The 72,089-nt window shown below is 37.9% G+C and overlaps 1 protein-coding gene across 1 annotated transcript; it reads left to right on the forward strand.

Moving 5' to 3' along the window:
* Nucleotides 1–17,497: 17,497 nt before the first annotated feature.
* On the forward strand, nucleotides 17,498–59,971 carry SUCLG2 (succinate-CoA ligase GDP-forming beta subunit). Its single transcript, XM_021706375.1, has 3 exons — nucleotides 17,498–17,674; nucleotides 40,282–40,402; nucleotides 59,471–59,971. The coding sequence occupies exons 1-3, from the start codon at nucleotides 17,498–17,500 to the stop codon at nucleotides 59,584–59,586; spliced, it is 414 nt and encodes a 137-aa protein (XP_021562050.1). The 3' UTR covers nucleotides 59,587–59,971.
* The last annotated feature ends 12,118 nt before the right edge of the window (nucleotides 59,972–72,089 follow it).

Here is a 72,089-nt window from a genome sequence, read left to right on the forward strand (position 1 = left end):
ACACTCAAATCTGCTGGTTCTCTGATTGTAGTCTTCTCAGCCTTCAGAACTGTGAAAAAATTCTGTTATTTATAAGCTACCCAGTTTATGGTATTTTGTTTATGGTACTAGTCAGCCACCTTTGATCCAGAAAGTAGGCCCTCAGCAAACACTCAAATCTGCTGGTTCTCTGATTGTAGTCTTCTCAGCCTTCAGAACTGTGAAAAAATTCTGTTATTTATAAGCTACCCAGTTTATGGTATTTTGTTTATGGTACTAGTCAGAATGTATTGAGATAGTTTTCTTCACATTTTTCTTCTGAAGAAACAAATGCTCAAAAATCATAGTATTTGGAATTCATTGTTGCAGTCCTTGCTAATCAGTTACAAGATAAAGAATAGACGTGTGTTGTGGATGAAGGGCACATGAAGAAATAGATGATGGATTTCAGGATTATAATTGACTTAAGAATATAAATGAGTTTAGAAAGGGAATAGGAAAGTCTACTTTAGACCTTAATCTGTGATTCCAGTTGAAAAGAAAATACCAGAGAGAGACTTTCTTTAAAACACGTCAGGTTATGCAGTTGCAATACACAACTGATTTGGCTAGAAGCTCTTTATATGTATCTACAAGATCTACAAAATTAAAATGGCATTGATGAATTGTAAACAAAGCTGCTAATTGAACTATAATTTAGAAATGCAGTCCTGAATAGAATTTCAGTTACAGAATGACAATTAGAAGAGTTTATTAGATGTTATCTCTGTTGCAGAGGAGTGTCTTGAGTTTAGTAGTCTACTCCATAGATAGTAAATATTTGAATGGAAGGAAGAACTGAGAGAAGGAAGAGAGAGCTAAATTCAATGTGGATTATTTAGTAAACTTGATGAGGAAATTGTGGTTAGTTGGATTACTACGGAAAGTTCTCTTTTCTACATATAAGAAAGGATTTGGTAAAGAAACTAATAGAACAAAAAGTATTTTTAATCTATTAAGAGAACTAATTATCAACCCCTTACATACAGAAGCACTCATTCACATAAAATCAGTGCACTAATTACAAATCGGTCCCATCTTTGTAAAAGCAGGCCCAAAAGTTTAGGAAATAGTCCAATAGGTGTAATTTATGGCCAAATATGAAATATACTTGAAACTTATATCCTTTTAAAATGTTATGATGATTTGTATTTTTATTGATGTGTGTTTTATTCATTCTCTAAATTCATATAAAAGAGAGATTCTCTTACTAGGCAACATAAAATGGAGGTGGGGGGGCATTACAGAAGTTCTTGAACATGGTTTAATTAGAAGCACCTGGAGAGTTTTTGTTGTTTTTGTTTTGTTTTGTTTTTCCTTTATGGAGTGGGGTAATCTCCAGATTTATTTTTAAGTTACTCTGGTGTGATGCTGGGCAGAGTATCATTCCACAATTCCTAGGTGACTCTAGGGAGTTGAGAACAACTCAATTAGGCTGAGTCAGTTAACCTGGCTTCTATCACAGACACTGACAGGTTTTTTTTTCTGTGACCTTGAACAACTGATTTAGTTATCCTGGTCCTCAGAATACTCATCCTTCTATTGAGGGGGGTTGGTCAATAACCAACTATTTTAAATATTTAGGAATTTTTGTGAGCAGATTGTTGAACAATTGGTAACTTGAAATTGGCTGTGGTGGGAGTATTTATACTATGGATATTGACAAACACTGTGAATTGGTCCCTTTCCCATTCCTGCTCAGCCAATTTACCAGTATATCACAGATTGTATTATTTTTAAAGTCCCTTCAAACTTTATGGCTCTATAATCTATGATCTGTATATTTCAAAATCTTATACTACAGACATTCTGAGAAATTTATCCATCTTTTAAAATTCCCTCCAACTATAATTTCCCTCCAGAAATAAATGTGTAAGAAAAGGAATGGGAATTTTTATCTATCAAAATAGTCATTGTAGTAGGATATCCTTTTCTTGATTATTGAGTTGAAGTATTCAGGAATATCAGTAAGGAGATATCTGCTAGGAAAATGGAATATGACTTTGGTAATACCTAGTCTAAACATGTTGATGCACTTTCTTTATTGATTATTTAGCATCTGGTAGATTTTTATTTTGTCATTTCTGCCAACTCTATGTATGAAATATTCTCATCTTGATTGTCTAAAGACTTGCTTACGAAAGTAAAGATTTACTATTTTGCTTAGTTTATCAAATGGACATTTTGACCTTGCAAACATTGAGTCACTTATTTAACCCTTGCTTAAAATATTTGAACATGTCTCATGGAGGAGGTGACATTTACATTATATCTAAACAAATGAGTAAAGTTTGGATGAAGGAAACGTAGAAAATGTATTCAAGAGCCAAAACTACAGATTGAAAAGACTAGAATTATGAAAGGTGTTAGAAGAAACATATATGGGTTAAATGAAGGCCACTGGGAAGCTTGGACAGTATTTTGAGTTGTTCAGTTATACAATCTCTCATCAGACAGATGTGGGCTTGTTTTTAAAATTTTCTCTGCTATCACTTGCTCATCTATAAACTGGGAATAATAGAAAGACCTTCTTCATAGACCTGTTTTGAGGGTTATAGGAGATAAGCAAGTGAGATACCTAGGACAGGGCCTAGCATATCATAAAATCTCAGTAAACACTAGCTGCTGGAGTGACCATGAGGCAAGGAGTGGATTAGGGCCAGGGTGGGAATAGCATTTTGTGTCAAGTGGAGATTGTAAATAGTTTGGATTACTTTGACACTTGTGTGTTAGGGATTGGTTAGAGATAAAAAGAGAGATAGCCATGGTCCAATGCATTAACAAGCCTTCTGGGATGGGCAGAGGAGTTGGGATGATCACATTATCTTTTAGAATAGCATTTCCAATATTGTGGATTGGGATCTGGTGATTCTTGAGAGAAGCTCTCTAGGTGATTAAATAACCGTGTTAAATAACCAAGACTCCTGGATAGAGGGATAGATGGAAGGATGATATGTAGTAAAGGAAATGTAGCAAATACCTCTGGGAGTGTTTAGATATTGGTACATGGGAGTTCTCTGTTCAGTCTTTTCAACTACTCTGTATGCTTGAAAAATTTCACAATACAATGTTGGTAAAAGGCAAAAGATTTATACGATCTGAAAAGAAACCAGAGTATAAACCGAGCTCGGTGGCTCAGCCTGTAATCCCGCACTTTGGGAGGTGAGTGGATTGCCTCAGCCCGTGGGTTCGAGACCTACCCGGGCAACTTGGTGAGACCTCATCTCTACAATAAATAAAAAATTAGCCAGGCGTGGTTGCGCGTGCCTGTAGTTCCAGCTATTTGGAAGGCTGAGGCGGAAGGATCGCTGGAGCCTAGCAGGTCGAGGCTGCGGTGGCCGGCAGCATCCATTGCACTCCAGTCTGGGTGACAGAGTGAGACTCCAACTCAAAAAAAAAAAAGAAAGAAACCAGAGTATATAATATAATATTGGGGGGGAAATGGGACATTGTATTCTCTTTAATTCTTTTAAAATTCTTAAAAAGTCTCTTGGTGCTTATATGGCTTTAGCACTTGGTTTTGACTCAGAGCCACTGACTGAATGTATCTAGTTAGATTTTAATAAAAATGTAATTTTTTGCTGGGTACAGTAACTTGTACATGTAAATCCCAGTTGCTCCAGAAACTGAGGAGGAAGGATCATTTGAACCCAGGAATTTGAGGCCAGCCTGGGCAACACTGCAAGAACTCATCTCTAAAAAAGAAAAATTTATAAATTTTTAAAAATACATGTATAAATATATATGTTAGGCAGTGGCTCATGTCTATATTGCCAGTACTTTGGGAGGCGGAGATTAGAGGATTACTTGAGGCCAGGAGTTCGAGACTGGCCTGGGCAACATAATGAGACCCTGTCTCCACAAAAAATAAAAAAATTAGTTGAACGTGTTCACACAAGTGTATAGTCCTAGCTACTTGGAAGGCTAAGGCATGAAGATCACTTGAGCCCAGGAGTTCAAGGCTGAAGTGAGCTATGATTGCACCTCTGCACTCCAGTCTGGGTGACAGAGCAAGACCTTGTCTCTAAATAAATGCATTAAATTAAATGTAATAATAAAAATATAGAATTTGGGGGGTATTTCTTTTATTGTTGCTCTTCAACTTATGGAAATTAATACAACTCCTTAATTATTAATAATGATACTGTTTATTCTTCAAGTAATGAATTTAAGTTCCAGAAGTAATAAATAGATGTTGTATTCATGTGGGAAACAAAAAGGGCAGAGGTGGTATGCACATGACTGCTGTAGGAAAAGGGTAGTTACTGCAGAATTTGAGGGAAGTGATCTAATTTTTTCAGAAGTTGAATTATTCCCCCTGTGCTCTTTGTGTGGCTGCAGAATAAATATAGTTTTAGCTTTGAAACTTTCTCTGGCCACAGTTAAGTTGCCATATGTGGCAGTGACTGCCTGTCTGTGTGTTTAGAATTTCTTCAAAAGCCTATGGAAGCAAAGATCCAAGATAAAGCTTATAAGCTTTCTAGTGCTTAAGATGTAGCACTCTTTGCTTGCTTTTGGAAAACACTGACATCTTTTTTAAGGCGGGAGGGGGGATGTATATATTCCTGAAATGAAAAGGATCCACTTAATTAGAGTGGTTTGCCAAGCTGGGCCTGCCTGTGGATTGGATTTTAATCTGTCTGTCACAGTCACTTTCTCTTTATAGATTTTTTTAAAAAACAGAATTTAGAAAACACCATAAAGTACCTCACTTCTACAAAGTAAATGTGCAATAATGTGTTTCTATAAAAACAAAAAAGCAAGAATTATTCAAGTTAGACAATGTTTTTATATTGCTTCCATCTGTCTATTAATAGGATTCTATGTTGATTACTATCTCAGTGGAATATAAAAGGGATTTTTTTCACTACTAGAATCAACCTTAGCAAGGACAAGTAGTCAGAATAAGTAGTGTTTGTGTTTACTCACTGAAATAAAAGAACCCCCCCCATTTTTGTTAACACATGATGCAGGGATGCTGTTTTTTCATGCAGTTTTAAATATGTTTGGAGTATGACATTTCTTAGTGCCAGTGAGAGTGTCAGAATTTAGGCGGGAGCATTATCTGTTCATCTTTCAATGTGTTTACGTATATGTACATATACAGGCACATGTCTCCTAATTTGTTCTTCAAATAAGTGGACTCATATGTGTTCTTCTGTGACTAACATTTTCACCTAATAATAAGTCTTAGAGATAGTTTTATGTTAATATAAATGAAACAACTTAATTCTTTTTTGTGGTTGCATAGCATTTTTTGTGGTTGCATAGAATGTCTGATAATTTATTACCAAGTCCCATCTTGATGGATTTAGGTTGTTCATTGTTTTGTGGGTTTTCTCCATTGAACATCAATTATGTGTCTTTATGAGCTTTTGTATTTCTGATAAATTGGAAGGAAAACTGCTAAAACGACATTTGAATATTTGAATATTTTAATTGTTATTTACTTTTTGAAACAAATTTTCTCAGGTTTTCATGAACTTTCTTTTCTATTGGCAAATATACTGATTTGGAATATAATTCATTACTGACATTTCTAGGGTGGGAGTCAAATCTTCCTCCTAAAGAATCTCCTCCTATTTGCTCTATCTGTACATGGCATTCTGGTGTGTGTGTCTCCTCCCCCACCCAGTACACATTCTTTCTGCTTTCCCATGCCCCCAATTATGGAATTAATCAAACCGGATCTTCAGTGATTTTTGTAGCAAACTCCATCTATCCCAATGCCTGCCATGTAATAATTGCTCAATGAATATTGAAAAGTTGGTGGGGAACAAAATGGGAAAAAATATTTGCCAACTTCATATCTGACAAAGGCCTAACATTGAGGATCTGTAAGGAACTCAAACATGCCAAAAGAAAAAAAACCAAACAGCTCTATAAAAAGTGGGCAAAAGCTATGAATAGATGCTTCTTAAAAGAAGACATACGAACAGCCAAAAGATACATGAAAAAATATTCAGCCTCACTAATCATCAAAGAAATGCAAATCAAAACCACACTGAGATACCACCTAACTCCAGTCAGGATGGCCACCATTAACAACTCAAAAAACAACAGATGCTGGAGAGGATGCAGAGAAAAGAGAACATTTCTACCCAGGTGGTGGGAGCATAAACTAGTACAACCTCTGTGGAAAGCTGGCAATTTCTAAAAGATCTAAATATTGACCTTCCATATGACGCAGCAAACCCCTTTCTGGAAATATACCCAGAGGAACTCACATCATTCTACAAAAAAGATACCTGTGCACACATGTTTATTGCAGCACTATTCACAACAGCAAAAATATGAAACCAACTGTGCTGCCTGTCGAAAGTGGTACATGTACACAATGGAATATTATGCAGCCACAAAGAAGGACAAAATTATGGACTTCACAGCAACTTGAATGGATTTAAAGGCTAATATGCTCATTGATCTACCACAGAAACAAAGACCTGATTACCACATGCTTTCCTAAGTGGAACCTGAACATTTATTATAATACTACATGAAAGAGATTGGCAGTAGCAGGTCACTGCCAGGGAGGTGGGGGGCAGGGCACATAACATTAATAAGGGTACCCGATCCCGAACCAGGTGAAGTAAGGACCAATGGGAGACCCAAACTTTACCTGTATGATTACCACTTATGTACCTAATCCTGAATCGTACCCTAAATCTTTAAAAATAAATAAATAAATATAATTTTTTAAAAAGAAACAATGGTGGGAAAAAAACCCACTCTTATAAAATCATATTTTTATATTTGAGCAGTTGCTTTTTTATAATGACTTGATAACATTTCTTCTCATTGTTAGGGTTCAACTTTATAGTGAATTTTACACCTAATTGCAGTATTTTATGGTACTTTTAGTATTATTACATTTGGGAAATGAGATAGAAATCCTAGAGAGGAGTAAGTAAAAAATTTTTTTTAAGTTAACTTAGTTTTATTACCCTTGAATTTTAGCATGTTATCTAGTTGACAGTGATTCCTGTCAACATTCACATCTTGAGAACACACATTAAGTAAAATTGTTGGACCAGAGAACAATGAATTTTCCTGAGCTAATTGGTAGTCATGATTGTCTTTTAACCTGTTTTTAGAAACTCATGTTAACTTTTTGATTTAAGCATGTCTTCCTGAAACATAGATAATTTTTTTTTACAAATTCCTTTAATGGAAGTATGCAATCAATAGATAACCTGTTATTAATAACTCACAATTAAAAATAGGTGAAATAAATAGTGATTTTTCTCAATTACATATACTTTTTAAAGTGAAATGCCCTTTGATTACCCTTTAAGTGTCTGGTATTGTTTTGCCCAGAAGGACCTGCACATATGTAGATACCAGATAGATCTGATTGCAGTTGTCCCTTGGTATCCATGGGGCATTGGTTCCAGGACCTCCTCAAAGATACTAAAATCAGCAGATACTCAAGTTTCTGATAGAAAATGGTATAATATTTGAGTTAACCAAAGCATATCTTTCTGCATGCCCTAAATCATCTCTAGATTACTTGTAATAACTAATACAATGTAAATGCTGTGTAAATAGTTGTTATACTATATTGTTGAGGGAATGATTATCAAAGAAAGTATGTTCAAGTTCAGTACAGATGCTATCATACTTTTTTCCCCAAATATTTTCAATTCATGATTGGTTGAATCTAAGGATATAGAACCCATGGATACGGAGGGCTGTCTGTATTATGTTTGTGACTTTTATAATTGAGAAGGAGTTGCATATTTTGGGTGTGTATTTTTATTTTGTTTGAATTAGTACTGGGAAATGATTAATTACAGGGCAATATTTCTTGTCAAGTTGTGAATAAATATGTTTAGCATTAGTATAACTATTTACAAACAAGAAAACCCATACCTCTTGCCAAGCAGTAGATTAAAAAATGCATTCAAATCATCACAAAGTCTCTGTAGGAAAGATCTTTACATTTGTATGGGTTGGCATTTAGTAATTAAATCTCTTTAAACATTTTGATTAGGCTGAAGGCCACCCAAAGCCTTTGCTCACATCTGGAAAACACTTTCAGCCATCAGTAGGAACAAAGCTATTGGGCAGCTACCGTCATTTTTGGAAGACTCTTAAATATGGAGACGTGTGCATAGAAATCACCTGGAAAGCCTGTTAGAATACAGATACTTGAGCCCCACCTTTAAAGATACTGATTTAGTAACCTAAGGTGAGAACCCCAAATGTGCATTTCTAACTAGTTCCAGGCTGATGCTGATGCTGCTGGTCCAGGTACCATACTCTGGGAACCACTGTACTAGGAAATTCAGTTATGATTTGCAAGTAGACAACCTGATTGACTGAACCAAACCTTTTAAAATAGGTTTCCATTTGACAGGTTTTATAGAGATTTCAGAACAAGATACTGTTGGGGGGAAAAATGGCAAAAAGGTTTTCATGTATGGTTTGGAAGGAGGAACAGATGGAAAGCAGTATGTTTGCCCCTTAACTTCTCTTTTCATTGAGAGCAAGGGCAATAATTCTGAGTTATTTTTCTTTGTTCCTTTCATGCCATCTCGATGTTTTCTAACTAGTATAGTGAAACGGTTGAGAGTTCGAACTCTACCACTTCTAACAGTGTTATCTTGAACAGATTGTTTTATAGTTAGTTATCTGTTGCTTTGTTAAAAACAAAAACAAAAAAACTCAGCATCTTAAAACATTTGTTATCACTTTCAGTTTTTGAGGGTTGTGAATATAGGAACAGCTTAGCTGGATTGTTCTGGTGAGGAGTCTCTCTTAGGGTTATAGTCAAGCTATCACTGAGGGCTGCAGTCTCTGAAGTATTTGGAGAGTGTGTTTTCAAGCTCATTCACATGCATATTTGCAGGAAGCTTCATTTGTTTTTTATCCTGTGGGCCTCTCCATAGGGCTGCTTATGACATGACCAGAGACTATACACAAGACAGAAGCTGCAGACTTTTTATAACCTAATCTCGGAAGTGACAATGTATCATATATGCATATTCTCTTCCTAGAAGTGAGTCACTAAGCCCAGCCTACACCCGTAGGCGGAAATAAGTTTCATTTCTTTTGGGGAGTATCAGAGAATTTTTTTAACATATTCTTAAAACCATCATACTATATTAGCATCAGTTTCCTCATCCATAAAATGAGAAAGTGATATTTGATAGGATTTCAGTAATTGATACTTATTAAGTTATTGTATTGATTATATTAATTTTCTATCATTATCTTCATCATCCCTTAACTTTACAATCAACCAAATTTTCTGATGCTTGAAACTCTCTCCACCTAAATCCATATTTTATAAACTGCCACATATCATAAAAGCCCCTTCTTCTTTTTTTAATGATGAAAATATACTCTGATAATAAAACTAGACTGTATACAACCAAAAAAGTTGAAGACTAACATCATTATGATTATGGGTGAGAACATTTATAATAACTTATTATTGATAGGAGTTAACAATTATTAAAAGAATAAGGTGTATTACCAAGTAGGATGTCTCCTAATACACAAAGACTGATTTTTATCAGATACCTTAAAAATCATGATATCATTTTGTCTTGTAGTCCATTTTTGGTATTTTGTCTTAAGAATATAATACCATCATTTTGATGCAAGAAGATATTTATCACAGGACAGTATTTGCCTATAAGATGGCCCCTAGAGATTGGTCCACATTTACACTCTTGTATAATCCTGTCCCCTTACATGTGGGCTGAATCTAGTAACTTAAAATAAATAGAAATGGAAAAATTAGTTCATAAAACACAGCACCTTCTGTCTTGGGGACTGCTGCTTGCCCTATCTTTTTACAAGCAGCATTTATTTAACCACACCTAGTATAAATCTTATTTCTACCTTCAGAAATCTGCTAGAAGGAAATATACAAAAATAATGACATTCAGTGTCTTCAAGTGTTAGGTCTCTGTGAATTGTTTTACTTTTCTGTTCATCTGTTCCTTATCATAATTTATTATTTTACAATAGGAAAATACTTTAAAAAGAGAAAGAAAAAAGACAAAGTACATGTAGGTATTTAAACACATGTAGTATTGAGAAATGTTTGATTTTTTTAGTGAGAAAAAAGTTGTATGTGCATTTGTAATTAGATACCTACAAAAATATATGATTTGGTTTCAAGATTATGTAAAATTGAAAATTTGTATGGTGGCAATACATCATTTATAATTTTTTTAAGAAACAGTTTTGCAGATGAAAAGTACCATGTAAATCCATAGTAGTAGTATTGTTGATTTAGTGACAGTTTAGTAAAAATTCTATAGTAATTTAGGCCAGAAGTCCCCAGCCTTTTTGCCATCAGGAACTAGTTTCTTCCATAGACAATTTTTCCATGAACCAGGGCAGAGGGTGGGAGTGGGGTGTTGTTTCAGGATGATTCAAGCACATTACATTTATTGTGTATTTTATTTCTATTATTATTGCATTATAATACATAATGAAATAATTATACAACTCAGCATAATGCAGAGTCAGTGGGAGCTCTGAGCTTGTTTTCCTGCAACTAGAAGGTCCCATCTGGGAATGATAGGAGACAAGTGACACCCAAAGTACATTGCTTATGTCCAATCTCCATAATCTCATTGTGGTTGCTGTCACTGCAGAAAACCCTGCTTCACAAAGATGGGATGTTGGAAATGGAAGCAGACTTTTCAGTGCTGATCTGTCAGGAGATGGAGCTCAGGTGGTGATGCCAGCAATGGAGAGCATCTGTAAATACAGATGAAGCTTCCCTGACTCATGGCCGCTCACCTTCTGTGTGACTCTAACAGGCCATGGGCCAGGTTTTGGGACCCCTGATTTAGGCAACAGACTTTACTAGTGCATTATTGCTAGTTCGTTCCCCCCAAATCTGAATCTTCAACCAATGAAGAGTTTTAGTCAGATGATCTCATTTGGCACTAGAACTCTTATAAATGTCATCAGTGATGCTTTGCTCTCTGACCTCCTTGATGTTGGGTTATGCTGTCTTCCAGTCCATTCTGTAGCTTGGCAATGCTTTCCATGATGCCTGATTCCATCTTCTTGTGGGGCTCTCATTTGGGGTCTGCTGTGTGCACTGTGATATATGGGTATCTAGCAAAGGACTGGTGAGCAGAAACATTAAATTGCTTCAGGTTGTTTGAGACCAGATGCTTTTTCTCCTGTACAAACTGAAACGAAGCACAGTTTTATTTCTTCTTCTGTTCACTCATTACTAGCAATAACATTGTATTTAGAAAAAAAAATGTCCCCTCACCCCTCCTGCTCCCCCACGCCCCACTTTTGAGCCCTTGATTCTTAAAATTACCTGAAACACTTTGTTAAGACTTGAGATCATTACATGTCTTCCTATGAGGCTTGCAACATTTGTTCCTTATGATTTTTTGTTTTTTTTTTTTTAATACTATTGGAGCACGTACAGTCCTTCAGACAGCAAATACAATCTCAGGGACCTTTTGGGAGATACTATCAGTATTTTTCACACACTTGTGTTACAGACATTATCAATAGAGCTTCAGCCTAAAATTTAAGAGGGAAAAGAGCATTGAACTATATTAAATAGTTAGTGTAAATTCCGTTTGGCTGTGTTCATGTTTGTTCCAAAGTGAGATTATTTAAAGTGAAAAAAGTCATAATTGAGAAGAGCATACCAGATTCTATTTTCTGTAGTTAGTTTAAAGAAAAACTGATTACATTTAAGACTCATTTTTTAAAAAAAACACATCTAAAAGAATGTTTTCTTTACTTCGACGAGATTTTCTTGTCTTACAACCTTAAAGCCAAATTTGTGTGGACATAACATTGGACTAAACTAATGTATATTCTTTTCAGTCTATATGATGATACATGACCATTCTCTCACTGAGTCTCAAGAGCTGCTGCAGTTTGAGCTGTGTGGTAATTTTGCATTTTCATTTTCTCTGACTTAACTGATGTCTATAAATAAAAGCTGCAACTTAACTTTAATAATAAAAAACCCATTATCGCCATTTGGTAGAGATAACATATTATCATTACCACCATTAACAACTGCTGGTGTTAATAATACATATTTTCTGTTTCCTCCCGAGCAATCTGCATTCGAAGCAAAGGATTGCAGTATTATAGCCCAAGTTTATTCTGTCTCTGTTTTGTTCCAGAGGAAGATAATCATTAAAAGATCCTGAAAGCATATTGTTTGGGTCTAAATCAATATTACAAGGTAGCAAACTGTCCTCATACAAGTGTACTTCTATATTGCTGGGAATTAGAACAGTGGTCCTCAAACCTTTGTCAATTGTAGCTGCACCACGCAGTAGAGAAGAGAGACTGCTGTAGTTTACCCACTTAAGCACATCTACAGAAAAGCAAGTGAGTGAGAGAAAAACTCTTATAAGATTGACCTTGAGTCTTTTCTACTTCATTTAGAAACACAAGTAAATTATTCACAGATTTATATATTTAACTGTCATCAGTTACTTGTGGAGGACTTGCCTGACAACTGATGGGACATAGCAGGAAGAATACACATTTGAGAACTAACATCACGTATGAGATTGGACTTGACCCAACCCTTTCTGAGTATACTTCTCTTGCCCATTTATGTGTAATGAAAAGAGGAAAGAAATGTATCCTTTGCATCTCATGCTGCCATGTACATGCATGCCCACAGAGATTCAAAAACCAATTAACAAAGAAGGAAATAAGAGTTAAAATGGAATCATTTGCTTTGTATTGAGATTAGATTGTCATCTACCTCCCTCTCCCTACAAGCAACCAGTATAAAATATTCCTGCTGGCCTTCTCCTTCTCCCATCTCAAATGTGGAAAAGTAATTTTAACACTTTTTTCTGTTAGGTGTTAAGGTCTAAAGACTAAACCATATATGCAATTTTAAACTGAAGTTATTTTAGTATATCCCATTTCATGATTCTGTAAGATAACAATAGTAATCATCATCCTTTGCATATGTGTGTTTACTTCTTTGCTTTTCAAAGAGATTTCTAACTGATTATTTCATTTGTTCAATTTGCTTATGTAGCAGATACCCACACTTTAACTTTGGGTTGCAAGATCAGAACTCCTGAGACCTGTTTCTTCCCATGTACTTACTTTGTCATGTACTTACTTTGTCATGTACTTACTTTGTGTGGCAGCGTCTTGAATTTGCCCTTATGGCTCAATTACACAAACTTCTTATAGGTATAGAAAGCTTTTTTTCTTTTATGAACAGAAATTAAGCTAATTATTAAACCAATAAGATGACAGTTAAAAAACTATGTTTTATAGATGTTTTTATAGAACTAGACTTAATTAAGCATCTCTGTGCAAATAAGTTCCCTTTTTTACTAAACCCTGTACCTCTTACTCCCTGGGCAGTATGACTCTGGTTTAATCTTTAGACCTGAATTCAGTTCACCCAATCTCAGAATTTATTATTAATTCCCTCAGAAACTATCTGTCCCTTTGAGTATTTGAGCAGTTTGCTTAATCAGCTAATGTGGGAGGCTCACTCTACCTTGCTACTCAGTTTAAACCTCATTTCTCTGTTCTCTTTAGAAAGAAATAGCCTTTCTTCCCCTACACAACAGCTAAAAAAGAGAAAGGTCACTTGGTAACTTAACCCGGGCCCCTCTCCCCTTCCTTCTGTAACTAGAAAGGGTTCTCTCCCCTCCATATCTCCCCTCCACCTTACCATCTTTTTACCGTTGAGTAGGCATCATGCTTTACATCTGAAAGTTTACCTGAATAAAATTGGTTCTTTCCAGCCAATTTCAAGCACAGATTAGGTCACAACTGGTAAATGGAATGAGAAAATAAACTTCAAGTAATATTCCAGCTCAATATTTTAAAACTCACTAAAGAAAATTGCGGAAGCCATATAAAGTGGCTTATCTTAGAGGTCAACTTTAGGATTTTTCATATGGTTATAAAGTAATGTTTTATGTGGGTAGCTTTTATAGAAGTGCTCTTTTGAACTTTTACTAGAGGAAATGGCTAGCATCAGTCACTTCCACACCTCCAGAGGTACAGTGAAAAGGACAGACAATAGATAAACGTTTCTGCCAGACTTAGGGTAGAACAGTATGGCATGACAAGATACCATCATTATTTCTTACCAAGTTTATTTCTTGCTTATTCACTGGATTTTTAAGAAAATAAGGAAGCTCAGGAGACAGTAGTCATTTCTTCAATTTAACTCAATAAATGTGTACAAAGTTCCCATTTCTTTTAAAACTCTGACTTTGGTGTTGTGGGCAGGACCTTCTAGGTGAAGGGGTAACAAAAATAAGTTTCCATTTCTACCCTCAAGAACTTAAAAAGTTGAGAGATAGTCGTATAATGTGATTATTTGATAACTCTGTATATTCTGGTGGTTTAAAAATCGGGAATATAAAAGACAGAAGCATGAAGCAGGGTAGCATATTGTAGAAACTGAAGACTTAGACCCTCATACATTGGGGTCACCATTCTTGATGAGCATGAAGGGTAATTATGCCCAGAGAGGTCACAAGAAGAATCTTAGATGAAGTTTCTAAGGATAGGAAGGGTTTGACCGGGTGTAAAGAAAAAGGAAACTCTGGGCGTAAGGATGGAAATGAGAAATAAAAATAATGACAAATTTGAAATAGATGACTAATTTTGTGTAGCTGGAACATTTAAAACTGATCATAGAAAGTTTCCTTAGTGGTGGTTCTCCCAGAATTTCACCACTCCATGTGACTTTATCTCTAAAGGTAGGCCTTGGTGATCGTTATATTAATTTTATCACCTCTAGTACTGTCCTAGACCCCCAGGATACATTTCCTGAGACCATTATTTGTTAATAAGAAGCTCTCAGTCTAGCATAAACTGCAATTGTTTATTGAAACAAGTTTAATAAACCAGCAAAACAATGCCTAACAACCCACTTTTGCTGGGTTTAAAAGTAAAGATACTTGTCATTTGACAAGGGTATACTTGAATAGGTAGTTAGCCCCCCAAGTGGCCACCCTTTGTCAAATCTGGCCCCTGCTACAACACTTTTGACAGCTGAAAAATGCAGTTGGGACAAAGGGAATCTGAACAGACCATCCATCATTCTCTTGCTGCGATTCTTAAGGTCAGTCATCCTCATTGTACGACCCACAGAGAACAGGCATTGTCTCCAAGTGCCCACCGGAGCCACCAGTTGCTGACCCCTAAGTGATTATCATTTATTTGTGTTTAGTGTAGATTTGAAGATTGAATTGACTTTTCCTAGTCAGTTGACCGCATTAGTTCTTGGATATGATTTGCACATAGAAATAGTTTTGTCCAGTAGCTTCTTTGATAATAATGCACTTCTAAAACCAAGCATTTGTGTCTATGAACAATAAAGAAAGTCAGGTCTTGAGTTGGTGACCTGGTTTCTATTGTTAACTCTCTTATCAAGGGCCTCTCCTCCTTGAAGTTATTTAAAACCTGATCTTAGAACAATAGGCTCAGTTTCACATGTGAATTGTGGGCTACTTTTAAAGGAAATAATTTTTACTAAAAGGAAAAGCGAGATAATAACATAAAACACATATCTATAGTTATTTCAGGTGACTGTAACCATTAAAATCAGAATATCATTTAATGAAAAACTATCCTATCTCATAATATGTAAAACCTTTCAATTTTATTATAGTAAGGTCAATGAGCAGGAAGAGATCCTATTCTGAATTACATTCTTAATGTCATTTATTATATTATGTGTTTATAGTTGGCAAAGGATATTTAGTCAATAGATGTATTTTGCCACCTATTTTAATGAACAGAAAGGAATGTCTCATTATTAAGAAATCAAGTATTTATAAGTAAGAACTTCATTGCTAGAAAAGTTTGGTTTTTTGGGATGGATATATTAAGTATGTTCTTTACAATCTTATTTTAATACTTTTTTATTCAGGTAATTCTTTTTCTAAAATAGCACAAAAGTAAAGTTTAGGTATTTTCATATACATATTCAGAACAAATGCAGTTTGAAATGTGGATTTTTTGTTGTTTGTACAAAGAGACGTTATTAGCATTTTGACCAATAATCAGAATTCTTTCATCCAACATGTTCTTCCTTGTATGTCTATTTTATTTGCTGTCACATTTTTTTTAGTAATTGCATCAAGCAACCTTAATGACCCAGGTGCTAATATGACACTGAGTTTTATAAGTAGTAAAATAATAATGATTATGGAGTTCTGTTATTGTTTGTTTGCTAACCTTGTTTTGTTTATTTTTTAGTTTAGAAAAAGTAAACATTTTAAAATACTGAAACTTGACAATTCTCCCTTCTTGCCTAACCTCCTGGAGTAGAACTCCTTAACATTCCCCAATACTTTCAGATCTGAAACCTTTCCCACAGGAATTGTGTCTTATTTTAAGCGAGACAATTGGTAAATGGGTTAGGTTCTTTATTACAGGAAGACAGAATCTTCCTGAGCTGGAATTATTTCCTCACTGTGTACTAAACTCTTTTCACCTTATGATGACATTTTACAGGTCTCGATTTGAGACTAAATTTCTTTTCTTTTGGGTTTCTAGAAACCTCAAAAGTCCTAATGTTAAGCAGTACTGTAGTGTTCAGAGGAGGTTTACTTCATCTTCTGGATTAGGGCTCTCCAGAGAAATAAGACTAGTGAGAGATATAAAAAGATATTTATTATAAGGTATTAGTTCATACAATTAGGGAAGCTGAGAAGCATCACAATCTCTACCTGCAAGGTAGAGACCCCAGAAGGCTGGTGATGTAGTTTGAAGGCCTGAGAGCCAGAGACCCAGTGGCTTAGCTTCTAGTCTGAATCTGAAGGCTTGAAAACCAGGAGTGCCAAGGACAGAAGACAGATGTCCAGCTAAACAATCTGACACAGAAAGGGAAGATCCTCACTTCTTCTATCTTTTTGTTCTTCACTGACAGAACAAATTGAATGGTGCCCACCCCCATTGGTGAGGGTGATGTTCTTTACTCATTCCACTGATTAAAATGCTAATCTCTCTTGGAAACACCCTCATAGACACCCTTCAGAAGTAACATTTTACCAAATATCTGGGCATTCCATTTTCCAGTCAAGTAGACACATAAAACTAGCTGTCACACACACACTTTCCAAGGTTCCCAATATTAATCGTAGGGATAACTACCACACTTAAAACAGAGGTGTAAGTCAATCCATTGATACTAAGTAGGTCTTATTGTGTATTCCAAAAATGACGCTAAATGAAAGAAGACAATACCAAATAAAAAAAAATAGCAAGCTCTTTACCCTGTAATTAGAAAGACAAAGTAAATTCATGAGTCAATTAAGAAGTCATAAATCATAGTAATCTTATATGACATGGAATTTAAAACTAGAAGAGCACTTAATCAGGTGCAAAATGATTCTTAGCTCAAAGTAAGGGGGAAGAAGAGGTGATTGTGGGTGGAAGCCCTTGGATAGGCACACTGAACAGTTTTGATAGCAGACGTGATTGAAGGGTAGAAGAGAAGGAATAAGGCCTTTTGGCCTGGATGGTCAAGCAGAAGGCAGTAAAGAGATTGTTGGAAAACAAGTGGAATGGTAGGCAAGATATTCAGTTGGGTAAAAGGGATGGCAAATCATGGAGGCTAAGGAAAGCTGCTGTCACTTCTGTAATCATTGTTGTCCTGAGCAGTTCATTGGGAGTCCTCCTTCAAGCAGCAGTCTTGGTAATGATGGTGACAGCAGTGGTACTAGTAATGACCAACAGTTATTGAGCTCTTATGATGTGCCAAGCTTTTATGCTTTTCATGGATTATTGTACTTTAAGGCATTATTATCTGTTTTATAGCCAAGGAAAGGAGGCATAGAAGAGGTTCATAACTCACCCCAGGCCACAGAACTAGTATGTGTAAAGCTAGTATGTTGAGCTCAGGCAATTTTACACCACATTCCATATTCTTAAACACTTTCTTGTATTACCTGAGGGCAGTAAGTAGCTGCAGAGAGCAGCAGTTCCAACACATCATTCTACATTTTAGGAGGGATGTTAATAACTGGAGTCCATCCAAAGGAGGATGATTGGGATGATAAAGAATCCTTGAATCCCTGTGAACAGAAATAGTGATGTCAAGAAGATAATCAAGTTTGTAGAGAAAGTGATAAATTAGGCTTTATATCCCCCCTTTTCCTCCTGTTCCCTAGCTGTAATGGGCTGTGTTCTCTCACCACTGTATATTATAGAGATTGAGGAATTACATAGAAATGTTTAAGTGGATTACAAGATTATTCCAGATAGATAAGACTTTTTTTAAACCAAGGATAAAATAATTTCTGAGAGATGTTACTTACTGGTCTTTTTTGAATGAGACATCATTTACTTTTATATTCCACTAAAGCAATCCTTGACGATTGAGTTCACAGAAAGCAAAATCTTAGTATCTATCAATTTTTGCAGTTCTGATTTTTCACCAAATACCTGAGGTCCTTTAGAGATTTTGTGAAGTGGAGGAAGAGGAAGAAAAGCAATATATGATTAGTATTAGTATCAGTCTTGGTCAGAACCTAAATAATGGAAATACATTGTTTATTCTGTTCTACAATCCCAGTTATAGGAGGATGTGTCACTGTTTTAATAATGATGTTTCAGGAATAAAGCCCACTTCCATAAAGGCAGACATTCATTCTAAGGTATATTCTGATGCCAGAAATTTTAAAATGTCTAAAGGCCTTTTATCGTACAATAGAAGAAATAAGGAAGTTCTGCCCCATCTTTACAATAATTTTTGGGAGGAGGAGGTAAGAGAAAACCAGGCAAATATTGGCAAAGGCAACATGATCTGTGGGTATTTGGGCTCTAAGAATTGAGGGAGTGATGAAGAAGATAGAGTCAAAGGCCAGGCATAGAGAGGCCCCAAATAAAGTTAATAGACATTAGGAGAAGGAAATTTGAGTGTCTGACTTAGGTACTCATATCAACTTAGCCCTCTAATAGAGCCTGCATGAAATTACTCCTTTGGGTATGCCTATTAACCATCCACAAATAAGACCAGATCAACCTTGGCAGCCCAATTCAAGGAAACGTACTTCCTTCAGCCTCATCAATCTGTCTTCAAGAGCTCTGGCTACACTGTTCTACTTCCTATACTAGGAGCTTCTGCCTAATGTGATGGATATTCTCACAACCTTCTGATTGTTGACTACCTCTCTTGGTGTAGCTAAAGATTATTCAGTGTAATGCTATCGGTGCCTCTAGCTGTCAGCTGCCCACACTTTAATGAGATGCACAGACTATAAAAACTCCATGGTCATCGCCCCATAGACATTATCATTGTAAATGGTAAAGTAGCTATCAAACTGGAGCTTCATGATTTATAAGGAGACATTTTTAGTTGAGCTATGCCTTTGAAATCTCTTTTCTCACTCTGTAGTTCAAGCTCTCGCCACTGGATTATATAATTAGTAAAGGCAGAAGACTATGACTTTCTGGTCAACACAGTGATACACATATTACAGGATCTTAGTAAACTTGTGTTGAGTATTCTTTTCTATAATATTTCTGTCATACCTTATTGTTCCCCAGAGCTATTTAGGGTAAAAGAAAAACCCCAAGTATTGAAGCTTAGTCTCTGAGAGTCATGTAAAGCTGACAGCCATTCACTTTTGTTTTGCATTTACTTGCTTTATTTGAGTAAACTTCCCCCAACCTTGAAAAAATTTACTACATACACATAGACTGATCAATTTGCAAATCTTCTTTGCTTTTATTCTAAGAATTGTAAATGCTTCTCATTGAAATATTCAACATCCTCAGCGTAACCTAAAATAGGCTTTTAAAAAACCTAATTTAATTATTTTTCCAGTTGAGTTTATGTCAAAAGATGCAATTTAGTTCTCCTGACAGCATACTTATACTCTAATTAAACTCTTTCAATTTGCAGTTTTTTCCCCTCAATCTTCATTTATCCATAAAGCCACATTTGACCTAGATATGTAGCAGTAGATGACAAAACATTGAGTTTCTAAGCCCCATCTTCCCAATGAATGATTTTATCATCTTTCCTTTTTATAGTGGCAAAATATTTATGTTAACACATCATAGTGTAATAAAAGCAACAATCTAGTGCTAATGGTCTTCACCATGATTGACATTACTTGGTTATACATTTAGTACATTTGTGCAAGGATATTTCTCTAGGATTTCCTAAACAGTTGAGGCCATGAGAGATGAAAAGATGTTGCCAAAGTCTCATACCTAATTTGGAACAGAATAAAAACTAGAACCCAAGTCTCCCACCTGATTGCTAATGAATTGTTTTGTGCTTACTTCTTTGCTTGTTTTTTTACTGAAGAAAGGATTATTTTGGGAAATATAAAAAGGACTGTTTAGCATGTATTTAGGGTCATGTTGTACTATAGTAGTGTGTGTATGGTACTCGTGAGGTCACAGGGCAGTTGATTTCAGTATACCATGTTGAGTAAGAGTTTAGGCTACACAGTCAAATACACCTGATTTGAAATTGCTACTCAGACATGAAGCAGCTCTAGGACTGTGGGCCAGTTAATACTACCAGTATTAACACCTGAACTTCTTGTGAGGGTGAAATGACCTGATACCTGTGATGTGCTTAGTGTAACATCTGACACAGATTAATGCCTTTAATAAAAAGCTCAGGTATCCTTCAGCCCCCTGGTCCCTGGGCCCAGCACAATGCCTGACCCAGTGAGGGCTTGGTGCCGGAGGATACCTGACTACTGATCCTTGTAGCCTACTTCACCTCTCTGAGTCCCAGTTTTCCTGTCTCTAATAATAGGGGCAATAAATCACAGCTCATAGGAGTTTGATAAGGGTTGAATGACTTATTTGTCAACTAAACAGTGTATAGCAATAATTACTAACAATGAGAGCATCCCATTTGCCAGATACTGGGCTTAGTGCTTTATTTAGTTATCTCATTTAATCCTGACACCAGCCCTTTAAGGTGTAGGTACTGTTATTACCCCATTTTAAAGATGAAGAAACTGAAACCCAAAAAAGCTAACTAATCCACACAGCTAGTAAGTGATAGAGCCAGTGCTTTTGGTTCAGAGGTCAGAATTAGAACCGACTGTATGGGTAGAACTTTACAGCTCCTCAAAGTCAGGATAGTGTATTATTTATCTTTGTATCTTCCCTCCTCTTTTTGACCTCAGGAACCAGAAGAGTGTTTTGTTGTGTGTTGGATGAGATCCCCCAATATAAAGAGGAAAGAATAACTCTCAAGCAGTTATAACCTCAACAATGGAATTGGCCACTTTGCAAAGGAGGAAGGTCTGTGTCTTTGAAAAGGTTCAAACTGTGGCTAGCTGACCTCTAAGGTCCTGCCTAGCTCTAAGATTTTCTGGTTCATTAATCTCCTTGGCATGCCCGTGTTACATAAGGTGCCTTTCTCTGCTGGAGGAGAGGGGAAAGAGTATACATCTAAATTATTCAGCCTTACTCTTACAAAGTAAAATCTCCTACTCAGGATCCTACCAACTATTATTTTCTAAGCTTTACTAAAGAATTAGATTTTCATTTCCACTTCTGTTTTTAGTTTTGAAGAACTAGTTCAGTTCCTTGTTAAAAAATATTGTAAGCATCATGTTGCACCATTATTAAGAAATGTATTTTACAATATGAATGTAGTGCCAGGTGAATTTATATGAATTACTCCATGTTTGAGAGTGAACCATTTGGTACTTGTTCTGAATAAAATTGTTAAAGGGAAGGAAATTGCAAATGTGCAGTTTTTCCATCCCTTTTCAAAATCTTTGGCCTTGTCTAGGCAGCTAGCAATGATGACTGCCCTGAAAATGAGATTTCTGTGACACTTTCTAGGTATTCTAGATCTTTAATTCTTCCCAAAGTATTGTCAAATGAAACATTTATTGAAAAGCTTACAATTACATTGAATATCTTGAAAAATTTTGCTTACATTGGTGAAACATCAAACAATACATATATGGTAGTACTATTTTTTTTTCTTGTAGACAAGAATTCTCACTGCTCCTATTTTTCATGACTCATCCTTTCTTAACTCATCTTTCTTATCCTTTGAAACTTTCTCTTTAGAGAATCCAAAAAAGCTTTCGTCATCATTTTTTTTCTCCAATTCATGAGAGCTCCACTTTTTAAGTGGAAGAAATAATGTTGGTTTTTCCACAGGGATTGATTATAAATTCCTTCTCCATGCTGAATTACACTGGCCTCTAGTGGATACCTGTCTCAGTAATATTTCATATTGATCTTGCCTTAACAGTTATCGTAGTACTAAGCTACATATTTTAATAATTTCCAATAATCTGTATTATACAGTACAATCATGATGTCAGGGTTTGAAGTAGATGTCGTCATGAAATTGATTAAACTTTGTGCGAATAGTCCCATACTTAGCAATGTCCTTAACAAATTTGGATTATTTCCTGCAATTTTTTAAGGTGGAACTGCGGTGTTAATTCCACAGGACTTTTCATTTAACAAACTTTGTACTTGAAGACTCAAGGAATATATAACAGATCATTTTAGAAATCAGTACAACTTACTTATTTCAGAGAAGTAAGATACTAATGTGATATCCAATTATCTTATATTCTCTGTGCATGGTCTTCGTTGGAAAAAAAAAGAAACTAGCATATTCCAAAGCAGTATCATAATGGAATTTTTTCCCACATATAAAATTTAAGAAAATCATCCTGTTAAAAAATGTCATTTCCTAATATTTATAGTTTAATATATCTTAATATGACAAAGGATTAGTTTCTTTTTTATCCCAAATATATGTATATTTTTCACATTTCATTTTTCACACACATGAAATGGCAACTATCAATAATTTGAAAAGAACAGATGATTGATTTCAATTCCAATATGTAGTCAGTAAATAGTAAAAGTATATCCATGCTTATTGGGTAATCTGCCATAAATTTAAGTGCTAAACATGTCCTATTGAAACACCTATTTAAGCCCTTAGTGAAAAGAACTCTACTCTGCCCACCAACAAACAAACAATTTAACCTTGAATTATTCGGTAAATGACATCTGGTTTTCGTTTATAGGTTGGTTCTGCCTCAGGGTCTTTTATGAGGTTGCAGTCAAGAAGTAAACCTGGTACATGGTCATCTGAAGACTTGATGGGTTGGGACAGAAGGATCCATTTCCGAGATGACTCACTTACTTGGCAGTTAGCAGGAGGACTCACTACCTTGCTTGATAGAATACTCTTGAGTATCTTTATGACATGCATTTGGCTTCCCCAGAAGGAATGATCTGAGAGAGAACAAAGAGGAAGAAGCCCCAATACCTTTCATGACCTGGTCTTAGAAGTCACATACCATCACTTCCTCCATATTCTGCCCATCCTCCAGAGGAGAAAAATTAAGCTCTAGATCTTAGAGGGAGGAACACTAAGGAATTTGTGGGCATATTTTGAAACCACCACAGAAGGAGATTTTCATGGAAGGGTTTATTCCATGTTTAAAGTGTTGGATTTAGATGTATAGAAAGTTCATTTTATGCTATGCCAGGGACATGAGTCAAGCACACCAATGAGGTGACTGAAGGTGTTATAGTGAAAGTATAGCACAAACCACATAATACAGTAGATCTGGAATCAGGTGAGGGTCTACACTTACCAAATGTATAATCCTAGGAGAGTCATCTGATGCATCTATACTGTATGCTATCTGTAAAATATGGAAAGTAATTACATTCCTCACAGGGTTTTGGTGAACTGTAAGTAAGTACATATAAAATATGGCCAGGTGCGGTGTCTTATCCAAGCTTTTTGAGAGGTCGAGGTAGGAGGATTGCTTGCGCCCAGGAGTTCGAGACCAGCGTGGGCCACATAGTGAGACCTTGTCTCTACAAAAAATATCAAAAAGTTAGCCAGGTGTGGTTGTGCATGCCTATAGTCCCAGCTACTCAGGAAGCTGAGGCTGGAGGATTGCCTGAACCCAGGAGGTCAATGCTGTGGTGAGCCATGATCATGCCTCTGTACTCCAGCCTGAGTGACAGAGTAATACCCCAACTCCAAACAATCAAACAAACAAAACAAAAAACTTGGCCAAGTGCCTGGGATCTAATAAGTGATTAATAAGTGGTAGCTACTGCTTTCAGCCTTTATATCATTGTTACCATGTGTGGATTTATGTTTGGTAATGCTTTAGTTCTCCCTTCTCTAGCCTAAAAATCCTGCTTGGTTACCCTCTCCCAACTTGTTTGGGTTTTATTTTTCCCTCTCTTTGTGGCTTTGTTCTACATTCCTTCTTTCACATATGCAGCAGTTTTCCACAGAATATTTCATTACATGCAAAGATTTTCAAATTCTTTAGGAGAGAAGGACAGTCAAAAAACTGGAGAGCGTGGCAACAGCATCAGAAAAGACATGCACTGATCTGTAAATCATCTTCCAGGATGTTGATACATCTGGCTAGTGTCGGAGCTGTAAAGGTTAACCACCACCAACAGGTGTGGCCCTCAGATGCATTTTGTCTAGTAATCTCAGGGTTTTTAGATATCTAGATGTCTGACTTTTGAAAACTAGAAAGATCTGAGCAAATTATTCCTGCACTCCCATGGTAACAATTGCATAGATTAGGTAGCAACTGCCCCTAAGGGGCACAACCTCTCTGCTATGTCAGAGTACTTTGTGTTGTCTTAATCCAAGACTTTCTACTGATTTACTCGCCTTCCTGACCCTGTGGACTCTGAGTTTGTAACCCCACAATTAACAATCAGCGCTCTGCAGTTTAGTTAGGATAATCTTCCATAAGAAGTATGCCAACATCAGTGTACGTCATACATCCATAAAAAAAACCATGTGAAACTATCGCAAGAGACAAATGGAATTCCTAGTCTCAAATCTAACTAGGCAGAGATTACAGTCTTCCCAGGTAACTGACAAGAACTTTGGAATTTAACTAGATGACATAGTTTTAAAGGAGATTCAGCAGATCCCACTGTGTAGCAGAAATGGACATTACAGGAACCATCATCTAGTCAGAGCAAACAAAATGGGAGATGACCTCAGCTAGTCTCAGCATAATAAAAGATGGGCTCAGTAAGATTGAATTCTTATGTGGTCTTCCAGTCTGGCTAAAGGAGGAACACAGGTGACATGTAGACAAATTCAAGAAAGGGACACAAAATACTTTCCCGAGGTTTCTGGAGTGAGAACTTTGACAAGATATTCAAGGTAATCTTAAAAAGAAATGAAGAGCCACTTCAAGACACTCATAAAAATATTTTTGTCAACCCAGAAGTGTCTACTTTGGTAGGACACAAAGTGGGCATTAAATAGATTCAAGACTACCTTTTGAATCCAGCATGTAGGAAAGTACATATTCATGAAATAAGCCCATACTGAGGGACATGTGTGTTAACATGGATGAGTTAAGCTTCTACAAACAGGGACCTTTGTCCAAATGTATCAGAGAATAAAGGGCAGTTACAGGGTAGGGAAGAAAAAGCATGCTCTAGCCTATCAGGAAAGCAAACACCTAGGTGGTGGATTCAGGTCTTGTGTGTGCGTGTCTGTCCTTACCAGGTGCTGCTCACTTTCTGGAAAAGCCAGGTGGAAGTTATGGGATTTGAGGGCTTCTGTTTCCTCCCATTGTTTTTCTTGGTTGTTAAGTCATCCTATTCATGTTCCCTTTGGGTATATTTTGTTGTTGACTATTAACAGCTCAAGATACAGTTTATTTGCTTAGTAAAGAACAAAATAATGTGGCTTTTGAGATAAATTTGAGGTGACTGCTTGCAGCTGGGTCATTGACATTTCATGGACGTTAAACATCATTTTTGTTCAAGGTTGCAGACCTACATTTTTACTTATTAACCATCTCTTGAGTTTGTCTACCTGTCACCAGTGTTCCTTCCTTAGACAGACTGGAAGATCACATGAGAATTCAATCTTATTGAGCCCATCTTTTATTATGCTGAAAATAAGGATTGCAAGTCACCTTCTAGATGGGCCTTCCTTAGTTTCGTTTGTGGCTAATAAACTAAATGAAGCCATTTTAGTGCTGAGAAGCTTGTTTTCACCTGACAGGGCATCATCTGTCATTTATAATGGACAGGACCCAAGATAATAAAGCGTTTGGCTTGTTTTTTTCTTTTTCTGCCCTTAACTTGGGTATAGATTCAGACAGCTAATGAGCAATAATTTCAGATTCTTAGGTAATAACCATCTCCCAAAAAGAACCAGTGAAAGAGTGCTTAATAACACTTGTTTAATAGCTTGTATTGAGAATGTTCAGATTTATTTGAGTTTTATTTCATTGTGTAGCTCATGACCATGGACATCATAGAGGGGGGAAAACTGAATGCAAAATTAACCTCCCAGTTCTAGAAGGTTGAGTGGATTTTTCCAAGATCAAGCCAGGTTGGTCAAAATCGTATGTTATTCGTTAGATTTGAAAGGAAGCGATGACTCACACACTTCATGGCATATAGAGGAGAGTTTATTTTTTAAAAGATTAATAATGAGGGTATGTGGGGAGTGCAGATACCTGGGGCTAGCAGCCAGGGTTCTCTTATGTCCCAAAGCTGGAAGGAAGAAGGAGCAAAAGCAAATGCAGCAAAAGCTAAGATTGACAGGTGGGACCTTATCAAACTAAAACATTTTTGCACAGCAAAAGAAGCCATCAAGAAAGTAAAAAAGGCAACCCACAAAATGGGAAGAAAATATTTACAAGCTATATATCCCACAAAGGCCTAACATCCGGGATCTATGAGGAACTCAGACAAGCTGACAGGATAGAAACAAACAATTTCATTGAAAGGTGGGTAAACTGGGCATGGTGGCACCTGCCTGTAGTTCCAGCTGCATGCAGTGTAGTAAATCCTCACATGTACCCCACAACTCTAAAATAAAATTAAATAAAAAATAAAGAGAGAAGGAGTCGGTTACTTGACCAGAAGAGAAAGTCCTATAATGAAAATTTTCTTGAAATGCTTGGATACCGTCTGTGGAGGAAATAGCCACCCAGGACAACCTTGCTGGGAGAGACTTGGGGGAATAAATGTGCCTGATTTCCTCTCCTCCTGCCAGGACTTCCCAGGTGCCAGATGGGAAAGGAGCCCTTTGATCTGGTCTCTGTAGGCAGCTCTCAGGGCCAAGAGCAGGTTGGAAAAAAGCGGACAGTACCTTGAGAGGCCCCGAAAAGAACTGCAGCACAGACAGGTCCCAAATGACAATGTTTTGATGATCTGTTGAACATGCGCCTCAGGGAATAGAGTATTCTGGAATCCTTTTGTAAAAAGAGTGTACCAGCCAGAGAATACCAAGATATTCACAAAAGGTTAACCTTGGGTGGGAGAAGGTGTGGCCAATCAATTGTTTAGATGCTTTGAGGTGGAAAGAGTTTTGTTAAATTTCATTCTTAATAGGAGGTGGGGAGTGCTTTACCAATGTATTGTTTATTTTGCTCCAGACATGGTATACTGACATTTGCTGAACAGCTAAATAAATAAATCAGACTTCTACACAACAGATTACAACAAGGTCAGACAGTGATATCAGTAATTTTGGAATATTGCCTACAGCTGAAGATGTCTTTTGGTGACAGTGACATCTGATGCCAGTAGGCATAGAATGAATTCTATGAAATTTCTCTCCTCCTTATTAAATATTGCCAGGCACCAGTCCTGCCCAGGCATTTCAAAAGAGCCCTAATTCAAATGGGATGTTGATTTTTATAATTACAAATGTTTGAATGAGTAACTTTCCTGGAGTGTTATTTGTTTTTCTCATAATTTTGTCTGAATTTAAATGTGTGATGTTAATGATTATTATCAACAGAGACAACTTTGGAGTTTTAGGATTCTGGGCATGAGGTTTGGCTTTGGAGTCATTTTATGGGGATGAACAAAAAGTACGGAGTTTGGGAAATTAATTGGAAACTTATTTTTACAAAGAAATTTGGCAGAAAACTGATTTTTCACAAATATACTAGTGAGATTTGTAATGAGTAAAACATAAGTATGTGCTTTCAAAACTCTTTTACTTAGAACAATTTTAATATAAATTTTAGTCTATAAAAAATAGCTTATATCTTATTGAAACCTTAGCTAGAAACTTATATTTTTTTCTTTTCCAAGTCAAATATTTATCCACTGGGGTTTTGTTATGAAACTTTGTCAACCCTTTGTTTTTCCAGAAAACTAAATGATCAAATTGGTTTATTTGAACAGATGTATGAAGCGTCAAAGAATCATTATATTCCACCTTCATTTTACATTAGACTTGTTATTTACAGAAACAGTGGGTTTTGCCATTAACTAAATTTGTCTTCTTTTCTCTGTGGTGTGAAGTGTGAATCTGTGTGGTCCTAAGTCTTGGCTCTCTCTGCTTAGCTAATTTTTTTAAATTAATGCCAGTCACAAATAAAGGAGAAGAAACCACCCATAGAAGCATTTTTTTCCCTTTTCTTTAGGGACAGTTACCCTGTGGAGACTATTATCTTGCAACAGTAGATAGATGGACATCCTGTTTATAGATTAATAAATGGGTCCTTCACTAAGTTGCCAATTTTATGGGTGTTCTCTATATTAACTCTCCAACTAATGATAATGGAATATCCATATTTACATTCATCAAGATGGCATAAGTCTGAGATGATTGGGTGAAATACTGCTCAGAATGAATGTGCCAATAAATATTTTTAATCTGCACCAATGTAGCTCCTGTGACAAAGAAAATATTGTGAACCAGGAGTCTTTTGCCTTGAAAGCGATTATCTGTTAAGTTGGGAAGGCAGTTTTGTAACCACAATATTTCTTAACAGTCAGTTCTAATAGCTAAGTACTTTTTCTTTTTTCTTTGAGACAGAGTCTTACTGTGTCCACCAGGCTGGAGTGCAGGGGCCCGATCCCAGCTCACTGCAGCCTTGACCTCCAGGGCTAAAGCAATCCTCCCACCTGAGAATATAGGTGCTTGCCACCATGCCCAGCTAATTCTTGTTTTTTTTGATAGAGACCCAGTCTGGTCTCTACGGGCTCAAGTAGTCCTCCCACCTTGGCCTACCCAAGGGATTATAGGTATGAACTACTGCACCCAGCCTTTTTGTTGTTCTTGTTGAGACAGGGTTTTACTCTATCACCCAGGCTGGATTATAGTGGCAATATCATAACTCATTGCAACCTCAAAACTTCTGGGCTTAAGTGATCCTTCTAACTCAGCCTCCTGAGTAACTAGGATTACAAGTGCATGCTACCATTATTTGTAGAAATGGGGGTCTCACTATGTTTCCTAGACTGGCCTTGAACTCCTGGACTTAAGCAATCCTCCCACCCTGGCCTCCCAAATTGTTGGGATTACAGGTGTGAGCCATCATTCCCTGCCTGCTAATTTCTTAAGTGAGTGTTGTATATCTGCTTTTTAAAACCTTTTGATGCCTCTTGATGAAATACTATGAACCAAAATCTCCTTGCTCTATTTTTTTAAAAATTAATTTGCTTCAAGCGTCTCTGTAGCCAAATTATACATTATGGTAGTTTTTGCAAGAACTAAATTAAACACAAAGCACTTTAAAAAGAATCTTGCATTCACCATTCTAAATGCCCAAGTGGCTTTTGTAATCATGGCAATAGTTCTGATTCTCAGTTCACAAGGATATGAGAAATATCTGTGTAAAAGATAAAAAGCATGTTTGTGCTGTTTCCCCAAGTCTCTGTGCCCTTCACTCCTTTTAACTCCTTGTCTCCTGTACCTTCTTATAATGCCAATCAATATCTCCATCTTTATATTTTTTCCTCTCCTGAAAATCCTTTTAATACCTGACTTAACCATTACTAACTACTATGTTTGCTGGCAACTGGGGAAGCATTCCTATGCCACCCTTGGCCGGGACATTCATGGTGGCTGTTCTTGATTATGAATGCCTTCCACTTGTGCAGATGCCATGCATTTGACCTAAATAGTGAAATAATTAGCATCCATGTGGAGGAAGGACCCTAGATCCTTATGCCACCTCACCACAAGTACACCAGCTCCTGGACACCTTTGTTTTTTGAGTTGGAGTCTCACTCCATCACCCAGGCTGGAGTGCAGTAGCATGCTCACGGCCACCCCTGCGTCAACTCACTGGGCTCAGGCGATCCTTTCACCTCAGCCTTCTAATTAGACAGAACTGTAGGTGTCCACTACCTCGCCCAGCTAATTTTTTGATTTATTGTAGAGATGAGGTCTTACCAAGTTGCCCAGGCTATTCTCGAACCTGTTGGCTCAGGCAATCCTCTCACCTCGGCCTCCCAAAGTGCTGGGATTACAGGCTTCAGCCACTGCACCCAGCCAGACACCTTTCTTAACGGTTCTCTGCAGATCACATTTTCATCCCATTGACTCTTTGGCAGAAAATGACTAAATTAGAGTGTTAAAAGGTAGAACACAGATGGTCTGCGAAAGCTCTCATAAGCTAGAATCCAGATTATTTGACCAGAAGATGATTTGTTTTTCAGGGAGTATTACTTAGGCCTGATAGTATACACTTTCATAGAATACACTTTGGAAAACTTTGACCTAAGGAAACAGGTACTTCCTCTGGGAGGAAGTATGGCTTTATAATTTATATGGTAAAATATTCACAGTATTTTTTAAACTGTTAAACCAGTATTCATAATGGAAGGTGCCTATCCTATCTCGAGCTGGCAGTCTATATTTAAATTTTTTGGTTTATATATATAATAAATGAGATTGATGGTGATTATGTTGGGTATGAATTGATTTTCCTTACTGCCCAATATGTTCTTGTGAAAGTCATTAAAGGAGGCATAGTGTTGCCAAATTAAACCTTAGATTGTAATTACAAAAACATGTATTAATGTATTATGTAACTCCAAAGACAGGGAAACAAGTATATAATACACTTGTGTGACTCTATCATCCTCTCCCAGGGCAGGAGTCGTTAACAGGTCAAAGATCTCCACTATGGAACCAGATATGTGGTCCCATCATTGTTCTCAACATAGCACCACAAATAGCCACATGCAAAGAGCAGAGTTATCCTGTCTTCCAATGGCCATTCTACTCTCTGATGTCTACAGTCTGTGTTGATGATGATGTCTCTTCACTAGAATTTTCATGATCATAATTATAAATAGTAACAGTGGCAAACGGATACATTTCGTGTCAGGGGAAGAGGATCTTATCAGTCTGCAGAAAGGGGTCTTGTTAAGGACATCTATTTCAGTTCATAACAGAGTTAGGTTTTGAAGTCCAGGATCCATTCTTATACCATCATTACCACTCCCCAGCCCCATCTAAATAGGGATTGCAAACCATAAGCTCTGGACAGCTTTTTTTTTTTTTTTGAGTTGGCACGCTCACAGCCACCTCAGCGTCGACCTGCTGGGCTCAGGCGATCCTTCTGCCTCAGCCTTCCAAATAGCTGGAACTACAGGCATGTGCTGCCATGCCCGGCTAATTTTTTGATTTATTGTAGAGATGAGGTCTCACCAAGTTGCCCAGGCTGTTCTTGAACTCATGGGCTCAGGCAGTCCCCTCACCTCGGCCTCCCAAAGTGCTGGGATTACAGGCTTGAGCCACTGTGCCCGGCTGGACAGCTCTTTTATCAGTAAACAGGAAATATGGCTTGTATTGGACCAAAGCCTATTAGTCTGCAGACCTATTAAAGATATCTTACCTCTGATTGATTTTAATTGAACTGTGAGATTTGAGAATAAGATATACTTGGAATAAAAAATAATAACGTGAAAAAAGAAATACTTAGGCACCAGAATATGAGACTGAGGAGCATGTCTTTGAAGCTTGGAAATAGTACCAAAATAGAGCTGGGAATCTTGACTAATCATGAGAGTTACTGGTTACAAAGAGCCTACCAAAGGGAGTGGAAATAGCATAGACTTTGAAGTTAAGACCGACTTAGTTCAAATCCTAACCCTGTCGCTTAGTAGCTATGTAACCTTGAATATGTTATTTAAGCTCTTTGAGTCTCAGTTTATTTACCAGGGAAGATTGTAGTACATAATTCTTAACACCTAAGAAAATTAACACTCAATGAATGTTAATCCTGCGTATGATTTTACTTATTCTAGTGAGGAGAAAATTACAGGATGTAAGCAGGGTGAAGAATTTAGGGAAAAGAGAATTGACAAATTGGAAGTAGATTAGATCCATTTCCCTAGGTTCGTTCACTCTGGCTCTCAGAGGTCAAGCTGTGGAAACGTGGCTCTCCATCAAAATACTGTTTCTGGAGGATCCATCCATCAGATGTCATTTCCAAGCTATTGGTTTAGAAAAGCTGGAATAAAATGGTTGGTTTATCTTGATTGATGAATTAAAAATGCTGAAATATTATTTGGTATTAAGGGTGATATTTAAGATATTTTCTTTAGATTCTGGGATCTTCAGATTGGCTTGTGAACTTAGTAAAATTGTTTCTTTTTTCCTTGGAAGAAATTAAAAGGGCAGAATAGGAGGATGTTTTTCAAGAATTGCTGCTTTTCACATGTCATTTTTGGCTACTTAGGGGATACATGAATCGCTGTAACCCAAGGATCCTAGTGCTCATACAAAAGAAAAGAAATTTCAAACTTCTAGAACAAACTAAAGTTAGAAAAGTAAGCATGAGCAGCTCACCAGGATTTCGAGATTTCAACAGAAGGCAAATCTGGTCCCAATTGAACTGATCTGTTGGTTTATTTGTAAGATTACAACAAAGCCCAAGAATGAATTCCTCACCTGAATCACTTCCTTATTGACTGAATCCATTTAGACTCCCCTCTAATTTAGCAGAGTATTTTTATTATAGCCAGGCATACAAACATCAATTATCCAAGCTGCATCTAATTTCCTTCACCATTTATTTTCCTTCGTTGGCTGCCAATGGATTAGAAGACATGATTAGAATTCATCAGGAAAATAAAAACAACAACAAAAAAGAGAAACAAAAAAGTTTCACAAAAACAGATGCTTAAGCAAGAGCAATAACGTTCAGAATTAAAATAACTTGTGGTTTTTTAAAAAGTTCTTAACTTGACTAATATATACAATGCTTGCTTGACTTTTATCAACATAATGTTCACTGCAGTGGGACTAAAAGTTAGCATTCCAGATTGGAATAGGCAGAGACAAAACCCAATAGTTGCACTTACTGTGCTTTCATATATGCTACAGTATTTTAGATATAGTATAGGACTTAACTATTTACAATAATCATTGCAAAATGGCTGGCTTTATTGTGGAAGTCTATATGTTACTTCCAACCAATGTCAGGGAGGAAAAAAGAATAAGCAGAGACATTTATTTTATGAATTTGTTAAAGATAACAGGTTTTATTCTGAAGGAATTGTATTAAAGTTGGAATGGACACATTTATGTAGTCAGCTACCACTAAGCCTGGATACCTTAATGTCAGTGGTGGCAAGAAAATGATGCAACAAAGAAAGACAACTCAAAGTCTGAGAAGTGCTGTCAAAGATATATCAAGTGATGCAAAGAAGGATGGATAGTGCATTTGCAGTGAATTTGAGAGGGAAATGAACCAAATCATGTCTGTGTCAGGGATTAGCAAACTATAGCCTGTGGCCGAATATGACTCATCTCTTGTTTTTGTAAATAAAGTTTTATTGAACTACAACCATGCTCATTCATTTACATACTATTTGTCAATGACTCTTTGGTGCTGGAACAAAGGAGTTGAGTAGTTGTGATGGAGACTAACTTGTATACTGACTAGCTCTTAACAGAAAAAGTTTGCTGACACCTGGTGTATGTCAGCGGCTCCCCAGTTTTCCCAGCTATTTCCGACTGCCCTACATAGGCTGTGATGAAACAGATGTTGGTTTGAACTGTGACTACTTAATAGCTAGCAAACCCTAAACTCTCTGAGCCTCAGTTTATCCATAAAATGGAGATTTAAAAAAGTATCTTATAGATTTAATATAAGTGCATTATGGATGCTAGGTAAATATTAGTTCCTTTCCTGACCTCTCAGAAGTTTGTGTAGGTGTCTTGAAACAAAAAACTTTTCAATCTCTTTCTCACGGCATTTGCTCCGTGAGACTCTGTGTGATTGATTTCTGCAGGAGTGGCCTGTCTGATATCTACCACTCTACTTCCCAAGCCCCAGGCACCTGATGCTCCAGTTTTTGTTCAATTTCTCAGTTGCACCAAGCTCTTTGCTGCCCCTTGACCTTTACCTGTGATATTCTGCAGTCTTAAGATACTTTTCTCCCTCTCAGTCTACCTGGCCTCTTCCTGATTGTCCTTCAGACTCTAGCTTTAATGTGTCTGCCTCCAAGAAGCCCACCCTAACTACCCAGTCTAACGTGGGTCCCAGCTTACTCTTCCCATAGTACCCAATGTTTTCTTTCCCTTCATAACTATGATCATGGTTTGTAATTTTAGATACAGATATAGAACATTTTGTCTAATTTTAAAATCATTCTTGCTTAGCTACTGACCACACCCAGTGTTAAAAGAATAGGTAGCACAGAGTAAACCCTCAAGAATATATATTGAATGAATAACTCACTTTTTATCGAGCTGTCTGGCAACATTGCATTTCATTAAAGGAAGTCAGGATAATGTTGAAGAGAGTTCAGTTTTTGAACCTGACAACATACTGGCTGTATAATTTGGCACAAGTTTTTACCTCTCTGAGACTTGCTTTTCTCATCTGTAAAATGGGGTAGATAATATGTGTCTCACAAGTAATGGCAGAATTGACTGTGGTAATGAATGAGAAAATACTAAACATTGCACATATGGCTTATAACATGTATTGAGGCCAAATAGGTTTACTGGCTCTGAAGGACTTTTGACAGTAGGTAAAGCTGTAGTCTTAGTGATTCTTCCAGATCATCAACTCAGTTTCTTTGTCTTTTAAGTGGGGATAATTATACCCACCTTCTAGAATACTCATGGGTTAAATGTTTTAAAACATGTAAAATAATTAGAATACTGAATGAATAACACCTAAATATTTAGTGTATGTTAATTATTGTTGTATTTGCAATTATTCTGAGTATATCAGTTTTTAAAGATTATGAACTCTCCCAGAAAAGTTGACATTCACACACAACTATAGATAGTTGTAAATATACAACTGTTGATAGTTGTAAGTAATTCACAATTCTCCTGAAACTTATACTCCTATCCCCTGTGCATATGCTGTGTTAACTTACCACTTGTCATTGTCTACCTTTGAGGCTGTACCCGACAGGAGTGGGACAGTCATGGGACATATCTAAAATCATCCAGAAAAGTGTTTGTGTATGAATTCATCTGACCGAGGGTCCCTAATGTTTATCAGATACTCCAAAAAAAGATCTGTGTTCCCAAAAAGGGTTTTAGTATTGATTTTTGTTGGTTTACTTATTTTAGGGAGGGTTGAGAGGAGCTTGATAAATAGCAAAGGCTGTTGCCTTTCTTCTTTTGAAGTTCGTTTTTTGCTTTTAATTGTGGACTAAAATCTGCAACCAGGGTGTATTTTACAAAGGCAAACAGCCACAGACATTTGAAAAACCTGCATTTGGACTGTCCGACCACCTGCACAGCTGCCAGCAGTCACTACAGGCTTGTCTTGGGAGCAGCTGGCTGGGGACCTTGGCTCTGTATCTGGCACCTACACTGCCTCATTAGATGATCTTTACTTTCGTGAAACAGTAAATAGCAACCCGCGTAATTCTCACTCGAGAATTTGAAAAAGCTTCTCTTCCCAAAAGCACTTAGGGATCTTCCGGGAGAGTCTCTGGGTACTTAAATAGACCTAGCACTGACTTTTTTTTTTTTTTTTTTAACTTTCTCTTTGCCAGGAACAACAAGAACAAAAGACAATTAAAAGTTGCTGTTGGTATTGTCATGGAACAGCAGTTAGTAGTTGTGAAATGAATGAACATGTGAGGCACACACTGAAAATTTGACATGCTTTATAAATGCTAAATAATAATAACGATGTCGTGAGGCTTTCATTTTTAAACTGTCTTAATTTCATTCTCAGTTTGAGATTGCAGATTACAGTAGTTAATTATAGAAATTGGCCCAGAGTGAACCTTAAATCAGATTTCCATTAAAGTACATGACTGCAGCACATTACTTTGTAGTGGGAGAGAGGCGAGAGTGGCATAATCTCTGGTTGAGTGGGGTCTTCTCTTCACCCTGGGTGGTGATTTTCCTCTTAGTGCACTGAGGTATACAGTGTGTCCTAAACAATCCTGTGTCCCTGAGCTAAGCAGCTGTGTTCTTCTGTCTTGCTGCTCTTATAGAAATCCTAACTGCTTTGTTGGTCTTGGTCAGACTCTTTCTCCTCCTCTCTCTTTCTCACAGCTTGTTTTCTCACACTCTGTTTTGCATCCTCTCCCCATCTTCCCCTCTCCCTCTCTCCCTCTTCCATCACCTCTTCCTCTTTTCCCTACCTCTCTGCCTCCCCCCTCACTCCCTTTCCCATTCTCGTGTTCTCTTGCATTCTCTCATGCTACCCCTCTCACTGCTTGTTTAGTGCTCTCTCTCTCATGCTCTCACGTGGCCACTCTGTTTTCCTCATTCTCTCAAGCACTCACTCTTCTCTCTGTCCCTCTGTGCCTCTCCTATCACTTCCCCTCTATCTTTCAGGGAAGCTGCTTTCAAGACTTGCTTTCACCCAGTTCAGATAATGGAAGGAATAAAAGGAACTAAGTTCCCATCCCTGGCCTCTGGCACCAGCCACTCTCTCCCGCATCTGTATCATCTTGGGTTACTTCCCCAATCAACCATGAGTTCCTCAGTGAAATAAGTTGGGTGACATCTCTGCCTTTGTCCTGGCTGTTCCCCTTATGTCAGAGCCTTTGTCTGTAGAACATCACCTGTTCCAAAAAGCCTGTCTCATGGCAGCCACCTGCATCACTGTCCTCTGCCCTGGTCTTGGCTGTGTGAGGCAACTGTAGACCCTGTATTGTAATAGCCAGTTTGCTGGTCTGCCTCTCAAACTAGACTTTGAATTCTTTGAGGACAGTGATGATATCTTATTCTTCTCTATATCCCAAGGATTTAACTCTGTGTATGGTACAAGGGATATGGTCATCAAATGTCTATTTATTATGATCTGAGTAACACTCGGCTGCTCTCCCTTGACACCAATAAATCAGAGGGGCAGAGAACTAGTGGGAAGAAGTTTATTTCTGAGTTCGAATCCAGGGAGCAGAGTCAGACTGGAGGTCATTCTAAAATGATTCTGCTCACCCTCCAGGTTTTTACAGTTCACTTTTTAAGTCCAGAGTTGTTAGTACCTATACATTGGCCACATGACCAGCAGAGCATCGTATAGAACTTAAGTTTCAGCCACATTTATCGATAGTGACATTTTTTCAGTCCAGACTTCCTGATACCAGGTATCAGAAGTATCTCATAGATTTTATCAGTAGGGCCTGGCAGAAGCGTTAATCAAGCTTGCCATAAAGTAAAGGGAGTTTACAAGGCCTAAGACATCATGCATTATGCAAAAGTTACACAAATCACAAAACTTATTGTTACATTGATACAAAAGTTATACAAATCACAAGACTTACAATTACATTGATACTATTATTCAAACTTATGACTACTCAGTAAAAGGGAATAAATGGGGATTTGAGTCTTTCAGTGTTTCAGTTGATTGGGATTTCCTTGACAGGAAAGTCAAGGATCCCCTGAAGCTAATTATTGTGAGTGCATAGGAGATAAGGGGACTGACCATCAGAATTGTTGTTCAGGAATGTACAGGAGCACTTGATCCTATGCCATGCCCTTGTCTAGGGGCTGTGGCAATATGAACAGAAATTAACAGATCTCTGTATCATATTGAAATTAATTCATTCTTTAAACCATTATTTTTGGATGATTATGCCATGCCATGGATTATGCTAGCTGCTGATTATAAAAATATGGGGAAAAAAGACATCATCTTTGTTTTAGAAGAACACAAAGATGACCCACACAAGGGGAGTTATATCTTGGGGATGGGTGAAGAGGGTTGAGAGGAAAATAAACTACATTGGAGAACAACGGCCACCTATTTCTCAGTAAGTCTAACAAACCCAATTATTCTCCTGCAATTGGAAAAGAGTGCTCCTCCTTGGGTTCAGCACCAGCTGAAGAAGTTGGCTTACTTTTAGGTACAAGTTGTATCAACAGTATCTATTTCTAACATTAGGCTAAGACACTGACATATGAGAGACTAGTGGGATCTTATGCCAACTGAAGGAACATCAGATTCACAGCTCCTGTTTGACACTTACTCCAGAACTGAACCACAGAGTCAGAAGCATCTTCCCTCCTTCTTGCCCTCCCCCCACCTATTTAGATGAATTCACATAAATTTATTGTGTATTCTGTAGCTACTCTAAAGAATGATCACACCGTTTTAGATGGGTTTGGTGAGACAGGAAAGCTTCCCAGAGAAGCTGACATCTGAACTCATCCTTAAAGAATGTGCAGGTTGAACCTGGCAGAGGTGTGCAGGTGCCAATGTGTGCTTTACTAGAAAACCTGGGTTTTCTACACAAACCTTACTGAGCCTCAGCAGTTTCTGAGTTTCTCCATGGACCCCATGAAGTCATTATTGCTCTTCAATGTTTTTCTTCCATTGTTCTGGCAAGTTCCTCTCCATCCCACAGTTATTTGGAAACTACTGCTGTACCAAGCCTCAATGCTAACAGCATTTAATAGTTGTCATTAGAAAGCAAGCTTCTGCTTACCAGTCGGCCTGCTGTGAATGGTAATGGGAGATTTCTTTTTTGGGAGTAGCCCCAATCTCTAATTGGTTTGAAAAATATTGCTCATTTATTTTATTCTTAAGACATTACCTTTGTATTGAACTTCAGTGAATTTGTGTTTCCATTATATTCAAATTCAACAGTCTCAGTCTCCTGAAAAAAGCTTTTTTTACTTCTGTCTAGGTAACCTGCCCACTTTCATCTTTGCTTGCTAAATGCATATATAAATATCCATTAAGTATGTTTAAAGCCACATGCTAAATATTTCACATGTATTATCTCATTTAGGTTTTTAGCAACCCTATGGATTAGGTCCTATTATTATTCCCATTCTATAGATAAAGAACTGCTCAGGAGAGGTTATGTAACTTAACCAAGGTCCCAACTATAGCAACTGGCATGAGCAAACAAATCAGTAGGCAAACTAGGGAGCTGACTTTTTAACCTCACACTGCTGCATGTTAGCTGTGCGACCTTGGAACACATCACTTGAACGGCCCAATGACTTTATTAGCTGCAGAGGGCCCACCCTCACCATACTAATGAATAGGGAGTTGGGAAGGATTAAAATTAAAGAAGAATTTACGTAAATAGCACTTTCTAAACTGTCAAGTGCTATACAAATGTAAGATATTCTTTTCTCATATGTTTTGTTTAATTTAGCATATTGAAATAACAGGATTTTAAAATGGCATGAAGCACATATATGCTTTGCAATTAGTGTAGCATAATCTAAGTGTGACTCTATTGTTGGAATTTTGATGCTTCCAGCTTGATGAATAGCCATTTTTCTGTGGGTGTTATCAATTAATCTAGGTAATGAATTCTCTTCATTATCTCATTCTTCATGTTAATTATACAGGATTTTCTTACTCCTATTTATCAAGTCAGGACAAGTGCAATTTTTTTGGTCCACATGCCTTTGAATATGGAATATGTACAAACAAGTTAACATGATGAGTTTAAATCTGCATTTCTGAAAAATTCCAGTCAGTGGCTTGAGTTTGTCAGTAGCTGACATGGTTACTTATGGTATGAACTTGTATCTTTTTATTTTGAGGGAATTTTTTAATCAAAAAGGTTGTTATCTAAGATAATTAAACATCTCAGGTTTTTGAGAATAAACCTCTAGCATATCCTAGAGGTATAGGGGAAACATGGAAAAGTTTGAATCTTTACCTATTAATACAAAACAACAAATAGTAAGTTCCTAATTTTAAAATATTGTATGAGACACCATGACAGGTAAATATTTAATTATAAATCATGGTAGAAAAGATATAAGTGCATGAAATTTTAAATGGCATTACTTATAAAAAGAACAGACAATATTTTTAAAAAATAGAAGGTAGTATGTAATAAATGGACGAATGATTTTTGAATTCATTTTTATTCTAGAGTGATTGATATGATAATATGGGTTAATATGGTAATATTATAGTGATGTTAGTTAACTAAATATTAACTTTACTAATACGTCCTGGGATTTTTTTTTATATTTTATGCTCTGTGTTAAAAACAAAAACAAAAAAAGTAGTCTTATTTTAATTATCTCTATTTAGCCAGTTATTTTTGAGACTATGTCAGCATTTTATGAAATAGATAATTTACTATTTTTGATTTCAGGTTGAAGCCATCCTCGTCAATATTTTTGGTGGGATCGTCAACTGTGCCATCATTGCCAATGGGATCACCAAAGCCTGTCGGGAATTGGAACTCAAGGTGCCCCTGGTGGTCCGACTTGAAGGTAAGTCATGGTTGATTTCCACTGGGCCGGCACTCTTTCTTCAAGGTCAGGTGACCAACATCTCCTGGAGTCACAAACTTTCTGAGGTGACATAAGGAAACACTGGACTGAGTAAGATGAAACAAACACAGTACAACAGGACTTCCCTGGGTCTCTAACAGGCTAATATGGATTGCAACTTTCCAAGAATGGCAGGTATTAAGATGCTGTAAACTTCCCAACTTATTCCAGAGTTAAAGGCCTTTTATTATTAATCATTTCATAAGATTAGTGTTACGGAAAAAATACTCAAAAATGCTGCTCTAAGAAATAGTCATCATGGGAAAGCAACAGTTCTTAAACTTTTTGATCTCAGGACTCTTTTATTTATTAAAATTGAGGACCCCAAAGAGCTTTTCTTTATTTGGGGTTATATCTGTCAATATTTATTAATTACTTTAGTTGGTAATTTGATAACAGAAATTACTTGGAATTATTAAAATATTTACTTATTTCATTTAAAATTCTTAATTTTTAGTATTTACATAATATATATAAATATGTTGCATGTATTATATATTTTATGAAAAATAGCTATCTTTAAAAATTTTAGTAAGAATAGTTGGCATTGTTTTACAGTTTTGCAAATCTCTTTCTTATCTAGCTCAATATCTGTTTCTGCATGAAATCTTTTATAATATATTGTTTCAGTTGAAGTACAGTAGAAAATTTGGGCTCAGATATGTATTTAGAATTGAGAGGAGATTTTAATGGTCTTTTCAAAGAGTTTTGAATATTCTTTAGTACTACATGAGAAGCCTATAGATAATAGTTTCTTAAAGACTTGTTTTCATATGGAATCAAACTTTCTCAATGAACTTACATTAAAATCAATCAGTCTGTCTTGCACATTAAATGGGTTTTGTCCATAAGGAATTCTCAGTTGTTAATATCACCACCATTCTCATCAGAATAGCTTTTTATTAGGAGGCTGTCAGGTTCACAGGGTGGATGCAAGTTTTCCAGAATTTGAATTTTACTTTATAGTACACATTTTATCATCAGCTACAAAATGGTCAGTTGTTTTCCTTGATGTGACAAACTCACTTCACTCATTTTTGAGGAAATGTCTGCCAAATAACCAAATCTGAATAACCATAGTATGTCTATCTTTATTCTGTAAAAAAAGAGTGTTCCATGGAAAAGTGGCAGCTTGATATCAGTTACACAAATACTTTTCCTTAGAACAACCCTTACTGTTTGAGATGCAGAAGTGCTTTATATGTGCTCCCCATTTGGTCACAGTATTAAAATGGACTCAAAGGTTGAGATTCAATACAATTAATTTTTTTTTTTACTCTTCATCAAGGACCTTCTTATTTGAAAACAATTTTTTACTACGAGTGTGTGGTGATAACAAGTACAATGATCAGCCAGGTGTGGTGGTGGTCACCTGTAATCCCAAGTACTCCGGAGGCTGAGGTGGGAAGATCACTTGAGCCCAGTCTGGGCAACTTAGTGTGAGACCTTGTCTCAAGAAAAAAACAAAAGGCCAGACGTAGTGGCTCACACCTTTAATCCCAGCACTGGGAGGCTGAGGCAGAGGATTGCCTGAGTCTACAGGTTCGAGACCAGCCCGGACAACATGGCAGGAGCTCATTTCCATAATAAATCAAAAATTAGCTGGGCATGGTGGTGCACGCCTGTGGTTCCAGCTACTAGGAAGACTGAGGTGGTAGGATCGCCTGAGCCCAGCAAGTCAAGGCTGCAGTGGCCGTGAATGTGCCACAGCACTCCAGCTTGGGTAACAGAGTGAGACTCCTACTCAAAAATAATAAATAAATAAATAAATAAATAAATAAATAAAAAAGATTATTAGCACAGTTTGGTGCCACTGTCTTGATTGCATGATAATGAGCCAGCAGTTTTGCCCACCATTACTTTTTTAACCTGTCAGTGCAGATGCCAACAGTGTTATTTTTATTACAACTGCTTCAATCATTTTTAACCTTAAGAAATACTCTCCCTTGGTTCTGTGGATCACACTTTGAGAACCCACTGTAGTAGAGAACCAAAGACACTTTAATGTGAGAACTATCCAAAAGTCCTATTTCATTAACAAATACAAATTACAATAAGCAAACAGCCCCCTTGAGTTGATGTCTACTACAGTATCACTCTTGGTAAATCTCAGTTTCCCCAAGCTCTGTGCTGGAGTTGTACTTCTTCTCCTCAAGATAAAATTCAAGGATATTTTGACCCTGCTATGTATCGTCGTCCTTTGGAGTCAAAATTCTGGAACAGCTGCACCCTCTTTTTCTTTATATTTGCCTCCTCCTTTGTATCTCTTTCTTTTCTCATTCTACCTCGCTCCTTCCCTGTTTGCATCACAAGCTTAGAGATACACAGTATAGACTTGGTAGAAATAATGATCACAAAAGAAAACTGAAAATAGCAGATCCTCCAGTTAACAAAGCTTATTATGGCCATTGAAACATTTCAATAACTTAAATCTTAGAAGTGTAAATGCAACATAGTTGATCCCAGTAAAAATAAAACAAGCAAAATAATTGACAAAGGTGGAATGAAAAAATTGATCAAGGAATTACTGAAAGCATCCATGTTAGTGTATTTCTGATTAAAATGTTGATGTCAGACTGTTTTCAGGGTCAAAGTGACCAGAGACCCTCAGATTATATAAATCAACTCTTCTCCTCCTTTTCTCAAAAGGGAGACAGGTCTCTGTTAGCAAATCACGCTATTGTCTATCACTTGGAAGTAACCAGAAATGAATGCGTACACTATGGTGGACTCATTCTTTCTAGTGATCCTCCCTGTGCCTGAAGTATCATCTAGGCACATAATTATTAGTTATTCATACATTCCTAGAAAAGACAGTTACCTCACTTTTAATTTTTCCCAAAAGATTTGAAGGAGCATTTCTTTTGTTTTCACACTATGTTTAGTATTTCAGGAGAATTAAATGATTTTTCTAATACCCAGATGATACTCATGCTGAAATATGCAAAATGCCTCATTCAAGATTATCTCCCTTAATAATCTCTGCTGATTATGTCAGGTGTCTGTCTGAGATAATAGGAAGAAGCTTTGAAAGTTCTCAATTTGTTAATATATCGGATTTTCATCTTTTAAGTAAATGTACTTCCAAAGTATATGCCTGTGGTTTTATAATTAGTTAATTAGTATAGCCATAAATACCATGTGCAGGTCATTGAACTTTAGGCATTAAAGAGGATCAGCAGATGTAAAAAAATATATATCTCAATTAGTAGATCCCTGGGAAAATAAAAAGGAAAAAATTAACAATATAATAGTGTCTATAAAATGGCAACAAGTGTTTACCCTAATAGGACCTACTTCTGTTTTAGTAGCAGTAGCCATTGGGGATCCCAGACAGGCACCAGCCTGGTTTGCAGAATCTTTGGAAACATTAACTCATAATGTCTACCATATCATGGGGCATTGAATGTGATGGCTCAGGATAAGCTCAAAGAGGACACTGTCCCTCAAATTTAAGTAAATAAAAGTGTTAGTGACTCTTTTTGGCCACTGCCCTCTTTTCACCGTATACCCTCGATTTTATAATAAGCACCTGGGATCGTTATCAGGAGAGAACAGGGAAGAGAGCTTTTGATATTTCTGGAATCCTAGCTGGTGTTCTTTTCTTCCTTTTGTGGGAACTGACATCTTGAGTGAGAATGTCCTTAGATGGCTACAGACTCTCACACTCAACATGATACTTTCAGGGATACTCTAACATCTTTATGTGTGGTTTTGGGGAAATCAGCAGCCCCACACCAGGACAAGACCTATCCCAAGACTGTACTGTCCCTGCATAATAAACAAGGGAAGGATGAAGCATTCTGTTCTAACTGTACTCTTGGCACTGATCATAGGTAACAAAATGTAGAAATTTAGAGAAGGTATTATGCATAAAGGCCCCATAAAGGGAACTAAATGCAAACCGAGCCAATGTTCTTTACACTAAGGAAATGTAGACTCCTTTGAAGTACATGTCCCTTAAGCTCAGTGCCTGTCATAGCTCTGTTCTCTTTCATTGGCACACCCCATTTCATAAGTTTATTCAGTATTGACTATTATAATTACAGTCTATTTAGAGACAGGAGTTAGCATAGAAATAGTATGAAAGGAGAATGTCCAAGTTGAGCCTGGAAGGATATGTAAGATTGGATTCATTGGAAAGGAAGGAGGAGGGAGGGAGGAGTAGAGGATCAGAAGTCAGCTTTCAATTAAGTCATCAGTCATCCGTTCCAGAGAGTTGGTGCTGGGATCATAACTGGGTAACAACTGAGATCCAGGGCTGGATAGATCCTTCAGAATGTTGTCCTGGTGAGAGCAGTGGCTTTGCAGCAATATGTTATGGCTAAAAGAACACAATGGGAAGATAAAGATAGTAGCTACTTCAGATAGAATTTAAAAAAAAAAACAAAAAAAACACTTCAGACAGAATTCCTAGAGATATAGTGGTGTGGAGGCAGGAACAGAAAGAAAAGGAGATGAGAGAACAAGGAAGAGCTAAGGGATTTCAATCTGTGGACCAGGAGAGTGACGGCATAGTTGGTGGACTTGGGGAAGTCCAGTAGAGAGCATGGGAGAGTATTACATTAGAGTACAGTTGTCCCACATTGGAGATGAAGCTGTAATACCAACTAGAATGCATGTGGGGAATGATGTGAGGGTACAGGGGATGATCCAAGGATGGGTGTGATAGGCAGATGGATAAGGCACTTCCATTCTAATGGCCCTCAGTAAACTACATGTAGGACTGACTGGACTGGAAATTGTTCCCCTGCAGGAAAGCTCAAGTAAAAATGAAAAACTAGCCAAAATCAAAATATCTTGTCATGGAAAGTCATTCTCAGTGTTTCCAGTGGGGAAAAAGTTGCCAAATACAGGGACCTTTGGGAAATTTATTTTATATTCAATCTAAATTTTTCATTTGCTTTCTTCTGTGTGGAAACAAATTCTCCTCCTCCCACAAATCTCTCCATATTTAGTTACAGTTTACTGCCTTAGAGTATGATTCGGTTCCTTCTGTTTTTCTAAACAGAGCAAGTCTTCATTGTCCTTGGTGCCAAAGAAGTACAAAGTTGTACAAGAGGCAGGAACATTTTGGACAGTTTTAGTAGTCATTTCCATTTGACTGGACATAATACTATACTCTCTGTTTTAACTGATGAACTTCTCATTGATCTTTATTCATATTAGTATTAAAATTGGTTCACATTCCCAGAACACACATCTTATCTAGCTAGGAAGAGTGAGATGAGAAAGTAGTCTCCATTTTCACTGTGTCTGTGTCAAAACCAAGGGACACTAAAAAGGAGATGTGATAGAAAAATTTTACAAGATCCTGGATTATAATAGTAATAGCCATAATTATTACTGCTAATATTTATTAAGTACTTTCTAAGTATCAAGCACTCTGCCATGATGAGCAAGACGAGATGTTTCAAAAGCCCAGTGGCATGTTCTGTTTGTTTGTTTTGAGCCAGAGTCTTAACTCTGTTGCCCTGGCTGGAGTGTAGTAACACGATCATAACTCACCACAACCTCGACCTGCTGGGCTCAGGGGATCCTTTCAACTCAGCCTCCCAAGTATCTAGGACCACAGGTGCATACCACCACACTTGGCTAATTTTTTTGATTTTTTTGTAGAGATGAGGTCTCACTTTGTTGTCCAAGCTGATCTCAGACTCCTGGCCTCAAGCGCTCCTCCCACCTTGACCTTCCAAAGTGCTGGGATTACAGGTGTGAGCTACCGTGCTCTGCCCCAGTGGCATGTTTTACTACTAGTATCGGTTTCCTTTGACTAAAGAAAGTGGCCCCTCTTATTTGTTCTGTGACCATTTTGAAGGGCTAGAATCCTTGCCATAAGTCTCACTAATTTGTGGCCCACATTTTAATGAGTCTGCAGCCCACCCACAATGTATTAGAAATGTCCTGATGAGAAAAGTTTTAATCAATCAAATCAGGCTTGATTTAGGGGGATTTTGTGGACAAATCTTTGTTCTCAGCTGTATAATAATTACAAGCTGATTTACCAGTGGATAAGGGAAGGATTATGCTCCTCTTTGAAAATGGTAACTTTATAATTACATGTATTTACTTGCCTTATCAGAAGAATAGAACTCACCAGCTGAGACAAAGGATTATTTTTATTTAAAGACTCTCTAGTGAATTGAACAGCTACATATTTGGGGGAAATTTAGCCTTTGGAGATGATTATTTCTGGCATGAATAAAAAACAAATTATCTGAAGTGAGTTTTATGTTTCTCCCTTTTTGAAATGTATTAAAAACTTGGCACAAAAGTTACCTAGATGCTGAATTCAGCCCAACCCATGATACTGAATGAAAAATGTACATATATTGACAGCTTTGTCTATTCAGTGTACAAAGTGTTTTGGCCAAAGCTTTGGATTTCCTGTGGGCAGTTTTATAGTTCTGTATCAAAATCCACTAGCATCTTGAGAGAATTTTCAAAAATAATTTATTTTTTTCTTATTACTGTCCCATTTAAATCAGCAACAAAATTCTCTGTCTCTAATATGCCTGAAGAGGAAGTTGCTTGTCTCTCAGGTGTTCATTGTGATTCTAAGTTGAGCTCATAAAAAATAATCAAGCCAGGCTCGGTGGCTCAGCCTGTAATCCCGCGCCTTTGGGAGACTGAGGTGAGTGGATTGCCTGAGCCCGCGGGTTCGAGACCTGCCTGGGCAGCGAGACCTCATCTCTACAATAAATCAAAAAAAATCAGCCGGGCGTGGTAGTGCGTGCCTGTAATTCCAGCTACTTGGAAGGCTGAGGCAGAAGGATCGCCGGAACCCAGCAGGTCGAGGCTACAGTGGCTGGGAGCGGCCACTGCACTCCAGTCTGGGCGACAGAGTGAGACTCCAACTCAAAAATAATAATAATAATAATAATAATAATAAAAAGCCTAGACAATTTGTAGATTGGATCCCGTTCTCTTGGCCAGATCCTCTCAATTTGATTTTTCCACCCACACCAAGAGATTTGTTTAGTAGCAAATATCTTTTTCTTTTGCCGAATATCTTTAAAAACAGGAATCTGCCCCCTTAATTGTCATCTTTAACAATCTTTGTAATGTTCCCTAAACTCTCTCTAAATGTCCTGAGAACGTGAATGTATCTGTGTCTTTTACTTTGTTGATAAGGCACCCAAACCTTCGCTCATGGACACATCCTTATCCTTGCTCCTGAAATACTGACAGATTGGAGTCACACTCAAGTGTCCTTCTTAGCATGGACTCAGTATAATCACTATATGATGCTTTGGTCTGCTGAAAGAGAAGAAGAATCTTACGAGTATCAAAGAGTTAAGAAGCAGCCACAGAGCTTTCAGCTGTGTCTATACACTTGGCACTGCCTGCTCTTCAAGTCTTCAGGTATGCTAGGGTGTAAGACCAGAGATGAGAGCCTTGATTATGCCTTTGCCTCTCATCAGAAGGCAGCTTCAGTAAATTAACTGTGGCTGACTAGCTTTGAAAGAGTTTTCATTCTGGTCTTAGAGCCCTAGGTTTGCGGCTGGCATCCAGAGTGAACGGAGAATAGGGGCCCCTGCCTGGATGGTAGAACAATCCTGGGCAGAGTGAATGCAGTTGCCCAGTAGAGCCTGGGTCCAGCTCTGTGTCTCATGACACCTCCCTGGCCTCTTTGTACTTTTCCATATGTAAGCATTCTCTTGGGTGCTTGTTTCCAATATGTGCTCTTTACTGATTTGAATTTTCATCTTCCTTTTTCAAGCCCTGTCCCCTTGCAAGATGAGATGCATCCGACCCCACCCCTACCCCCAGCCTGTCCGAATGAGTTCCGTTGCTGCTGTGTTGGAAATGTGGCTCTGGATAAGGGTCTGATGCTCTGTGTGTGTGTTTCGTTTCCCCCGTGTGTTTGATTCTCATTCTTCTTTCTCTTCCCATTCTCCAGGTCCCCGTTTTGTACGCACCTTGTTCTTCACTTTGTGCTCTGTCTCACTAGTGTCCACTCACCTTTCTTCATCGCCTCCCTCTGTTGCTGTCCCCTGTGAAAATGAATTTACTAGCATCGATTTCTCGGCATGGTGACATTGATTACCTCTCCTGCCTGATCACTAGCATCCCCCTCCTCTTTCCTCCTGGTATTCACTTCATCATCACCAAAACCAGAGAAGACACTGGAGGAACTTCACTCTGTCATTGAGCTCACATCCTCTCCGTTGTCTGCTTCTTAATGCTTAAACTTTGCCACACTTAAACATTAGACCAAGGCTGGGTACAGTGGCTCACACCTATAATCTCAGCACTTTGGGAAACCAAGGTGGGAGGATCGCTTGAGGCCAGGCATTTGAGAGCAGTCTGGGCAACACAGTGAGACCTCATCTCTACAAAAAAAAAAAAAAATCAACCAGGTGTGGTAGTAGTCCCAGCTACTCGAAAGGCTGGAGCAGAAGGATTGCCTGAGCCCAGGAGGTTGAGGCTGTGGTGAGCCATGATTGTGCCACTGCACTCCAGCCTGGGCTAAAGAGTGAGACTCCAACTCAAAAACAAAAACCTTAGACCCAGACTCATGGTTAGCTAGTTAAAGTTTTTTTAGATCCAATATTTAAATTTCCAGGCAAATTACTATATTTGGCACTTGGGTGCTCATTGCGTAACTGAGATGTATTTTGTGTTGGACATTTCTGCCATACTCAAGAAAGAACCTTCTTGCAGGAAAGCAGTCATTGTAATTATTGAACTAGGGCTCCTTGAAAGGAGATGGCCTCTGCTTTATGCAGAGGGGGTGTGTATGTGTGTGTTTTAATGTAATGAGCCAAAACTCTCAGACCACCTTAATAAAAAGGAGGTTTATTAAGTTAATATATTTATTAACTTAAAATATATACAGTTTACATAAATATAAAGTATATATGGTATAGATATATAGGCCTTTCTACTTTTTCTCTTTTGGATCCTATTCTGGGGAATTTTTTTCAGTCAACTAAAACATCCTTTTTTAAACCACCTTTTTAAAAAATTGGGTGCTTGGTCCCTCCGTTTGCTTCTGCTCCTCCCTACTCCTCCTTCCTCTTTGTCATCTTTGGTACCACGTGAAAAGACCTAGAGAAGAGACTCAGAACCCTTTCAGGGGTTTTCTGCTTTCCTTATGGAGTTTCAAGAGTGATGGGCAAGTTCCTCTCAGGTCTCAAAAGTCTACTTTCTTTTGTATTGTTACTTCATCTCTGTGGCTTTTGGGGGTAGCAGAGACTACTTTATACTATAAGAGGACTTGACCGTGGTGTATGTAACCTATTTTAAAGCTTTAATGAAATTCAACCTGGAAAGTCTCCCAACTCTTCCCTCTGCCTCTTCCTTACAAGTGCTGGAGAGCTTTTTCACTTCTTCTTGGTGCCTCTCCCTTCTGGTCTCTTTAAAGGCCATCCTGATCCCTCTGTGTTCCCTAGAAGTCCAGATCCCACAGGTAGCCAATCTAATTAGCTCCCTTAATGGCCATCACTCCTGTTGTCCACAACCCACTAGGCTGTGTGGTTAGGGTCTTTGAGGGGGCCCAATAGAGTCTTCCCTATCTGGGTTTCTGATCCTGGAGAGTGATAAAAGACTAAGGAAACCAAAATGTTACTTTCATTCTGATAGAAAAGAAACTGTAGGATGCATCTTATTGTGTTCACAGTGAGCTTCCTTACTCTGAATTAGGCAGCTCTGTACATCCAGTCATAGGCTGCCCTTGGTCAGGTGCCTGCCCTAGTCGAGGCAGTGGTTATCCCTTCAAGAACAAGAGCCTGAAGTTGTTTCCCTGAGCAACAGCTATGGGTGTGGCAATTTTTGTAAGGAGAGGTCTTGAAGCATGGCAGTTTCTAGGACTGGCATATCCTGGAACATCACTGTCCTCTGGGTGTTTTCTAAGTCACCAATCAGTTAATTTCTTCCTGCCTCAGTTTCTTCATGTAACACTTGAAAGTTATATTTGATCGGCCATCAAAGAAGGAGAGTGAGCACACTGCTACCAGGGAGGAGACATACAGGTAGATTCAGTCTGTACTGTTTTGTAGGGGCTTGGGGTGTCCTGCTAATAACACTCTTCCAGAGGGCACCACCTTGAGACTGTCCAGAGGCAGAGCATAAAGACTTCATGAGAATGTTTTAAAGCAGGGAGGACAAATAGCTTTCATGCCAACTTCTTTTTATTGGTGGTGTCTTCCTGAAGTGCTGTGCAAAGAAAGATTCTGAGACTGTGTCTCAGCTCAGTGGAAAAGAGTTCTGTTGTCATCGTCCACAGCAAATGGGGGAGATGGGGAATCTGAGCCAAATTATTTACCATTGTTGATTCAAAGAGGCCATAGGTGGAATTTTCTCCCTAGAGGCACTGTACCTAGAGGTACAGTGCCTCTCATATCAGGAGTTAGGAAGTGGGGGCTGCAAGCTGGAAAAGACCAGAAGAGGCCATCTTACTTTCCACCCAGCCTTCCACCCAACCCTTCACTCACGGGGCTAGAAATTTGGATTGTATAAAGCAAAGGTCTGCAAAGTTTTATAAAGGACAAGATATTAGGCTTTGTGGGCCATGTATTTATTCCCTGTTGTGATGACTTAACTCTGTCATTATAATAATACGGAAGCAACCTTGGACGGTAGATAAAGGGAGAGACATGACTGAGCCACAGTCAGTCTTTTTTGACAAAAACAAGTAGTGAGACAGATTTGACCCACAGGCCATAGTTTACAAATTTCTGATATAGAGAAAAGGCCAAGCAGCAAGACCTAAAATTCTAGAAAATCCCTATGTTATCTGTGTATAAATCTACCGATGTCCTTAGCTCTGAAATGTCTCATGAGAGTCAGGTAAGAATTTGACAGACAGTACTAAGCTCTTAGAATCCAACTTCTTCTCGAGGAAAATATTAGCAGTAGGGTCCACGCAGTTATTTCCCCATGTATGTACAGAATCACATGAGTGATGCAGTGATGTTACCTCTTAGGTAGTAATGGTGTTTCAGAGTCAGCATTTCAGACTCGCACCATCAAAATTGCTTTTGAAAAGTCCTTAAATTAACCATGAATTGGCATATATACATGGATTGAAAGCTAGGAGGAAGATTCAAGGAAGACATGAATGGGAAGTCCACATGCAGATGTTGAGGACATATAAAGTCTTCCTTCTTTAAAAGAGCTTTCTTGTCCCTAGCTGGTGATAGAGGAGGGGGTGAGCCCAGAATTGTATGGTGTTCTTCTTGCTTGTCAGAGAATTCATTCCATTCCAGTTTAATATTAAAGCTCCTTTAACTTTGGTTTACATTAACATATATGTTGCTTTTTTCTTTTTCCTTGAGTGTTAACATAGTTGAAAGCAAAAGCATAAGCACCTAGCATAAGCCCCCAGTGAATTCAGGACGTGACAATTAAATTCGCAAACTCATCCTAGACAAAGTGCCACATACCTCATTGCTGCATATCACTACAGTCATCTTTGAAGTATTCCCCTTAGAATGCTATGCACAAACACCAGCACCTAGTCCACTCGTCAAAGCAGTTTTGGAACTCTTTTTCTGGAATGGCCATCAGAGCTGTTGTTGCATTACCCTTGATGTCCTGAATATCATCAAATTTCTTCCTTCCTTTTTTTTTTTAGATTGGGAAAGATAGCTTATTTAGAATATAGATTAGAGAGAGAGAGAGAGAGAGTGAATCCACCTCTCCAAGAGCTTAAAAAAGCATGGCCCTCTTCCTCTCAACAGTTCCTTTATTTTCGGGTAAAGAAAAAAATCATTGGGGCCAGATTAGGTGAGTAGGGAGGGTGTTCCAATACAGTTATTTGTACAGTGCTGCCAACGTAAGCCACAGACTTAATTGCCAGACTTCAACAAATAAAAATGACAGCTCTGATGGACATTCCAGAAAAAGCATTCCAAAATTGCTTTGATGGGTGGACTAGGCACCGGTATTGGTGCATAGCTTCCCAAGGGAAGTACTTTGAAGGTGACTGTAGTGATACTCAACAATGAGGTGTATGTAGCACTTTTTCTAGGATGCTTTGTGAACCTAATTTTCAGCTTGTATATGCTAGACTTGATCCTAAACCTTGCTTGCATGATCACATCACATACACACCATTCTTTGCAACACTGTATGAAGAACCTAGTCACTGGCTTCTTGCCGCTGGAGCTGGGGGATCCTACTGTGGCCATCCATATAACTATCACATTCACACTCCAGGTGTTGATTTCTTCTTTCCATGGGAGAAGAAATCATCAAGGAAATTAGGTGTGGATATGACACAGCCACACAAGATATCGTATATCATCTTTAATTTCTATAAAGTGTGAGGGATACAAGGCATTTAAATAAGATATTAATCCAAGAAGAAATCTACAACCTTAAAGTAGCAGTAACTTCCCCAGGCTGTTCAGCAACTTGGGAACAGAGTCAGGTTTGAAATCTCAACAACTTCATCTGTAAAATGGGAATAAAAATATGGACAATTCCAGAGGGTTGTTGTAAAAAGCAGATTCGTTTTTAAATAACTTGAAATGGTTTCTGGCTCAGTAAATGTTAGCTATACTTCTTATCATCTGAACTCTTGTCAGTAACTGAGGTCACATGAGTGGACTCCGTCAGCTGTCAAGCAGGGTGCTAGATATTTGACACACATCATCTCAAACAAGTGAGGACTGCTTCTGCCTCTGATTTTCTAAAAGTTATTCTATTTCTAATGCACAATAACAAGACAAAGGAGATGTGAGAAGTTGCCTAAATGTACACGTCACCAGGAAAGTGGACCTCCTTTGTCCACTTGTCACTTAAAGGAGACTAAGGAAGGGGGAGTAAGGACACAGGGACAGTGACATGTTAGGAGGAATCTGCTGCTATGGGGAGTGTGGCTTGCTTCCACTGACCTCCCCTCTTCCAGGGGGATAATGACTCAATTGCTTAGAGCAGAGGTTGAAATAGTGTAGGCTTTCCAAGCCATACAGTCTGTGTCACAGTGACTCAGCTCTGCCATCACAGAGCACAAGCAGCCATCGGCAGTCTATAAGCCCATCCACCTGACTGTGTTCCATTAAAACTTTATTTATGGATGCTGGAATTTGAATTTCATATAATTTTCATAGATCACAAAACAGTCTTCTGATTTTTTCCCAATTATTTAAAAATGTGAACACTATTCTTAACTCCCAGATGATACAAAAACAGCGAGCCAGCTAGATTTGGCCCAAAAGCCAGAGTTTGCCACCCTGACTTAGAACATTAGACTCGGAATCAGACCTGTCCAGAGTTAACTGGCTGTCTGACCCGAGCAAATTATCTGAATATCTATGGACCTCAGTCTCCTCTAGTAAGAAAGAGATTTATCTTAACTGATGCCTAGAATTCCTTCTAGCACTTAAAGGCTGGACTGCACGGTTATGTGGCTTTGTGGTCGGAGACACCTGGGTTTCCAAACTGGCTCCAACTCCAGCACCTTCATTACCTCGTCTATAAAATGGGCATAAAAATGATGTCAACTTGAAGGTTACTCCAGGGTTACTTCATGATACCTATGAACCCCTTAACTCATGTGTCCAGAGAATGTATTATATTGATAAGATATACTCAACAAGTGCTGATTATTGTATCCTTTCTTCATAAAACTAAATTCCTATTGCAATAATAGTTTTAAAACGACAGTTTCTACACACTGCCAGACTGGAGAATGGTCTTCTTCATAGCCCTATGCAGGCCTCTGCCTCTTTTGGACAAAACCCTGTAATGTGTGTCTACTACCATTATCTCTCATGCATAATGAAAGCAAAGAACCAACTTTGATCCGTTAACCTTGCATCTCTGTTTACAGCTCTCTTACCCCACCTAGTGGCATTAAGTCCCTGGTAACACATGCTGAAGAGGTCAAGAATTTTAAAGGTTTTAATAACTATTACTTTGTATAATATCCTCTAGCAGAAGAGCATGAGTTCATTTAAAACTCATTTCCTTTTCATTCTCTCTATTTTGCCATTTTTAAGGCCCACAGTGGGTAGATAACCATCATAGCTGAGTGACTCATAGCTGAGTGACTCTCAACATGGGGATATTAAAACATACCTGAAGTTTGACCAGCATGAGCTGATCAGTTATCAGTACAGGTGGTCATTAAAGCTGTTGTCCTGCAGCCGCATTAAAAAGCAATGCAGCTTTTAATAAATATTAGGGCATGTCAGTAGCACAATTTAAATGTGGGAAAGAGATCAATTTCCTTTCTAATTCTGTGCACAGGCATAAACACTCTCTTTAGAACACTTAATTCCATGTCAGAGTTTAAAGCAGCTATGATGGTTTCTGTTTAGAAGTAAAGACAGAGAGTGGGATGGGGAATAAATGTCAGACAATTGGTGTATCAAGAAGAAACTAACCTTACATACTCAATATTATTAACAAAAGGAACCCACAAACTAGTGATCATTTCCAGGGCTTCCTCTGCGCCCCCCCCCCCCCCCTTTTTTTTTTCAATAACCTTCTTTCAGTGGCTGCTGTTTTCCTTTTTTGTTTTTTGAGAGATGAAGTCTTGCTGTGTTGCCCAGGCTGATCTCTAATTCCTGGGCTCAAGCAATCCTCTTGCCTCAACCTCTTGGGACTACAGGTGTGAGCCACCATGCCTGACTGGTTTCCTTTTAGACCCTCTTTTCTATGTGTTCTCACTTTCCCTTCTAGCCGCTCCCTCAACAGGAAGGAGGAAGCAAGTGGTAATTAAGAGCCAAGCAGGGCAGTGGGCAGCAAAGTCATGCCAAGGAGAAATCAGGTAGAATGCTCAGAGGAGATGGTTCCAGGGTCAGGGTAGGGGCTTGTGCAGAAGGCACTTGGCATCTCGCTTTTTTCCTTTCTCTCTGTTTGATTCTGTCTGTGCCTCTTTCTTTACTTATGTCTGTCCCTTTCTGAGTTATTCCCCATGATTCTCTCTTCATATACCTCTGGTCTCTCTTTCTCTCTCCTCTTCCTCTCTCTGCTGTGTGACAGATTTCCATCTGGTCACAGTGCTTTTCCATTTCTCATCACTGTCCTATGCCTAAGCTTCATATTCGAATATGAGAATGCCTTCAAAAACTGCTTGGTTCTGAGCATGCCTAATACACTTAATAATTAAGGCTGTAATTAAAGTGTAACAGCAAGCATAATTAAAATTCACTTTTGTGGATCCTGGAATTACGAAGCAAATAGGCATTTTAACATGGCATGAAGGAGCAGCTGGGAGGAGAGAGGAGCCATGGTTTTCTGAGGAGCTGCTCCCTCCCCTTTCTTTACTGACCCTGCCCACCGGTGTTAGCCTCAAGCAAGGCCTCACCTGCCCAGGGCCCCTGGAGCTGTGGGCTGGGAGGAATGGCAGCAGCTTAGAGTCTTCACTCAGGGGCAGTGAACACTAGAGAAAGGGGCCACTCAAAAGCCTCTGGAAAACCCTGAGAGGACACAGAACCAATCACTTCTCACCAGGTTGCTATCACAGTGTCTGTCAGCCATCGCTTCTCATAGGTTGTCAGACTGAGGACCTCAGTTTCTTACTGGCTGTTGGCCAGAGGCTGTCTTCAGTTTCTTGCCATGGGGTTTCTCCATAGGGCAGCTCCCAACACATCCATTTGCTTCATCAGAGTAAACAAGCGAAGTCAAAGGGAGCAAGACAGAAGCCACCGGCTTTTGTAACCTAGTCTCAGAAGTGACATGCCATCACTTTTGTCATATACTTTATTCATTACAAGCAAGGCCCTGGGTCTAGGCCACACTCAAGGGGGGCAAGGATTATACAAGGATGTGAACACCAGGAGGCAGAATTGATTGAGAGCCATTTTAGAAGCCGCCTTCCACAACATTTACAGAGCCATGTGCTGGTCAAGGTAATACTAGCGCCTGTGACAACAGAGATGCTGAAATGTCAGGGACTTAACATTATAGAAGGTCCTTTCTCATTCACATACGGTTTGTGAAGGTGAGTGGCAGGGCACTCTACACCACATATCCAAGTATCCAGTCTGAAGGCGTCATTACCATCTTCAAAAAGATACCTTCCTGGGTTACCTAGGCTGGCAACTTCCAGAAGGCGGGTAGGGAAAACAGAGAATATGATGGAGATTTTTATGGGTATGTATTTCATATCCACTCACATTCCATTGGCCCGAAATTAAGTCATATGACCCTCCTCAATCAAGGGGGTCTCAGAAATGTAGTTTCTGGCTGGGCAGCTACTTTCCAGCAGTAGCACTCCACTATAGAAGAGGAGCTGGAAGGTGTGGTAGACAGCCAACTAGGTCTGCCACAGATGCTTTCCCTTTTGCCAAATGTTTTTACACATATTATTTTATTTGCTTCTCATCACATCTATGCTCTCATCTATACTGTCCTCATTTTACACATAGACCAGCATAGCTTCGAGGTTTGTAATGACAGAGAGTAGTTCAAGTCCCATCCCTGCCATTTATCATCTCTGTGGCCATGGAAAAGTTATGTAGCCTCTCTGTGCCTTGGACGCCTTATCTGTAAAATAGGGAACAAAAGAATCTACTCACAGTTTTTGTAAAGATTTCATATGCTGGTAAGTTACTTAGCATCATGCCTGGCATACATAAGCATTAATGAATACTAGTTTTGGGGAAGATGATGAGGGTGATAAGGCTATGTATGGAGATGGAGATGAAGTTCAGAAGAGTTGAATGATTTACTGAAAATTGTATCCAATAAAGTCCCCTATATACAAACAAGTTCCATTCTGAGAATGCATTCGTAAGCCCAATTTGTAAGTCGTACAAAGTTAGCCTAGGAACCCAACTAACACAATCAGCTATATAGTACTATATTGTTATAGGTTTATAATACTTCACGTACAAATATTATGTAAAAAACAAACATAAAAAATTAAAAAAAAACATTTTTAGTCTTACAATGCAGTACCTTGAAAAGTATGCCAGACGCATGAACTAACTTATGTGATTGGACATGTGAACACATGTTCACATCTTTCAACAATCATGACTTGAAGGTTCGTATGTTGGAGACTTACTATAATGAATACAAGGCAGAGCCAGGATGAGAGAGTGGAGATTTTAGGTAGCAACTTTTCCCTTCCTTTCAGGTTGTTACTTTCCCAAGTGGCCTTTCCTCCTGTGTAAAGCAGTAATAAGTGAGCCTTAAGTCAAGGACTCAGTGCCAGGTGTTCCCATTGCTGCTGCTTTCAGGGACCCTGGGTCCTAGGAGTATCAGCGCTTCATCTCTTTTTAATCCAACCGTTCCCATTTAACCTGGCCTCTGCCTTTTTATATGAGACATGCTGACCCGGTGCCTCTTTTTTATTTGCCCTCTTTATGGTAAGGTAGCTTCTCCAAGGCCTGTATTTCAGTCTTTGTTTATAAATAGCCTCTGTCTTGCTAATGAGATAAAAGCAAAGGAAATGATGTAAAACAAGATATTTTACTAGATGCTTACATTCTATCACATTTCTCCTAAAGGAGTTGTTCACTCTGAAAGAGCAGAAAAGCAGTTGGCATGTTAAATGTTCAGTCCCCAAAGCACATTGGAAGAGGTGGGCTGGCCCACAAATACTCCAGATCCATCAGGCAGCCAAGAGATGCCATCAGGGGCTGCACTGCTCGTTTTCAAAGCCTCAGCCCTTTTCCTTCTGCAGAGTGCAGAGAAAGCAGAAGTGGATACTTTAGATGCTGCTCGAGTCTCCAAAGCCGTGGATTTGTGGGCATAGGTATGCAGATTCTCAGACCTTCAGATCTCAGATCAGATCACAACTCGGACTCCTGCCTTGCAGGAGGTCTTTAAAACCGGTGACTTATGGTAATAGCTGAAACCACATTAAATCCGCTTGGCTATGGGTCATCAGCAGACATTTCAGCTTCTAGCAGTACAAATTGTTATTTCCCTAGTTGAAGTCCTTGCTTTCATCTTCATTTCTTGTTGTATCACAGCTTGAGATAGACCTTGTCATATAATCTTTCCTGTCAATGACATTGATTAGAAACTATATTTAATTCATTTCCTGGTGAAAAACTATAGGTAGATTGGTTCCATGTGTCCTCACGTATTATGCCAGTATAGACGGTCTGCAACTTACAATGGCTTGACTTATGATTTTTCCACTCTACAGTGGTATAAAAGCAATATATGTCCAGGAGAACATCAGTGAAAAACTAGATGAGATACTCAACACTTTATTGTAAAATAGACTTTGTATGATTTTGCCCAACTGTAGGCTAATATAATGTTCTGAGCATGCTTAAAGTAGGCGAGGCTAAACTATAATATTCTGTAGGTTAGGGGTATTAAATGGATTTTCGACTTGGGATATTTTCAGATTATGATGGGTTCATCAGGACATAACCCCATCAAAAGTAGAGGAGCATCTGTATTCCATACCATCCCAATACCCTGATTTGCCATTTTCCTGCTCATTTTATCCACAAGACTTTTTCTTTCAATTTTTACTCAGACTTTTCAATCAAGGGACAAATCCAGTTCAGATTTTCCCCTTCAAACTAGTTGAACAAGTGGTTGTTAATCTTTCCTTGAACACAGTTTTTTTTTGGGGGGGTGGGGGTCGGAGTCTCACTCTGTTGTCCAGGCTGGAGTGCAGCGGCACGCTCACGGCCACCACAGCCTTGACCTGCTGGGCTTAGGTGATTCTCCCACCTCAACATTCCAAGTAACTGGCTATAGACACACGCCACCACACCCATCTAATGTTTGTGATTTATTGTAGAGACAAGGTCTCACCAAGTTGCCAGGCTATTCTCTTGAACACAGTTTTAAGGAAAACTCATTTCCATTTTTAAAAAAATGCCTGAGAAAATATAGGCAGTATCTTTATATTGACAGATAACTGAAGTTAATAAACAAAAATAAATAAATTTGTCATCTGGGATTGTCTGACCAGCCAGATTTGTATTAAAAAAAAAAAAAAAAAGCTAAAGCTGTATTGTCATTAAATTGTGTTGGTGTCAGGTGAGACCCAGGCATCTGGGATTTCAGGTTGTTCACAGCTTCACGGGTACCACCTCGTTTCACTTGATGCTTGTTCATCCTTCCCCCTTCTAGGAACCAATGTTCAAGAGGCTCAGAACATACTCGACAACAGCGGACTCCCCATCATGTCAGCTGTCAACCTGGAGGATGCAGCCAAGAAAGCTGTGGCTAGCGTGGCCAAGAAGTGATGTCCTCGTCCTATCTCTTGGGGAAGGAAGGCCATTTTTCCATAAAAAAAGAAATGGTTCTCTCATCACTGTGAAGGAAGTGGTTATCTCACTGGGAAAAAATGGGGGAAGGCATGAGTAAGAATCACCGTCTGAAAAACCGTAAATCTGTATTTTCTGGAATAAGATATTTAGACAGCCTAAATCTGATTTTGCTTAAAGGCTTTATAAAAATAATGTCTCATACTTTGTGTTCTTATACTGTTCTATCACAGTAAGCCTGCTCAGTAGGCAGTGTTTTGCCAACTCTGGAGAGTAGTCTCTGTGGCCAAATAATGTGCATATATACAGAATTTAAAATGAGGCCCTGGTTCATTTACAAGAATTTTGGTGGACATCTAATCTGATAAAAATATCACAGGCCATATAAAACTCAGACAAGAATACGTTTAGCATATTAACTACCAAAAAGTCATAGCTAAGACATTCAAGCAAATAGCTATTACTACACATGCAGCAGTTTTCATAAGTTTTTAATTCCATCCTATGTTTGGAAAATCCATGAATTTTCCAAAATACATTTTTATAATGGAAGATCCACATTAATATACCATACATGTATTTTACCGCTTGCCTTAATATTGAATAAACTGTTTACCTCACCCTAAGAAGAAAGCCAGAAGCCTTATTTGTGATTTTGGAGTAGACGCTTCCATTTTAATGCCAAAACTGAAGAATGCTGATTCTTACGGTAATCTCAGTAATTAAGTCATTTCAAGATGAGACAGCACTGAAGATCAAATTATGTTGCCTGTCAGTATCTCCTCTCCTCTCTCCTTTTTCCCTTACCACTCATCTTCTAGAATCTACCAGTTTGTGGTAGAAAGATGGGAAATGTAATTGAAAGGAGTGTGGCTTTTATTCCATAATGTCCATTTTTTGTGTGTGTGTGGGAACTAATTTGGATTAGATTTTTGTTTAAATTTTGATAAGTTTTTATCTGTATACAAATTTAAATAAAATTCTGTTTTGTAAGCTATACGATCTGTGTATATTTATCATTTTGGTTAATTTTATACCTCAAGCAAATTTTCTTTTACTAAGACACTAGCATTAATGTCTCAGGCATATTTCTACAATTAGAAAATTTGGATTGTCCCTGAATTATTCCAGTTACACTCAACTTTCAGATACCCTTTTCTATATACAAACATGAACCCCAGGAACTTATCTCAGATGTTGGAAACGTTACAGTGTGATGTCAGTCTGCATAAAGCTGAAGGAAGTACACTGATAGAACCGCCTCCCATCTAACGAGGCTCATTGCACCATTAATTTTCCTTTCAGTGTACCCATGTGTAGCAGAGCAAACTTTTTTGTTTGTTTTGAGTTAGAGTCTCACTCCGTCACCCATGTTGCAGTGCTGTGACACACTCGACCTGCTGGGCTCTGGCAATCCTTCCACCTCAGCCTTCCAAGTAGCCAGAATTACAGGCATGCGCTACCATGCCCAGCTTTTAAAAAATTTTTATTGTAGAGATGAGGTCTCACCAAGTTGCCCAGACTGGTCTCGAACACATGGGCTCAGGCAATTCACTCTCCTTGGCCTCCCAAAGTACTGAGATTACAATCTGAGCACCGAGCCTGGCCTTGCTTGTTTTTTTACCGCTTACATTGTTCTCATAAATTTCACAAGTGGACAAAAGTTAAGAATCAATACTGTGCAGCTCTATATTTGCCGGGAAGAAATGAACCGTTTGATATAGTCTTCTACCCTTTCTTAATGACTGTGCAATGAATGAATGAAAAATATTAGTAATGTCTTTTTAGGTGTGTTTTGTTTTCTGACAGCTTCATAATTGGTTGGTACAATAAAAGGAATAACCTATATTTTGCCAAATAGGCAACAATAAGCATTTTGAATTTTTTGCTCTCTGCAAAGGCCTGTGTTCAAATCACTTATATAAATGTTGGTTTTTCTAATCAACTCCAGCGTGGAGGAGGGAATTAAATTATTCATGTGATTATTTTGTAACAGGATTAATAACAAGCAAAGAGCCTCTTATTTTCAAATAAGTTTAAATCTGTCAAAACTTGATCTTTTTGCATCTTGGCCCAGCTTGTCTCTGTTGGTTTTATTCTCAGGCTGGTCATTTCTACAAATTGACAACATGGCTGCTGGCCGTTTGCTGTACAGGTTCTCACACTTAGCATCCCCAGAACAGATGAGAAGAGAGGAAGAGAAAAAGAAAAGGAATGAGAGAGTGAGTAAGGGTGGGAGAAAAGAGAAAGGAAAGAAAGCAGCTCATCTCTCTTGTTACTTCTAAGACACATCCCAGAATTGAGTCTTGAGGACTCTGATGATCAATGTCAGATCAGTAACCTACCCCTGAATCAGGTTCTGATTCATTTATGAGAATTTTGGTTGCCATCTAATCTTATATAATAAAAACAATTATAGTCCCTAGGCAGGCATGGTGGCTCATGCCTGTAATTCCAGCACTTTGGGAGACAGAGGTGAGAGGATTGCCTGAGCCCAGGGGTTTGAGACCAGTCTAAGTAACTTGACAAGACCTCATCTCTACAATAAATCAAAAATTAACCAGGCGTAGTGGCATGTACCAAGTAGTTCCAGCTACTTGGAAGGCTGAGGCAGAAGGATCGCCTGAGCCTAGCAGGTCAAGACTGCAGTGAATGTGCCTCTGTACTACAACCTGGGTGACAGAATGAGACTCTGACAAAAATAAATATATTTACATACACACACACACACAAATATAAATGTAGGCCATAAAAAATTCAGAGACGGTTACATTTAACATTAACTACCAAAAAGGCGTAGCTGAGACACTCAAGCACATAGTTATTGCATGTTTTTACAAGTTTCGACTTATAACATGTTTGGAAAATCAGTTAGTCCAAAATGTCTCTTACAGTAGCAGGTCTGCATTAATATACCATACATGTATTTTACCACTGGCTTTTATATTGAGTATACTATTTTCCTCACACTAAGAAGATAGTCAGAAACCTTCTTTGTGATTTTGGAGAAGTTTCCATTTTAACGTCAAAACTGAAGAATGTTAGCCAGAACTTTACAGTGCTATGTTGAATCCAACTTGGGGTAAATACCCCCACTCTTGGGCCGGAGGGAGTGGCTATCCTCACCCAAATTACTGAAAGTGAAAGTAAGAGAGGGTGGGGAAGTTACATAAGGAAAAGTGGACCACTAACATAAAGAAACTATTCTGGGAAGGAAAGACAAGAGATGTCAATCACATTTATCAACTAAGGAGTGATAAGGTTAAACAAAATTATTTCTAAGGGCATTTTCAATCCTAAAATTTATTTTATTTTATTCTATTAATTTCTCACTAGTTCTTTGGAGTCCATTTTCACTCACACATACAAGTTATCAGGTTTGGTTTAGATGCTGTTTGCATCATCTAAAATTCTGGCCTTACTTTGTCTTGTAATGTCCACATAAGAAATAATGGCCAGGCAACCCCCTCAGGTTCCCTCCCACTGTGGGAGCTTTTCTGTCCTCTTAATAAATTCTGCTTTCTAAAAAAAAGAAAAAGAAATAATGGCCTTGAGGCACCTAGCTCAATTGTGGTTTCTGTTTATGTTGTAATTCAATTCATTAATTAGTAAACTAGCCAAGAAACTTTTTAAATGGCCTGACTAGATCTACAAATCATTTTTAATTCTTGCTTTTATATTTTAGATCTATGTCCCTCTCTCTCAATTTACTCTCTGAGATAAAATAAATTATCATTCTGAAGAATTATATTGTTTTTTAAATTCAAAGCCTTAATAAAAATGAGAAGAAAAATCATTTTTTGAAATTTCTAAAGTAAGCATTTGAATGTTTAACTGTGTAAGATACACTCTATATTCAAAAATAAAATAAGTGAGAAAACATATATAATAGTGGTTTAAAAAACAATGTGGGGAAAAGTGGAAAGAGTATGGTTTTGTATATCCTTCTAGACCTGGAGGTGGCAAACTAAGGTCTGAGCAAGGGTCTATTTCCGAAAGTTAAGTTTTATTGGAACACAGCCACACCCACTTATGTATATATTGTCTGTGGCTACTTTCATGCTACAACAGCAGAGTTGAATAGTTGTGATAGAAACCTTATAGCCCTAAAGTATTTCCTGTTTGGCCCTTTACAGAAAATGTTTGCCAACCCTTGCTCTAGATAAATAAACAAAAATACAACATTGCCCCCAAAAATGACAGCAATGGATTATAGTTTTCAATCCTCCTCAGGTTTCTCAATGTACATTTTAGTGTTAAAGTGAAACAAATGGAAAAGTAGAAAAATATGATCTTTGATTTTTCCATTATGAACCCTGTGAGAACTACAAAATTCTACAAAAGGCCACTTGTCAATGAAAACCTATCCAGTTATATTACTTTGTATCTTTCCATCACCACAAGAACTGTCTGCAATAGCTCCTTGCGCTTTTGAACGTAATGCTGTTCTTAACTATTTGCAAATGTGTTGGAATAACCTCAACTCGTGGCTCTGACTATTAAACGGCAAAAGGGCTGTACCTATGAACTCATCCGCAAAGGGATCCTCACTAGCGACAGTGTTTTGTGCTGTGTGGTCTTAGGGTTCTGGGAAGATAATGAGTAAGCAGACAAAAGTGACCACATTACTGCAAAGGCATTCCATTTTACCAGTGAGGAAATTGTGGTGTAGTGAGTTAAAGGTGCTCCCAAGTTTCATGGTTAGTGGCAAAAATTTAGGCGTCTGAATTTTTGGTTCTTGCATAATTCTATCATTTGTTCTATTGTCCAAGGGAACTTTCTGTGATGATGGCAATGGTAAATATCAGTGTTGTCATTAACCACATGTAACTATTGAGCACTGGGAACTGAATTTTAACGTCTGTTTAATTTCAATTAATTAACAGTCACACATGGATGTCTACCATACTAGACAGTGCCCCTCTCTAGTCTAAATCTAGTGAGTATTAGGATGCATTACTTTCACTTCAGAGAGGATCACATTGATTAAGTGCTTACTGTGTGCCAGGATCTTCGCCTACATTACTTTTGTTAATCCTCTTAGCCACTCTGTGAATCTATCATTTCTATTTTACTGGTAAGAACATTATAATTCAAAGAAGTGAAGTAATATCACCAAGAGCACGCAACTAGTATGTGGCTAAAGGATCAAACCTCTGGTTTTCTGAGTCAAAAGCCACTGGTCTTTGTTTTATTCCTGTGAGGACCCAAATTCACTATGGTCGTGCCACTTACAGTCATGGTAACTTAAAAGAAGGTTAGAGACAAAGACATTTAGCAAGCTAGGTTGTTGAATGTGTTGCCCGTTTAAGTGTTTCCCCATACTTTGGGAAGCAGGAGTTAAAAGCCAAAGATCACCATATGCAACCGGGCAGGCTGTGTGGACTACAGAGTGAATGAAGGCACCTCCCAGACTTGCATAATGCATAAGGCAGGGGCCATTTTTTCCAAGGATCTAATTCCTTAAAATTAATTCACTGTCTTCTCAACATCCAAATTCATGACCAAAAGACAAAAACCAGAGAGGCAGGAGGGGCAAAAACTAGAGACAGTTTTGTCACGGCCTTAGGAGAAAATTGAGTTTGACAAAGTTGAGTTCTCCCTTCTGGAGAAATCTAGTGGTCTTACCTTGTATTTTCATATTCTACGTAGGCCAGGAGCATTTGCTAGGTACCTTATGCCAAACGTCACAAATCCAAAATTAAATTTTATGCACCAGCTATGGGGAAATTGTCTCTTTTTTTCCCCCTTGTTTCTTCCTTGTGTCTACAGAGGCAGCAATATAGAGGTATATTTATTTAGCTAGGTGCTCTTCTAACTCCTTTCCTAGCTAGGAAGAAAGAAATGAAAGAAAGACATGATGTAGCAGTCATTTAGATCTCTCTTCTCAGAGATTAGACAATGACTAGGAAAAACGAGAAGACTGGCAGGTTCTTATGTGGAGGTTTTTTATTTTTCACTTATTTTTAAGATTGAAAATTTGTATGCTCTAAATTCTTATAATGATTTGCCCTGAGCAAAAAACAAGACATAGAAAGTTTTGAAAGACTTTGTCTTAAAAAGCACAAGTAACATCACCATCAGGGGAAAAATATCCTACACAAATTGGATAAACTAAACTTCATTAAAATAAAAAAAACTTGTTGCAGAATTGCCAAGCAAGGGAAATAACCCAAATGTCCATCAACTGATGAATGGAGGAACAAATGTGATATATCTGTGCAGAGGAATATTATTCCGTCTTAAAAAAGAAAGATAAACTGATACATACCACAACATAAGTGAACCTTGACAGCATTATGCTAAATGATAGAATCTACTCCAGAGTGGCCACATATTATAAGATTCCATTATCTGAAATGCCCAGACTAAGGACATAACGTAAACTAGGACAGGAAAGGAAAGGAGAATGGGCAGTGGTTTCTTTTTGAAGTTATGAAAATGTTTAAAAATGAGATGGGATGATAGTTGCACAAGTCTGTAAATATACTAAAACCACTGAATTGTACACTTTAAATGAGTGAATTTTATGGTAAGTGAATTATGTCTCCATAAAACTATTTTTACGCCAGGCACAATGGCTCACACCTGTAAGCCCAGCACTTGTGGGGGCAGAGGCAAGAGGATTGCCTAACCTCAGGGGTGTGAGACCAACCTGCACAACTTGACAAGATCTCGTCTACAAGAAATAAAAAAGCTAGCCAGGCGAGGTGGCATATGCCTGTAGTCCCAGCTACCCAGGAAGCAGAGGTAGAAGGATTGCCTGAGCCAACAGGTCAAGGCTGCAATGGCTATGAGCATGCCACTGCACTCCAGCCTGGGCGACAGAGTGAGACTCTGACTCAGAAAAAAAATTTTTTTAACATTTAAAATAAATATCCTGTTAGTAGGAGTCACAGTAGTTTTCCCCTCTGTGGGTTTACTTTTGATGATTTTAGTTACCTTTAATTAACTGCAGTCAAAAAATAGGTGAGTACAGTGCAGTAAGATAGATTCCCACTAGTCATCAAAGAAATGAAAATTAAAACTACACTGATAGCCGGGCTCGGTGGCTCAGCCTGTAATCCCGTGCTTTGGGAGGCTGAGGTGAGTGGAATGCCTGAGTTCGCGGGTTCAAGACCCGCCTGGGCAGCGAGACCTCATCTCTACAATAAATCAAAAAATCAGCCCGGGCGTGGTAGCACATGCCTGTAATTCCGGCTATTTGGAAGGCTGAGGCGGAAGGATCGCCGGAGCCCAGCAGGTCGAGGCTGCGGTGGCCAGGAGCGGCCACTTGCACTCCAGTCTGGGTGATAGAGTGAGACTCCAACTCAAAAAAAAAAAAAAAAAAAAAAACTACACTGACATACCACCTAACTCCAGTCAGGATGACTAAACCAACTGAAAAAACAACAGATGCTGGAGTGGATGTGGCGAAAAGGGAACACTCCTACACTGTTGGTGGGAGTATAAACTAGTACAGCCTCTGTGGAAAACAGTGTGGTGATTCCTAAAAGATCTAAAAATCTACCTTCCATACAACCCTGCCATCCCTCTACTGGGAATATACCCGGAAGAACTCAAATCACTCTATAAAAAAGATAGCTGTACACGTATGTTTATCACAGTATTGTTCACCATAGCAAGAACATGGAACCAACCATGCTGCCCATCAAAAGAGGACTGGATTTAAAAAATGTGGTACATATACACGATGGAATATTATGTAGTCATAAAGAACAAAATCATGAACTTCATAGCAACCTGGATGGACTTAGAGTCTGTAGTACTGAGTGATCTTTCACAGAATGAAAGAACTGAGTATCACATGTTCTCACTCATAAGCGGACCTTGAATAATTATCCTAATACTATAAGAAAAGAATTGGCAGTAGCAGGAAATGCCGGGAGGGGAGCGGGGAAGCGGTATTGGCAGTAGTGGGAGTCTGCCTGGGGAAGGGCGGTGCACAACTCATCAACAAGGGTACCTGCATAATGAACATTTGTATACCTACCCTGAATTGTACCCCACAATTTTAAAATAAAAAAAGTTTAAAAAAAGATAGAGTCCATATTCACATAACTTTTCTTATAGTATATTGTTACAATTGTTCAATTTGATTGGCTATTGTTAATCCCTTATGTGCCTAATTTATAAATTAAACTTTATTATAGACAGTAGGTAGAGGGGAAAACATAGTATATGTAGGGTTTTGTACTACCTATAGTTTCAGCAATCCACTAGGGATAGAGTATCTCCTGTAGATAAGGGGGACATTACTGTATGTTAATAACAGCATATATTGAGTTTTATTTCCAGTTCTTCATTTATATGACCTCATGGATACAAGTAAGGAGCCTTGCCAATTGGTGCTAATTTTCTGTGTGTTCATAGAAAGAATAGTAGCCTTGTTCCCTGGATTCCAGTGAAAAGTTTGTTAATTTTTGTAAAGCATTCTGGATATCTATTTAAAAGGTAATTGTTTCCCAAGTACAAGACTTTGTCTTGAAATATTTAAATTTACTATTCTTTGTTAAACATTTAAAAAATGATTTTATGTTTTTTATATTTTCTTTAAAGATTGCTTTCTTTCAGGGAAACTTTTAAACATTCAATTAAGCGAGAGCCCTTTAAATTGCAGGCGGTTGTTTAAAGTGTTACACACTTTGTATGGACACATTGACATATGTAAGTTTTCAGACTATCACGAGTGAATTTCAAAAACAATTTGTAAAATATTTGAATATATTAAAATTCATTAACTATGTTTTCTCATACTTGTATTTCATTTTCTATAAAAATCCAGTTGTATTAAAATAATAATAATAAGCAAGGTTGACGAGAATATAGGGCAATAGATACTCTTCATTAATTTAGTAGTTGCTGTGTAATTGTTACAGCCTTTCTGGAGGTCAGGTTTTTAGTACAGACTAACAGCCTTAAAAATGTTCACAGCGCCCCTTATTTGGTGTTTGGAAATGGCTCTCTGGGTTGGCCATAGGTGAAACAGGAAGACAGAATGCCAGAAGCAAAAGCTGAAATGAAAGCTCTGCTGAAAGCCAAAGGGAACCTCTTCTTACCACCATCCAGGACTAATGAGTGCCAGAATGCTTGGCAAAATCACAAGGAGAGAGCATGGTACAGTTCTTCCAAACAAGACTGCAAACAGGCCCAGCAGAACACTTCCACTCATGCTCCTCTTCTCACCCCACCTCCACCTACCATGACATCAGCCTCAGGAAAGCAGTTAACATATGAACTTGCTATCCTTCAGAGAGGTAGACAACTGATCTCAGATAAGATCAGAGAGAATTTGACACATTATATAAGCACAAAGAGAAGGTAAACAGAGCTGCCTGTGTTCATAATGAGCAAGAAAAAAACAGCATGATGTCTGTGCCATGCAGTCAAGGAAAGAGGGGCAGGCACAAAGGCAGAAAAATAAAAGTACCACATAACAATCCCTTTGGGGAAAACAAATAACTCAGAGAAAATATGTTTCAATCCCTAGAACAGCTTCTTGTCATAGAACTTAAGAAGCACTTTAAATTCAGTGAATACACAAAATGGTGATTAAAAATGAACATAAAAACAGAAGAAGAAAAGAAGTTAAGGAAAACAACGAGAACCAGAAAAACAATATGCAATAACTAATCAATAAGTCACAAGAGCAATGAATTCTAATTATAATGCAATGCACAGGCAAGCTCCCATAACCGGTGAATAATTTGCTAGCCAAAATGTCAATAGTGTCAAGACTGAAAAACTCTAATTAAAGTGTGTTTACTAATTTACCCTAGTAAATGTGTGCTATGGGTTTATTAAAATGAAGATGCCAAAGGGGGGAAAAAAGGGAAACACAATAAAATGAAGGCTTGTGTGATTCACAATGAATGCAGAGGGGAGAAGGAAGAAATTAAAGGAATTAGGAGAAAATAATATGTAAGACAAGGAAAATCCAACATAAGAAAAATTGGTGTTCTTGAAACAGAAAAAACCAACAACTGAAAAGGAAAATTATTTTAAAGATATAATAGAATGAAAGTTTATTTAAAATGAACCTGAAATTATGCCTAAAGGTGGAAAAGAAACATCGTATTTCAGGAAACTTCAATAAAATGATATTTTTAAGGACAGAGGTTCTCAACTTTTAGGACAAAGAGGGAATCCTTTGGGTGTCTTAACTGAACCTGCAAATGAGAAAATGCAAGGGAGAAGCAATTATATTGAACTTCTACTTCACCTCAACCACTTTTAATACCAAAAGACAGTGGAGAAAATCTTCAAAATTCTTAGAGAAAGGAACAATATATATGATTATTTTAAAATATTTATCCATATGCCTACAGATATATTCTAATACAGAATATAATCATTTTCAGTATAGAAAATTGATTATAAGAATATGAACTAAAATATGTGTGGCAGAAGAACAGGTGACTTTGTTTTCATTTCACTTAGTCAGCTGGGGACAATTTTGCTCCCCATGGGAAACTGCAATGTGTAGACATATTTTTTGGTCAAAACTGGGGTGGGGGGGTGCTCTCACTTCTAGCAGGTAGAGGCCAACGACGCTGTTAAACATCCAACAATACAATGGCTACCCTCCCACAACAAAGACTTATTCAGCCCAAAAATGTCAGTAGTACTGAGGCTGGGAAGCACTGATATAATTGTGTTTACTAATTTACTATGGTAAATATGGACTACCACTATAATAAAGATGAAAATTATCAAAAGAAAAAGCACTACCTAAAGTGAAGCTAGAGTTTGCTTATTAGATAAATGGATTAAACTTAAACAGATATAAACTCATTTACACATTCCTCTCTTGAGGTCTTGAATTAATTTACAAATATTTAATAGTAAATACATAATACTGTTTTTAAATATTTTATTTTTGGAGAATAAATATTAAAAATATGGTCAATACAAACCCAAGTAATTTTGTTTTTAAGCTGTTCTATTAAATGACATTTAAAAATTTCATTCATTTTATATTTTAGTGTCTCAAAATAAAAATATTCATTTTAGTTTTCGATCTTTAATTAAATAATTAGTTACTAGTTCTCAGTGAGTGTTTATCTCATATATACACAGTAATTATTATTTTATCTATGCCACCCAATTTTGTTCAATATATAGAACTTATTTTTCTGTAATATGAGTTGTAATTATTGATGATATTTTTCATGTTTTTGAGTCTTTTTAACCTTTGAAGTGCAGAGTCTAAGATTTTAGTATTTAAAAGTATGCCACATTGTGTTCCAGTGATGAATGTCAAACGGTATGTTGATCTTTGTTGAGGAGTTTTGTGGGAGTGAAACTTGCTGTTTAGGAAGAGGCGTGGTGTAAGGACAACTAGCACCTCAGAAACAGGACTAATTAAAAGCAACATGGCAGGACTTTGCCTGCTGAGGACTATATAGAGATGCATGTTCAAGGCAGTCAACAATTCTTCCCAAACTCTGGTAGAGCACTGGAGGGGACCAGATTTTGCTCAACATTGTTATCCTGCAAGTGTTCAGGCTACAAATACAGCTGGCGAGTTTCAGGTTCTTCTAAATAATTCCATCCTTGGAAGCCAAACCTCTTGAGGATCACTATCCCAGGAGACACCATTTAAAAATAGGACTTGGAAACTGTAGCTAATTCCATTTAATTCAAACAACTGTTTATCTAACATCTGCTCTTTCTGGCAACATGGCAGGGGCAGGGAGAAAACATATCAAATAAAGACAACCCTCCATGCAAGGAATGAATAATAGAGATGTGCTGCTCTTCCTGGCAACATGGCAGGGGCAGGGAGAAAACATATCAAATAAAGACAACCCTCCATGCAAGGAATGAATAATAGAGATGTGCTGCTCTTCTTGGCAACATGGCAGGGGCAGGGAGAAAACATATCAAATAAAGACAACCCTCCATGCAAGGAATGAATAATAGAGATGTGCTTAGAGCTACTCACTGGAATTTGACAGGACTTGGAGAAGTGATGGAAAATGAAACACTAGAAAAATCTGACAAGAATTTCCCATAGAAGATGATGGGAACACATACAGTGTATATCAGTGTGAGGAATTTTATGTTCTTAAGGATAGATTTTAGGCATTGAAAAAATGTTTCTGGAGAAGGTTTAAATTGGTTTAAAAGTGAATGATTGATTAAGTTATACATTTTAAAGGTAACATTCTGAATTTATAGATCTTCTTATTCTATTTATAAATCTGTCCAATTTTGACAAATCACTTTTAAGGGGACTTTGTTTCATGTTTTCAAACAGTGAAACTTTTGTAAACATTCAAACTGCCTGTACAAATTTAATAGATTCCATTTTCTTTTTAAGTGTTTTCATCTTATGCTAAGTCATTCCAAGCACTTAAGTAGTCCTCATAAATTTAATAAATTGAACCAAAGTTTAAAAATGACCATTCTTAAATTCTCTTAAATGGGTTAATATTTGTTTATATACTTAGATTTCAACATAAAATACCAAGTTCTTA

Source organism: Carlito syrichta, unplaced genomic scaffold (assembly GCF_000164805.1).
Source record: "Carlito syrichta isolate Samal-C Ts95f unplaced genomic scaffold, Tarsius_syrichta-2.0.1 Scaffold315490, whole genome shotgun sequence".
NCBI lineage: Eukaryota > Metazoa > Chordata > Mammalia > Primates > Tarsiidae > Carlito > Carlito syrichta.

Excerpts from the sequence above, each read along its gene's own strand:
- SUCLG2 (XM_021706375.1), top strand. The coding sequence starts at position 17,498 with ATGGTCAAGCAGAAGGCAGTAAAGAGATTGTTGGAAAACAAGTGGAAT. Across the intron at positions 17,675-40,281 it reads TCCTTCAAGCAGCAGTCTTG|GTTGAAGCCATCCTCGTCAA; the intron begins GTAATGATGGTG and ends TTTTGATTTCAG. Across the intron at positions 40,403-59,470 it reads CCTGGTGGTCCGACTTGAAG|GAACCAATGTTCAAGAGGCT; the intron begins GTAAGTCATGGT and ends TCCCCCTTCTAG.